The sequence below is a fragment of the Carassius auratus genome, unplaced genomic scaffold (assembly GCF_003368295.1).
Source record: "Carassius auratus strain Wakin unplaced genomic scaffold, ASM336829v1 scaf_tig00041165, whole genome shotgun sequence".
In the NCBI taxonomy this organism is placed as follows: Eukaryota; Metazoa; Chordata; class Actinopteri; order Cypriniformes; family Cyprinidae; genus Carassius; species Carassius auratus.
Window position 1 is genome coordinate 48290 of NW_020526634.1, and position 72089 is coordinate 120378.

At 39.6% G+C, this 72089-nt stretch overlaps 4 long non-coding RNA genes across 4 annotated transcripts; 1 reads left to right on the plus strand and 3 right to left on the minus strand.

The window, feature by feature from the left end:
* Nucleotides 1-13569: 13569 nt before the first annotated feature.
* On the minus strand, nucleotides 13570-14296 carry LOC113085047 (uncharacterized). Its single transcript, XR_003283975.1, has 3 exons — nucleotides 14261-14296; nucleotides 14118-14144; nucleotides 13570-13604 (listed from the first exon to the last, which is right to left on the minus strand). It is a non-coding gene; the product is annotated as an uncharacterized LOC113085047 (long non-coding RNA).
* A 6362-nt stretch (nucleotides 14297-20658) lies between these two features.
* LOC113085044 (uncharacterized) lies at nucleotides 20659-21611 on the plus strand. The gene is made up of 3 exons (XR_003283973.1): nucleotides 20659-21020; nucleotides 21153-21218; nucleotides 21340-21611. It is a non-coding gene; the product is annotated as an uncharacterized LOC113085044 (long non-coding RNA).
* A 2438-nt stretch (nucleotides 21612-24049) lies between these two features.
* LOC113085045 (uncharacterized) lies at nucleotides 24050-26144 on the minus strand. Its single transcript, XR_003283974.1, has 3 exons — nucleotides 26046-26144; nucleotides 25845-25904; nucleotides 24050-24134 (listed from the first exon to the last, which is right to left on the minus strand). It is a non-coding gene; the product is annotated as an uncharacterized LOC113085045 (long non-coding RNA).
* Nucleotides 26145-43072: 16928 nt separating this feature from the next.
* LOC113085043 (uncharacterized) lies at nucleotides 43073-44864 on the minus strand. The gene is made up of 4 exons (XR_003283972.1): nucleotides 44703-44864; nucleotides 43942-43963; nucleotides 43587-43646; nucleotides 43073-43209 (listed from the first exon to the last, which is right to left on the minus strand). It is a non-coding gene; the product is annotated as an uncharacterized LOC113085043 (long non-coding RNA).
* Between the last annotated feature and the right edge of the window lie 27225 nt (nucleotides 44865-72089).

Consider the following 72089-nt stretch of genomic DNA (forward strand, 5'->3'; position numbering starts at 1 on the left):
AGCCTATCCGTATAGGAGTTAGGGCACATAAACTAATGCAGATCAATCACACAAGCTCTGAGAGCTTTGAAACTCGACATGTTTGTAGTCAGGAAGATGATTCAACTACTAGAAAAGACTGAATGTGAATATCTTGATGTATGTAATAAATAGAGACATGTAAACACATACATATAATAAGCGGACATGCACAAATTTAGTATCTATGCAGAATGTTTTCATTTACTTTGTGCTTGCTTTGCCTGGGATTATCATTGAAACACACATGATGGCTTGTTGGAAAGGTGGGGTTGTGCTGAATTCAACAATACCAAATATGTAAATATAGCATGACAAATAGGAGTGTTCTGTCACTCAATGTATGAGGTGTCCAAAATGAATGAAATGGAACACTGACATAATTTAGTCCAAAGCCCATTCATTATCAGTGGTGAGAAGAATGTTGAGAAATTCACATATAAGATACATGTAATAATGAAATATTTCAAATGGCACCTTGTACTATATGGAAACAAAGATTGAAATCGAAAGATAACACCTTACCATAGCAGAAACCAGAGACCAGGAGCCGGGATTGCAGTTTGAACTTAATGATAACTTCACTATAACTTAACTTCACACAATACAAATTAAATTACTGTCTTAAATAAAACAAATGGCAAACAAATGGTTGTGCTGAATTCAACAATACCAAATATGTAAATATAGCATGACAAATAGGAGTGTTCTGTCACTCAATGTATGAGGTGTCCAAAATGAAAGAACACTGGACAAAATAGTCTCAAGTCCAAATCACATTATGAGAAGTGAGAATAATTCTTGAGTAATTCATTGTTGAATAATTCATTGTTACTGCAAAGTAACTTACATTAGGTAAAAGCTGAACTATATTTATGATACATTTAATAATGATACATTTCATAAGGCACAGTATACTATACAATTCATATGAAACACAGATCTAATTGAATCAGGTTAACATTGGAATGGAACACCTTTATTAAAATATCGTCGCTGTCGGGCAGAAACCTTGCATGTCCAAATTATTTCAATTTCATATTTTTTCACAAATTGATGCTATTGGTCAGTTCCCACGTGGTTCTGTTATTTTTACAAATTATTAAACAATCTACAGTGTTGAAAATAGATTGAGAGCAAATCTCTTAACTCCATTGGACACTTCAACTGTCTGAGAATCCTCGTAACTCCACCTCTTCTTCACTCTGCGACAGGAGCTACCGCGGCATTTTGTGTCCTCAAGATTTAAAGTCGCAACGATTGAGAAACCCTTGTTGAGCAACACGTAAAGCAAGCCTTAACTCAGATTTTATCTGTGTTAAACTATGATATCAGTTATTGATGTATTTTAAATGTCTACTTATTTCTAGGCTTATTATACGTGTGCATTGAAGTTTTAAAATGTATTTAATTTCTAATTCTACTTGTATTAAATTAAATGTTTTGGATACCAGCATTAAATGATAGTTTCTATTATTATTTTACTGACTCGAAGTTGGCACTGTGCATGTAAAATACCCCGAGTAGGCTAACAGATTTTATTTATGGGAGAAAAAAGGTCTGTCTACTGGCGCCAAGCAAGCCTATCTTTGCATAACTCTTTTTTTTTTTTTTGACAATAACGAATGAAAATAGTTTGGTTAGATACATTTGTGTAGGCTTGTTTTGTTAAAAATCGATAGCTGTAATGCTTCGGTGCAGAAGGAAGCCTGTGAACCACAAAGGTAATTTGGTTGCAGATTAGGCTAATTTCCACCTATTACAGTCTACTCACCTCATCGTTTTTTGTTCTGCTTCACTTTTATAGCTCTTAAACATATAAAATGGAGTTTAGGAAGATGTATGTAACCACAGTTAGCTTTGGTTAACTACTGAAGTCTTTTCTCTTGTCAAAAAGGCTCAACGCAACTGCCGACTTTGTTTGCAGCAGATTAATTTCCACCTTAATTTTTTTATTTTTCCTATTGGATGTTTGCGGTGGAACGTGACATAAGCATTTACCAGCTCACCATGCCCTTGGTAGCCTATGTTGTTAATTAGCATAGTTGTTAGTGTAACCTTAGTATTGTTAGAAGCATAGTTAGTTAGTAGCATAGTATTGCATCAGTTAGGATAGCTTCAAGTTAGCATAGATTTATTTACAGTGGTCAGGATGGTATGTGCTGGTTGCTGGTTGCAACAGCACAGACTGTATAGTTTTCCAGTAGACTTGAAAATTAGGCGCCAGTGGTTACATGCACTTGGCCTGAAAGACTGCAAGTTCCCGCCTAGAGCTGGAGTGTGCCAAATGCATTTTACGCGGGATTGCTTCTCCAACACAATGGAGGTGGAAATGGGCTTCTCCACACAGCTCACGCTGAAAAGCGACGCTTTGCCTTACTCAGAGACTGGCCCCATTCTCTCTTGCGCGGCTGCTTCGCTAGTATCGTCGGATGCCGATCGCAATGCGGAAGTTAAGACCGCAGTTTGAGCCAGCGGCTTGAATTGATATGGCTCAGGCCCTGTGTCCACAGACACCCTCAACATCCTCCACTTCAATTGAAGGTGGGGGAGAAAAGTCCTCTACTTCAAATGAACGCTCTGTTGCAAAGCTACTTGCGTCACTACAGTCACTCTCCATTTTAGAGACTCTGACAGTGGCTGTCAATTAATCCATCACTGCGGGTCTCAGGTTCACGCCCCACCCACTCAGCCCCGCCCTCGGTTCGTCCCATTTATCTCCGCTGTGATCTGCCCACTTTTCAGCATTTTTCAAATATTGCCAGTGGGTGGAGTCAGGCTCTGACCAGGGGTTTAGTTACCCTGTAAAGCCTTATCTCTTGTCAAAAGGATCGATGCGACCGCAGATTTTGATGAACACTGCTGGCAGCAGCGACGTCTGTTTCCTTATCATTCTTATCAATGAGTGCGTAACCTTGTATCCCCCCGCTCCCAAGTCATAAATCTTGTATCTCCGATTAAACATGATTTTGGGGAAATGTTGTGTTAATGTTGGTATACAATAGTACATGAGAGCAATATAAGGTATAATACTAACTTTTACGATACAATGTTTAATACAGAAGATAATGGAAACTGTGGAGCAGAGGCAGAATCCCTTTGATCTTGATATCAAGTTGCAAGTGGTCAGGTTGCATCTGAGAAAGTTGCAAAAGAGCTCTCAAGCTTACTCCAAGATGGTGCGAAGCAGAATGCCATCTTTATGGAACAGCATCTGGCAAAATAAAAAAAGAACAAAGAGCTCAAGGGAGCCAGATAAAAGAAACCAGTGTGCAACATTCAAGGACATGAAAACATCAAGTTGGAGTCAGCATATATGGAAAGGTCCACATGGACTCAGACGTGCTCTTTCGAAGATTACTGGCTGTCTCCAAACAAAGAGAGGTGTCCATGGAGACTGTGATATCTCACAAACTCGCAGCTGTCCCACCCTCTTTGTTTTTTTGATGATGGAAGCATGAAGAAGACAACAAAACTGACCTGACCAAGAAACTCGAGGCTGTTGTTGAAGAGACACAGCAGCTGCCAAGTGTTAAAGAACCATCAGCATATATCATTGATGGCATGGATCTTCTTCAAAGTCTCAATGATTCAGCCTTTCAAACGTTCAATGACCTGGGTGAGTGTGTCTGGAAAAAGATTGCAACTTTAATGGGAAAGGAAGGTAACAGCTTTGTCGTTATAGTGTTTGAAAGATATGACCACCAACACTCAATCAAAGGTCTTGAAAGACAAAGAAGAGGCACCAAGATGGGCATCCTTGCACCAACCTGGATGAGCTGAGGTACACACTAGCATCTACCACAGATATGTCAGCAGCAAATCTACCCCCAACAGAAGATGGCTTCCAGCAACATGTGCTGAGAGCCATGTACCAAACAGCAGTGTGGTGTCACAGCCACCTGGCCAAACCTCTTCTCTGGAACCCAGTTGGTAGAGGATGGAGGCTCAGAGAAGATGGGTGTATTAAATCTGTGATGTTCCAGAAGGCACCAGCACCTAAAGGAGTTAGAGACCTCACCCACCTCTACTGTAAATACGGAAACTGCAGCGATGCCACCAAATGCCAGTGTTATTCAGTGGGCTTGACCTGCACAGAGTTTTGCTCTTGCCCTTTCCCAGACTGTCCAAATGTGACCCACTTTGTCACTCATAACAATGTGGATAAGTGACAGTGGTGTGTTGCAGTTGTAACATCATGGGGGGTTGACCCCAGAATGGTTCAAGAGGGTCTGGCTGCAGACTTGCACTCTCAGACTTGCACTTCCGCTAGTGACATCACTTGCAGTCTTTATTTTTAATTTTTTTATTACTTTTTGTTTGAATTTCCCAACATTTCATAACAGTAGCCAGGTGGCGAAGACAAGAAAAAGAAACTAAATTACAATGTCACTTGCAATCGCTACTTGCGCTCTCCGCTACCTGTGACACTTGCAATCAACACAAATTGTGCGTGTTGCCAATGGAGACAAGACGCTGTGGTGGTGATTAAACTATTAAAACTAATTTAGTACTGTAACGTACAGGGTCCTGCAAGAAAAAGGCAAGACCAGCAAATCCTTGGCCAGAACACCAGAATATGAACGTTTGTGCAAAGTCTCTCGCTAAGCGTAGAAAAAACACTTCACATTGCTTAATATAATAATAATTAATAATTAATTACATTTATATAGCACTTTTCTAGGCACTCATAGCGCTTACATAGTCAGGGGGTATCTCCTCATCCACCACCAGTGTGCAGCATCCACCTGGAAGATGCGACGGCAGCCATATTGTGCCAGAACACCCACCACACACCAGCTTACTGGTGGAGAGGAGACAGAGTGATGAAGCCAATCAGTAGACATGGGGATTGTTAGGAGGCCATGATGGTCAGAGGCCAATGGGCGAATTTAGCCAGGATGCCGAGGTCACACCACTACTCTTTTCGAAAGACATCCTGGGATTTTTAATGACCACAGAGAGTAAGGACTTCGGTTTAACGTCTCATCCGAAGGACGGTGCTTGTTGACAGTATAGTGTCCCCATCACTACACTGGGGCGCTAGGACCCACACAGACCACAGGGTGAGCGCCCCCTGCGGCCCTCACTAGCACCTCTTCCAGCAACAACCTAGTTTTTCTCAGAGGTCTCCCATCCAGGTACTGACCAGGCTCAGCCTTGCTTAGTTTCAGTGGGCAACCGGTCTTGGGCTCCAGGGTGATATGGCTACCGGCAATATATTAAGATGCTATTCAATTATCAAATTAAATTTACAGTTCATTAATATAATTAACATGTATATAGTATTTTTTAATGTGGCATAATGGACTAAGATGATAAAGGCCAAACTCTATGCTTCTCTACATTATTAAAATACATAACTAATATGTACAGGCAAGCAGTGAGCCCAGAATGAATGCAACACGTAAAGTGTCGCGTTAATCATTTTTCCATATAGAATAAACTGTCTACAACTCGTTTATATCACTGTCTTTGTCTATTAACCTACATTATGTGTTTTATTTGTAATGATTTTCTATAGGAGGAAAACGTTTAATGTACAATTTAACGCACTGCGTTCGGTACTTGTCTGCTTGCCTGTACGGAGCTGATCCTTTTAAAATCACTTAATGCATTTCATAATGCACGTTCATATTTGCTGGTCTGTATATGAGTCAACAACAAGACATATAGGCTAGGCCTACTGAATTGTCTTTATCATCTTAATCTGTTATTAGGCCACATTAAGCGTTTTGTTGTATGGGAGGACAAAGTTTGCGCATTGTGTTCATAGCCATCTGCTTACATTGTAGTACTTTAAATAATAACTATATATCGAATTTGGTCTTTTAATTGAATTTAATGTATCTTAATAAACTATGCCATATTAAGATTTTGTTTTTTCTACAGGAGGAAAACGCTTAACGAAAGACTTTGCACAAATGTTCATATTCTGGTGTTCTGGCCATGGATTTGCCGGTCTTGTCTTTTTCTTGCAGGACCCTGTACGTTACAGTACTAAATTAGGTTTAATCTTTTAATCACCACCACAGCGTCTTGTCTCCATTGGCAACATGCACAATTTGTGTTGATTGCAAGTAGCGATTGCAAGTGACATTGTAATTTAGTTTCTTTTTTCTTGTCTTCACCACCTGGCTACTGTTGTAAACTGTTGAGAGATTCAAACAAAAGGTAATAAAAAAATTCAACAAAATAAAAAATAAAGACTGCATGCGTCGCTAGTGGAAGCACAAGAGTCTGAGAGTGCAAGTCTGACACCTGTTTCACACATAATCCGTCTGCAGTGCGTATGCAGTCCGAGTGTGTTACGTATGTGGTGCAGAAGCATTTTGCTTTCACACAGGACCCGTTTGCATTCCGCTACTGATCCGTGGCTGTTTAGTGCACAAACTCAACATTTGTTCATTATTTAGATTTCAAATCATGTAAAAAAAATCAATGCTGATCATTTTCAGCATTGTGACTCTTTTATCACAGAACAGTAAAAATCTTTCATAACCATAGCCATAGTTTAAACTCAATAAATATGTACAACATATTCATGCATTTGACTTCTAGGTTTGTATAATAAGCTGCTCAAGCAAGCGGCAAAAAATTTAAACAACAATTAGCATACTTTTCTTGTTAGGATATTGCAAATATTAAAATTAAAACACCACTGACAGAAAGAGTCGACTCTCGTGCCTTTTGCAATCCCACGGGTCATAATGAACTCTGTTTTTCTGTTTCCATAAAAGTGTATATATTATGTTGCCTAGTTTATCTAAAGGTGCTCTTTTTTTGTTTTAAACCTAGCCAAAAACCCATGTGTTGCGTGTGAAACGCAATAGGCTTTAATTAGTATACATGAATTGTGAAATTACTGCATTTCCGTGTCAATCCATGTTCATTTTCACCGCGAACAATGCACTGTCACTTTAATTCAGCGCATGGAGCACAGCAAAAATAGACTCGGTACGTAAACGATCGCTGCACTGCTACAGACGCACTGCTCCTGGAACGCACTGATGGACTGCAACCGCGTGCAGTGTGAACGCTGGAATCCGTTTACATGGGTGCGTAAAAAAATACGCAACGCATACGCACTGCAGACGGAGTATGTGTGAAACAGGTGTGAGAGTGCAAGTGCAAGCCTGCAGCCAGACCCTTCTCGAATGGTTACCAAAAGCAGTTCATGTTCCAAATGGTTGCTGCTAGATTATAAACTAAACAGCCTGAGAAGACAGGGCTCATTTCCTCAAAGAGTGTTTTGTTTGTTTAGTTAGATTGCTATTTGTTTTATTTAAGACAGTTATCATTAAGTTCAAACTGCAATCCTGACTCCTGGTCTCTGGTTTCTGCTATGGTAAGGTGTTATCTTTCGATTTCAATATTTGTTTGCATATAGTACAAGGTGCCATTTGAAATATTTCATTATTAGATGTATCTTATATGTGAATTTCTCACCATTCTTCTCACCACTGATAATGAATGGGCTTTGGACTAAGTTATGTCAGTGTTCCATTTTCATTCATTTTGGACACCTCATACATTGAGTGACAGAACACTCCTATTTGTCATGCTATATTTACATATTTGGTATTGTTGAATTCAGCACAACCCCACCTTTCCAACAAGTCATCATATGTGTTTCTATGATAATCCCAGGCAAAGCAAGCACAAAGTAAATGAAAACATTCTGCATAGATACTAAATTTGTGCATGTCCGCTTATTATATGTATGTGTTTACATGTCTTTATTTATTCCATACATCAAGATATTCACATCCAGTCTTTTCTAGTAGTTGAATCAACTTCCTGACTACAAACATGTCGAGTTTCAAAGCTCTCAGAGCTTGTGTGATTGATCTGCATTAGTTTATATGCCTTAACTCCTATACGGATAGGCTATATTTTAGTCCTTTATTGGTTTTGGGGTGTATAACAATATCTGTTAATTTAACAATCTTAGCAGTAAAATATTTTTAGCCAAGAATCCATTTCATATACGGGAGACCTTAGAGATGAGGAAAAACATTGTTGGGTTTAGTTCTACCTCCGGTAGGGGTATCTCAAAAATTCAGGGGCATTGTCACTAGCCTATTAAAAGAAAGAAAGAAAGACTTATTTAGAGGAAAAAAAGAATATGGCATCATGACAGCAGATTAAATATTTTTGTTGCTATTTGAATGTAAAGCATTCAAGCTGTGATTGTGTTGTTCCACATTCATATGTGAACACATTTTCTTCTGAAACAACTCTAATGAAATTATAGTTTTTGAATGAATACAATTAATGGAAGCATGTGCATAGGGGGTGTAAACTTTTGAACATGTGAATGGTGGAAATTGCTCTTATTTTAAGATCTAATTTTATTAATTTTTTCCATTTACTCAGTCGTATTCATAACCACTCAATTAGCCAAAAAGCAGATGGAAAACCAAGAATGTGCAGGACACAGGATTTTTCTGTAGAAGAGTGGGTAGAACAGTATGAATGGCCTCAGTTCTGAGTTTGTTTACAGAAAAAGCTGTATAGTAGTAAAAGTATCCTGCATTGTTAAGCTTTGCAAACGGAAAACGGTTCTGCAAACAGTTTCCGAGAACCCGGTATTGTCACGGTATGTGTTAGGAAACACGAAGAGAAGGAACCAATTGCAGGTAAGTATGATTTATTAAAGGGGTAATCCAATAGAGTTAAACAGTCCAGGCAGGGTCAAAACCAGAAGATCAAAACAGACATAAACAGGATACGAACACAGGGCAAGGTAAAGCAAGGCAAGGCAAGACAAGATTGACGGACATGAATAACTATACGTTAAACATTAAACAAGGACTCCATAACACAGACTAAGACAGACTGGGTATTTATACACAGAAGGATAATGGGGAAACAGGAGACAGCTGGGGAAACAATCAATTACACAACAAGGAGGAAGGTGACCATATAAAGGAACAGGAAGTGATCTGGTGACAGACACCGTGAGAAGGAGGACATCTAGTGGAACCCCGGGGAACAACAACCCAGACACTGTGACAGTACCCCCCCTCTACGGAGCGGCTCCCAGACGCTCCAAGACAAAACACAAAGACCAGGAGGGAGGCGGACAGGTGGAGGCTCAGGGGGAGGGACGGAGGGTCGGAAAAGGAACACATGGGGAACAATCACCAGAACAGTAAACATAAAACAGGGAGACCAGGAGGGAGGAGGACCGGAGGAGGTTCAGGGGGAGGGACGGAGGGCCAGACTAACTGAGGTAAACAGGCAGACACATAACAAAAACCAAAAACACAAAACAGAAATCCCTGAAGGACATAATGTGGCGTCCACCAGGGCGGAGCGGAGAACCACCACAACAGTGTGGTCATGGCGGAAGTCCCCCAGGGCGGAGCTGAAGACCACCACATCCTCGTGGTCGCCGCCAGAGTCCCCCAGAGCGGAGCGGATGACCACCACCTCTTTGTGGTCAAGGCCCGAGTCCCCCAGGGCAGAGCGGAGAACCACCATAGCCATGTGGTCAGGGCGAGAGCCCCCCAGGTCCAAGCAGAAGACAACCACCACCATGTGGTCAGGGCGAGAGCTCCCCAGGTCCAAGCGGAAGACCACCACCACCATGTGGTCAGGACGAGAGCCCCCCAAGGCGGAGCTGACCTCTGTGCGGCCGGATCCACTGGACTATGACACTCCGGTAATCCCCTGGTGTCTTTACTGGACTCCAGAAGATTGGTGACTTGACCTGACTCTGGAGGGTCAGCAGTGACTATCCCTGACTTCGGAGAGTCCACCGGAACCTGACTCGACTCTGAACTGTCTGTGGAAACCTGAGGCGCATCGGCTTCGGGCACTGCCTCTGGAACGGCCTCGGCACCACCTCGGTAACGGTCTCGGGAGCGGCCTCGAGCACCGCCTCGGCCTCTGGAACAGCCTCGGGCACCGCCTCGGCCTCTGGAGCAGCCTCGGGCACCGCCTCGGCATCTGGATCAGTCTCGGGCACCGCCTCGGCATCGGGTGCTGCCTCTGGAACAGCGTCGGGCACCGCCTCGACCTCCGAAACAGCATCGGGCACCGCCTCGGCCTCTGGAACAGCCTCGGGCACTGCATCGGGAACGGCCTCGGCGTCTGACCCCACCTCGGCCTCTGAAACAGCATCGGGCACCGCCTCGGCCTCTGGAGCAGCCTCGGGCACCGCCTCGGCATCTGGATCAGTCTCGGGCACCTCCTCGGCATCGGGTGCCACCTCGGCCTCCGGAACAGCGTCGGGCACCGCCTCGACCTCCGGAACAGCCTCAGGCACCGCCTCGGGTACTGCATCGGGAACGGCCTCGGGCACCGCCTTGGGAACGGCCTCGGCCTCCGGAACAGCATCGGGCACCGCCTCGACCTCCGGAACGGCCTCAGGCACCGCCTCGGGTACTGCATCGGGAACGGCCTCGGGCACCGCCTTGGGAACGGCCTCGGCCTCCGGAACAGCATCGGGCACCGCCTCGACCTCGGGCACCACCTCGGCCTCCGGAACAGCATCGGGCACCGCCTCGGCCTTCGGAACAGCATCGGGCACCACCTCGGCATCGGGCGCTGCCTCGGCCTCTGGAACAGCGTTGGGCACCGCCTCGACCTCCGGAACGACCTCGGGCACCGCCTCGGCCTCTGGAACAGCAACGGGCACTGCCTCGGCATCGGGCACCGCCTCTGCCTCCGGGACAGCATCGTGCACCGCCTCTGCCTCCGGGACAGCATTGTGCACCTTATCTGGAGACTCAGGCGTTGTGTCGGCCATCTTGTGCTGTGGCGCTGGGCTGGCGGTTATCTTGTGCTGTGTCTCTGAGCTGGCGGCCATCTTGTGCTGTGGCGCTGGGCTGGCGGCCATCTTGTGCTGTGGCGCTGGGCTGGCGGCCATCTTGTGCTGTGGCGCTGGGCTGGCGGCCATCTTGTGCTGTGGCGCTGGGCTGGCGGCCATCTTGTGCTGTGGCTCTAAGCTGGCGGCCATCTTGTGTTGTGGCGCTGGGCTGGCGGCCATCTTGTGCTGTGGTGCTGGGCTGGCGACCATCTTGTGCTGTGGTGCTGGGCTGATGACCACCCCGCCGGAAGAGACAGGAGTGGCTGGGGCATCCCACCGACACCGATGCTGCAGGTAGTGCACAAATTCCCAGAATTCCAGTGTCTCTAACTGCGCCATCTCTATCAGAGATACTGGATCATCCAGACATTCATTAAAATAATCCTTAAGGGCCGTATCGTTGTAGCCCATGCCCTCTGCCAGGGACCAGAACACCTGAGCCAGGGCACCCACTTCATTGCCTTCTTGGCGGAGGGCGGTTAACCTCAGATACTTTGCTCGCCTCTCCGCCATCTTGGCTGGGGAACGGAAAAACGACATACCGCTGGTTCCTTGTATGACGGAGTCCTTCTGTCACGGTATGTGTTAGGAAACACGAAGAGAAGGAACCAATTGCAGTAAGTATGATTTATTAAAGGGGTAATCCAGTAGAGTAAACAGTCCAGGCAGGGTCAACACCAGAGAATCCAAAACATAAACACAAACAAGACACGAACGCAAGGCAAGATCAGGATGACGGGAATGAAACGGCAACATATAAACAAGGACTCCGTAACACAGACTAAGACAGACTGGGTATTTATACACAGAAGGATAATGGGGAAACAGGAGACAGCTGGGGAAACAATCAATTACACAACAAGGAGGAAGGTCTAGTGGTTAATAAACAGAACTGTTTGCGTCTTGCGGAAGAACATCGTAGCCGGAACTACTTCTCTCTGTTTATGTCTATGAAGAATCACAAAGGTACTGGGTTACTCATAATAGTCTGAATATAAACACTTATTATAGGTGCACCCTAGTGATTCAGGACAAGCTAAAAACACGGTTTGGAAAATGGATTCATGGTGTACTCACTTATTATATACATTTTTCTACATTTTGAACACAAACAAAGTTACGGACCGCAGCTCTGATTGGTTAATTTCTTACCGGGAGCGGTCTGTAACTGCAAATGGCAATAGGACCACTGGGAGGACAGGTTTAACAAATATGTAAAAAAAATATTTACAAAAGTTACCTACTGCAGCTTTAAGTGTAGGAACGGAAAGAATTTACACCTTGTTTGTGTGCAGCACACATGAAGCGCAAGTGCGTGCAGAGAGCAGCGGTCGGCGGTCGCGCTTCAGGTTCCCGGTTTGTGTCCGACCTCGGACCGTTCCATGTATTTCCACTGTAGAAAAGGTTGTTCCGAGTCGAAACTGACTTCTTTCATATTTGTCAACCAATATACAGAAAACTACATCATGAACACCGCCGTTTTTGTCTTACGTTAACATAAACAGATGAGAAAGTAAACACAAGTGTACAGTATTTTTGCTTAAAGAGACAACAGCCTAATAAATGCACTGCCTGTCATTAATGTTAATCAAAGAACAAAAGAAAATCATTCACTGATCTTGACTGAATATATTTAATAAATTTAATTGATTAATCTTTATTTTATTTATAAAAAAAAACTATGCACTGTTTTTAAACTTTTTTTTGATTACAGTTTCTATACCTGAATTTTTTTTTTTTGTATTTATTTATGATATTGCTAATTGATTTGTTTGTTCCTATTTAATTAATGAATGTTTACTTGTCTTTAATACTTTAATATTTGAAACCTATATTAATCTAGTTGTTTTTGCTATGGTATTTTCTTTTTAAAACACACAGGCAAAATTCATCTTGCAGTGTTTTATAGGCTGCTGATTTTTGTTCAAGTTATTCAGCTGCAACAGAATGCTTTGTAAAAAGACAGAATACATGTTTGACATCTTAATGTCTTAATGTATTCGTAAATATCTTTACTTATTTTGATTTTTTAATCTTATAGGAATCGAAACTAGGAATCGATAGGATTCAAACGATAACCAACCCTACTCTTCTTAAAAAGTTTTAGATTCAAATAAAAAACATTTTTACCCCCTTGGTATGTAAATGGAACCTATATGTTGTATCAAGGTCACTAATATTTGCACTAGGTTGTAAATACACTATTATCATGTGCAAAAAAATCGGATTTGGTAACGGATTTGAGTGTCTTGCATAAGTATTACCATCTTGGCCCTTTTGTCTTTATTTTCCAAATCCCTGTCAAGGGTCTGCAGATCCTCCACTGTTTGGCATGGCCCATTTTACAGAAAAAAACCCATCTTCCTCTGTCATGGTCACAGCTACTGCAGCCAGTAACTGCCTTTGCATGGCAAGGATGTCTTGCTGGTTCTCAACAATTTCTTGTAGTCTTTGCAAGACTTTTGTGCGACAGCCTGTGAAGCAAAAATGCATAATGCTCCTTGAATGTGTAGTATTACTCTATTGTTAAAAATCAAAACTTGACTTTACTCTTTGATGCAGAGTCTGAACACTGGGGCTCTTCTACGAGGAGCTGCGAAGCAACTGCGGCATAAAACAAAATTTCACTCTAACTAGAATTATTAATAATTACAATAAATATAATACTCTGAATTTCAGAATATAATATTTTGAATTTTAGAATAGAGTTTTAAAAGAATACCTTCAAGAGACCGTGATATGCTTGACTCCTGCAGCAATTCCTCTGCTGTATAAATATAAACAGAATAGGCAATTTCAAAACTGGCTTTCAAGGGCCACTCTTCTTCAGAGTTTAGCTCCAACCCTAATCTAGCACACCTGATTAAGCTAATCAATGTTGATTAATTTAAGAATTCAATTATTGAAATTAATTGATAATTAAAGGGAGTTGAGTTTAAATCAAAGTTGGAGCTTAACTCTGCAGTAAAGTGGAAATGAAAAGCCACATTAACCCCCGGTTTCATAGACAAGGCTTCAGTCTAGTCCTAGACTAAAATGTAAATCTGAGCTATTTCAACTGAAAGAAACTGATCTGATCTTAAAACATGTCAGTGCATTTGTTTTGTCTTAAGATGCACAGCAGTAATGCTTTTCTAAGGCATGTTTATAAAAATGACAATGAAAGAACTATGACCTAATCCTGGATTAGGCAAAGCCCTGTCTGTGAAACCAGGCCATAGATTCAGCATTAATTAGTGAGTCGCAGGTTATAATAATAATAATTTAAAAAAACTCTTACAGTGTTGAGAAAGATAACTGGAAATTCCTTCTTTCGTGCCAGCAGAGAGAGAGTGTGTGTGTGTGAGAGAGAGAAAGATCATTCATTCATTCATTTGGGAAGATGTGTTTGTCCATAAAAGCATACTTTTATATTATACTAACCCTTGTCCAGAGGATGAATATTGGAGAATGATGAATCTGTAAATACAAAATTGAATGGATGATAAATGGAGACATTGGTTAATAATCCATGTCAAAAGTGGATTAATTGACAGTGAGCTCTGTTACACAAGTATATATATATATATATATATATATATACAGTCTTGTTCAAAATAATAGCAGTACAATGTGACTAACCAGAATAATCAAGGTTTTCAGTATATTTTTATTGCTACGTGGCAAACAAGTTACCAGTAGGTTCAGTAGATTGTCAGAAAACAAACAAGACCCAGCATTCATGATATGCACGCTCTTAAGGCTGTGCAATTGGGCAATTAGTTGAAAGGGGTGTGTTCAAAAAAATAGCAGTGTCTACCTTTGACTGTACAAACTCAAAACTATTTTGTACAAACATTTTTTTTTCTGGGATTTAGCAATCCTGTGAATCACTAAACTAATATTTAGTTGTATGACCACAGTTTTTTAAAACTGCTTGACATCTGTGCGGCATGGAGTCAACCAACTTGTGGCACCTCTCAGCTGTTATTCCACTCCATGATTCTTTAACAACATTCCACAATTCATTCACATTTCTTGGTTTTGCTTCAGAAACAGCATTTTTGATATCACCCCACAAGTTCTCAATTGGATTAATGTCTGGAGATTGGGCTGGCCACTCCATAACATTAATTTTGTTGGTTTGGAACCAAGACTTTACCCGTTTACTAGTGTGTTTTGGGTCATTGTCTTGTTGAAACAACCATTTCAAGGGCATGTCCTCTTCAGCATAGGGCAACATGACCTCTTCAAGTATTTTAACATATGCAAACTGATCCATGATCCCTGGTATGCGATAAATAGGCCCAACACCATAGTAGGAGAAACATGCCCATATCATGATGCTTGCACCTCCATGCTTCACTGTCTTCACGGTGTACTGTGGCTTGAATTCAGAGTTTGGGGGTCGTCTCACAAACTGCCTGTGGCCCTTGGACCCAAAAAGAACAATTTTACTCTCATCAGTCCACAAAATGTTCCTCCATTTCTCTTTAGGCCAGTTGATGTGTTCTTTGGCAAATTGTAACCTCTTCTGCACATGCCTTTTTTTTTTAACAGAGGGACTTTGCGGGGGATTCTTGAAAATAGATTAGCTTCACACAGACGTCTTCTAACTGTCACAGTACTTACAGGTAACTCCAGACTGTCTTTGATCATCCTGGAGGTGATCATTGGCTGAGCCTTTGCCATTCTGGTTATTCTTCTATCCATTTTGATGGTTGTCTTCCGTTTTCTTCCACGTCTCTCTGGTTTTGCTCTCCATTTTAAGGCATTGGAGATCATTTTAGCTGAACAGCCTATCATTTTTTGCACCTCTTTATAGGTTTTCCCCTCTCTAATCAACTTTTTAATCAAAGTACGCTGTTCTTCTGAACAATGTCTTGAACGACCCATTTTCCTCAGCTTTCAAATGCATGTTCAACAAGTGTTGGCTTCATCCTTAAATAGGGGCCACCTGATTCACACCTGTTTCTTCACAAAATTGATGACCTCAGTGATTGAATGCCACACTGCTATTTTTTTGAACACTCCCCTTTCAACTAATTCAACTAATTGCCCAATTGCACAGCCTTAAGAGCGTGCATATCATGAATGCTGGGTCTCATTTGTTTTCTGAGAATCTACTGAATCTACTGGTAAATTGTTTGCCACGTAGCAATAAAAAAATATACGAAAAACCTTGATTATTCTGGTTAGTCACATTGTACTGCTATTATTTTGAACAAGACTGTATATATATATATATATATATATATATATATATATATATATATATATATATATATATTTAAATATATATATATATATATTTAAATATATATATATATATATATATATATATATATATATTTAAATATATATATATATATATATATATATATATATATATATATATATATATATATATATATATATATATATATATATATATATTTAAATATATATATAAAAAAATATACGAAAAACCTTGATTATTCTGGTTAGTCACATTGTACTGCTATTATTTTGAACAAGACTGTATATATATATATATATATATATATATATATATATATATATATATATATTTAAATATATATATATATATATTTAAATATATATATATATATATATATATATATATATATATATATATATATTAAATATATATATATATATATATATATATATATATATATATATATATATATATATATATATATTTAAATATATATATATATATATTAGTAATCTTATAATAGCCTTGAACACACACACACTGGCGAGTAAAAAATAAGAATTTATTAGCCAATGGCTTACAATAGACATCACTTAGTCGCCCAGAGTAAAATTTAGTCACATATGCGAGTGATTTACTCGAAATGTAGAGGGTTGTTTTGACTGGTTGCTGTGAATACCTTTAAATTGACACTGGTTTTAATCAAATGAAACGGTAAAATGCTTGTGAAGTGACCCAGAACAGAACTGATGATTTTGCTGATGTATTTATGTCCTCAATGAGAAGGCAGAAGCAGAAATTACTGCAAGCGTCGCGCGCCTCAGTCTATGTAGTAAACAAACCATTCATTCACAGTTTACACAGAGACGCGCAAAACATGCAGGATTCATATTTCAACCAACTTTTGCGGCTTAACATTTACAGATACTCATCCATATGGAGATTTGATTTGATTAATTTATGCTAACTTTGACTAATTCCCTGACCGTCCATATTAAAATCTAAGTCTCATTTTCATGACTAGATTCCATCCGCTTTTCTGCTTCACGGAAATCATAGCGGTGTATGTATGCATCAAGAACCGGGTTTGAACTGGACCTCGGTACCCCCGGTACTTAAAGAAACCTAGTACCATCACATTTTCATTTTTTTTAGTACCGACTTGGTACCGAAGTACCAGGTCTTTTGACAACACTAATATGCTTTTTGAAACACTCACTCTCTCTCACACACTCACTCCCACTCTTACTCACTCATACTCTCTCTCTCTCTCTCACACACACTCACTTACTTCCTCCCTCACTCTCTCTCTCACACAATCTCTCTCATTCACACTCACTCACTCCCACTCTTACTCACTCCAACTCTCTCTCTCACACTCACATACTTCCTCCTTCACTCAACCTCTCTCACTCACACTCAATTCAATTCAATTCAGTTAGCTTTATTGGCATGACAAAAGTACATTTTGCATTGCCAAAGCATAGTCCTCCAGCAGATCCAGGCCGTCCTGAAGCCTTTGTTTAGTGGGCGACAGGAGAACCAGGTCATCTGCGTAGAGGAGACGCTTTATCTCTGTGTCGTGGAGAGTGAGACCTTGAATGGGAGCGTGTTCTAGAACACTGGCCAATTGGTTGATGTAAATGTTGAAGAGGGTGGGGCTTAAACTGCAGCCCTGTCTCACTCCACGCCTCTGAAGAAAGAACTCTGTTCTTTTGTTTCCAATTTTAACAGCACAATGGCTGATTGTGTACATGGATTTGATCAAATCATAGAATTTACCTCCTATTCCACTGTCAATTAGTTTTAGGAATAGTCCTTCATGCCAGATTGAGTCGAACGCTTTCTTGAAATCAATAAAACAGGCGAAAATTTGACTTTTGTTTTGATGTACATACTTCTCAATCAGTGTTTGTAGTGTAAAAATGTGATCAGAAGTGCGACATTTTGGAAGGAACCCGATTTGACATTTACTCAAGGCATTGTGTTTGATAAGGAAGTCTGAGAGTCTTGTGTTCAAGATGCTACAGAAAACCTTCCCCAGGTTACTGTTCACACAGATGCCTCGGTAGTTGTTGGGCTCCAGTTTGTCTCCGTTCTTGTGAATGGGGCTGATGAGGCCCTGGTTCCAGATCTCAGGGAAGAACCCTACAAACAGAACATCATTGAAGAGTTTGAGGATGGCCAGTTTGAAGCTTTGCTCTGTGTGTTTCAGCATCTCGCTCAGGATGCCGTCAACACCGCAGGCTTTTGTATGACATAATTTTGTGCATTTGATATGGTGTCCTAATTGGTTTGGGTAGTGTTTCAGACTGCTTTATATAAAGGGTAATTTGGCTGTGGTCTGAGAAAGGTCTCAAGGGTTTGACTGTGAATGCTCTCAGAGAGGAAAGCTCTAGATCTGTGATGGCATAATCTACAGTGCTGCTCCCAAGAGCTGAGCTGTAGGTGAAGCGACCAAGTGAGTCTCCTCGCAGTCTTCCATTGACGATGTACAGAGCCAGATTCTGACAGAGATGCAGAAGCTGTCTTCCGTGAGAGTTCACTGCCTGGTCACAGTTCTGTCTGGGAGGATGAGAAGGGAAAATCTGTTATTGCCAGTAATGAATCTGGTGCCTTCTGAATTGAATTGAATTGAAGTCACCCAGAAGCAGCACATTTCCCTGGGTCTGGAAATGGCTGATTTCTTGTTCTAAGTTTTGGAAGGTTTCTTCTTGAAAATAGGGAGACCCCAGGGGGTAGGTATGTATATGGCACAGAGGAAGACAGGCTGGGATGTTGATATGATGTCTCTTTTAATTTTCAGCCACATGTGGTACTGGTCTCTTTTGACTAATTCTATGGACAGTTCAGATTTAGTCCAGATGATCATCCCTCCTGAGTCTCTTCCCTGTGTGGTGTATCTGAGTTTGACTGAAGATAATATCATTTCTCTGTATCCTGAGGGACAGCCAGTGGACTCATCCCCTCTACACCAGGTTTCTTCTTCAAAATAATGTTATCTAGGCCATCAATTTCTCTCATAAAGTCTGGGTTTTTACTCTTCAGACCAAAGACTGAGGATTTGAGACCCTAAATGTTCCGTAAGGAGATGCTAAGTCATTTCATCATAGAAAGAAAGATAATCTATAGAGTTTTTTTGCTATTTTGAGAAAAGGAGAAAGACATAAAAAGTGCAAAAAAAATAGATTTGCTGCAATGGTAAAAATAAAGATAATGTGGGTAATGTGGAATTAATAACATTTGGAAATGTTTTTTTGTTTTTTTTATTGTTCGTGTCTCTGTCCAGCGTGTGTGAGCAGGTGAGAGCAGATAATACTCAGCATATGTTGGATGTTGTGCATGTTTACTCCTCCGCTGATGGCCTGGGCACAGCTCTGTCTCTCTGGCTCGGGTGGTCTCTGTCGGGGGACTGAAGCTCTGGATGAAGTGCTGGTTGGGATGCTGTCTCTCGAGCCGTGTGCTGTCGTGTGAGCCGTGTGGTTAGGGCTGGTTCTGCTCCACCTGGGGCTGGGCTGGTTGCTCCTGTTCAGAGTGATGTCTTTAAGTCTTTTTGCCAGGATATGTACTAGATTTTTATATAGGTGGACATGATCATACAGTCAGACAGTCTGTGTCCAGGTCTGGGTGGTGCGCCAAGTAGACATTAGGCATGAGGGCACAGTGTTTGGAGATGTTAGCATTTATCTTACTGATTGTATTTGGATGGAAGTCTTTTCTCCGAAGCAGAGTGGAGAGGATGATTTTTGAGTTTGGGAAAGTGTGTTTTGCTTTCTCCACAACAGCTCTAAGGGACTCGGACACTCGGTCCTGCTGGCTCCGCAGGTCATTGGTCCCCGTGTGGATAATGATGTGGCTGGGACGGCCCAGCTCAGATTCTGTCAGAAGCTCCAGGGCTTTGTCTGTGTTGGGACACCAGTGTTTCACAGCTCTGTGTCGGGGGAAAAGTTTTTTTATGTCAATGAATTTCCCAGTTGAATCGATGAGCAGGGCTATTTCTGTCTGTTGTGTGCTGGTGGGTGGTGGGCTGTTGTCAGATGGGTGCTGCTGGTGTTGTGCTGGGGCGCTGGGCCCGATGCGCGGTGGTGATTGTGAGTGGTCTGGGTCGGGTGTCTCTGGGCTGGAGGTCAGAGTTTCAGATCTGTGGATCTGCTCTGGTTCTTGTCTGGTCAGGAGCAGCTCTCTCACCTGCTCTTTCAGGGCCTGTGCCCGGTTGCATGAAACTCCTTAAGTGAGGGTTTCCCTGAGGGGGAAAAAATCCCTGAGGTAAGGGATTTAATTAAGAGCGTTGCAAGAAACCTCTTAACTGTCACCCTTACCTAAGTGTTTGTACTAAGCGTTTCACAGTAGTTTCTGACAACATATGGCAAAGATCGCCGTGGTTGCTATAGTTACTACCTCTAACAGTAAACAGAACATGACGAACCATAAAGCCAAACCCTTACTAAAACCACACTTGTATTAATATTTTAGTGCTATGGAGAGTACAAACGTAACAGAAAACAAAAAACGTAAACCAAACTGGACAGAGGACGAAAAGGCAATTCTTTTAGAAGAATTCACAAAAAGAAAAAACATTCTCCAAAGCCGCTATAACCCATCAGTCACTCATTCGCACAAATCGAAAGCCTGGCAGGAGATAACAGAAAAAATAAATTCAAGAAATCTTGCTGTCAAGCGAACAGTAGAAGAAGTTATGAAAAAGTATGAAAACATAGTGGTGAGTTCAAGAAAATAAATAGCAAACAATAAAAAAGAATCCGGAAAGACCGGTGAGTAACGTTCATGCTCGCGCCTGATCAATTTTATCAAAAAGGTATCGCGCTTGGTATGGAACAATGTTATTGTTTTGTTGTGTAAAGGAGGAGGGCCACCGCCACAAGACCTATGCGATACAGCGAAATTGGTACAAGATATATTAGGGAAGGATTCTCCTTCTCTAGTCGGTATACCAGGCGTTCCTCAAAGCAGTTCGGGAAGCAGGTAAAATAATGCAAATGAGCGCTACAACCTAAATTACATATACATACATATGTATAAACTGCATTTTTTGCGTGCAGTTTGTAAAACATATTTTGTTTTCGTGAGTGGTTATGATATAATAATAATTTTCAGCCTACCTACTCATAACTGGGAAGATGTTCAAGTGACAAGCCCCACTCCCAGCAATACATCCCAAAGGTATAGTGACATCTAGGTTATTTTATATGTGTGTGTGTGTGTGTGTGTACCATTGTATAACTGTTCGTTCAATACTAAAGTAACTGTGAGGTAACTAACTGGTTATTTGTTTTGTTTTCAGACGTTCGTTTGAGGAAAGAGGATTGGAAACAACCAAGGCTACATCAGGGCTGGCTGAACTTCAATGCGAAGTTCTTTTGCTGCAGAAGAGAAAAGCAGAGTTGGAGATTTCTAAAATAGAACTGGAAAAGTAAAACTTGAATATGCAGAATATAGTTCTCCAATACAAAATTAACAAACTTGCTCGAGATGGATTAATAACTATACAACCAGTAGGGGAAGAGTAACACAAACTTTGATCTGTTGATAGGGTGTTTATTATTCAAATGATTTGTACACATTTTTAACAACTATATAACAATACTATACAATAATAATACCTAATGTGATTTGCTTACTGTTTATGTTTTATGGCTGTTTTATGTATATATTAGAGTCCTGAGTAAAGAATAAAGTATATAGAATAAAGTTTTGATTTTACTTATTTTTAATTATAAATGCACTGCTTTATACAGTATCTAAACACTACTATAGCCTACAGTTTAACATATTCTAGCTCACATTAGGAAAAAAAAAGTTGCACAAGCACATCTCGGATAGCATGTCCCTCTGTTGTCACGTCCTCCACGATATGATTGGGCTGCACTACGCCTTCAGGTTCAGTGTAGTCATCCATGAGCACACCTAAGTCTTTGGATATGTTAAAGAGGACGACATATGCAATGATGACTCTCCCTGCTCTTGCTGGTTCTAGACGTAGCTCCACGTGAAGACAGTGAAATCTTCTTTTAAGCTGCCCAATCGTTCGTTCAATGATTACTCTAGTTTTTGTTAGAGCAGTGTTGTATCTTTCCTGCAATAGAAAAATATTCAGTTTTACTTTTACTAATTGTATGCTTATTTATTTATCCATAAACAACTTAACTGAAGTAAATAAATTTTGCCTGTGAATCTCCTACTGGATTCCTGAAAGGTGTCATCCGCCATGAATGACAGGGATAGCCACTGTCCCCCAAAAGTAAGCCCCTGTGTGATCCATTCTCAAAACTGCGATAAATGTTACTCTCTGATAACACGCGTGCATCATGGGAACTCCCAGGCCACTCAGCGGTAACATTTGTTATTTTGCAGTCTGGATCACATATTAGCTGGACATTTATGGAATGGAAGTTTTTGCGGTTAACAAATTGATCTTCATATTGGTGAGGGGCTTGAATTCGGACGTGTGTTCCATCTATTACTCCGCAAATGCGTGGGAATCCAGCGACTGCAAAAAAACGCTCCGCTATTGCATCCTCCTCGTCTTTGGAAGGAAATTGTACGTATTTGTCAATTTGGCGACACAGAGCTAAGGCCACTCGATGTACAGTTCTGCAGACTGTAGATTTGTGTACTTTAAAGATGTCAGCGATGACAGAATGAAAAGTACCGCAAGCAAAAAACCGCAAGGCGATTAAAACTTGAAGAAGTGCTGGAATTGCGTAACTTCGCCGGGTTTGGTGCTCAATGTCATGTTCAAGTGTTGCGGTGAGACGAAGGATTGACTGGCGGTCAAACCGATACTCTCTCAATAACTGCGTATTATTCATTGTCTCCAAGGGATTATTACGATCTTTAAAAACACGCCTTGGTATTTCCTCCTCTTCAAATAACACTAAATCAGCCATCTTATTTAGAGGTAAAGTTGATTTAAGGGAGCTGTTTTGGTCCCTTAAATTTATTAAGCTGAAATGGTTACTAAGGACTTTGTAGCAACGCTTAAGGAAACACTTAGATAAATTAAGGGAAAAAAACTTAACAACAGCCTTAAGTTCCTTAAGGAAACCCTTAGGGTTTTTTTCTTGCAACCCAAGTTTCACTAAGGGTACCCTTAACCTTATATCTAAGGGATTTCTTAGCTTAAGGAGTTTCATGCAACCAGCCACTGGATCTCACTGTGCTGCTGCTCTCTCTCCTCCTGTAACTCTCTAAGTGTCTGCTTCATCTCTAGTGTGAGATGCTCTCTGTCCTGTAGCTGGAGTCTCAGAGTGGCCAGCTCTTTCTGATAGCTGTCCTTCTCTGTCTGTAATCGTTTGACTTGCTGTGTGAGGGCTGTCAGTCTCTGTGTGGTGTGGTCTGAGTTTAGCTGGAGTTGGGTGTGATGGTCTTCTCCTGAGCTGCACCATCTCCATCTCCAGCCTTGTGAAGTGCTCCTGGAGGACATGTATAGATGTGAGTGGGGGGGATGAGGGGTCCTGGGCAGGGCTCTCTGCAGGCCTGGGCTTGAGATCTGGACTGCATCTCTGTGTATTCTGCTCAGACGATAAATACTCAGATAATAGGGCTTTTTCTCGTTTCATTATTGCACTGTAGTCAGTCTGGAATGTTTTTAGATTTCCCTGTACCATGGCTGTGCCATTTTTATATAAGTTCACAGTTATCACTGTGTTGTCGGGGTCACATGGTTCTCTAATTTTGACTTTCCAGCCATTACAGATGCCCTCCTTCTTTGCAGAGTCAGTTGTGATGTCAGAGGGGTACTGTATGAACATACAGTCTGTGCAGAGTGGGGAGCTCATTTGCAAATGGCAGTGGGGTGACTGCGTCTGCTCCTCTGATTGGTTACTGTTCTCTGGCTCATTTGAATTGATACATTGAAGAATGTCAGAGGTTTATAAAAAACTATAAAAATTTCAATTTTAAACCGTATATCCTTGAAGTTGAGGATAAATATTCTCCAGTTCAGTTAGCTGTACTCACTGCTTCTCCCTCTCTGAAATTTTGAGGTTTATCTGGAAGGATTGTCCTGTTTTTGGTTTTCCCTCCGATTCTCCTGTAGGCCTGTCTTGCAGTGCTGCTAGAAACTGATCCTCTGTGCTGAATATTTGGTTAAAAAAAAAATATATATACTTTTTCTGATTTCCTTTCGTGAAAGTTCAGTTCAGAATTTGATATTCTTTCAGATATTTAAATTTTTTCATCTAACTCTCATCTCAAAATAGCAAAAAAGGTAAATTCTAAGAGCTCATGCAGATCATGACTCTCTCTGATCTGATCATGATCATGATCACTCTCACACTCACTCACTCCCACTCTCTCACACACACACACACTCACTTACTCCCTCACCCTCTCTCTAACTCTCTCTCTCACACAACCTCTCTCACTCACACTCACTCACTCCCACTCTTAAGGCGGGCGTACACGGTGCGAATTCGGATGGTCGGATGATCGTATGTCCACGCTCACGGCACGAGTGAGTTTATCTGAAAATCGTACGGACGAGATGATATACGACACGATTTTACAACCTGCGAATTCCAGAGGCAATCGCACGAAGTTGATAGATGCGTTCGACTTGAAGCACCGCTGCACGCACAGAAGGATCACTGTTTGACATTAAAGTACCGTGAGAGCGATAAGAGAGAGCACACATATCCAATGCATTCGAATGGCTCTCGCGGTACTTTGATGTCATACAGGTGATCATTCTGTGCTTGCAGCGGTGCTTATTAATATAACTGCATATAAAATATTGATACGAGCCGTGACTGTTTCCTACACGTACAGGTTATTTTTCAGCAATAGGAAACCAGGACGTTTGGTTACCCTGTGTGTGTGTTCTTGTATATGGTTTATAAATATCTGAAATGGGTATTAAAATGTAAACATGGTTTGTGAGGACAATTACTGTGCCCTCGTAAAACAAATGGCTTTTAAAAAATACTATACGGCGTTTAATAGAAGCATGCATTTTCTGTGAGGATAGAGGTAGTGTATGGGGATATACAGTATAGAATACCGTTAGGTTTATGGAGAGTCCCTGTAAACTACATATGCGTGTGTGTGAGAGAGAGAACTAAAAAGGCATTGGAACACGTTGCTAGAAACATCATACAGCACTCACTGTTCCTGCCAGAGTTCAGCGAGTTTATCCAACTGGTCAATAGTCCACATTCGCCGTTGAGCTGCCGTCTTCGTCTTTCTTCTTCTGTGGTTTTCCTAGTTCATGATTGGTCAACTTCAGATAGATCAACAAATCGGCTCGTTCAACCGCACAAATGGCACGAATTCAAACCGATAGCTCACAAACTTTTTAGACATGTTTAAAAATGATCGGGAGGTCGGGAAGTGCTCGTAAGCCACTCTGCTCGGCTCGTAATTCATCGCAAATGATACGAGCCGCAACCATACGAGAATACGCGATTTCCACATGATTGAAAAAAAATCGCATGCAAACTCGTACGACAGCAAAAATCGCACCGTGTACGCCCGCCTTTACTCTCTCCCACTCTCTCTCTCTCACACACACACACACTCACTTACTCCTTTACCCTCTCTCTAACTCTCTCTCACATAATCTCTCTCACTCAAACTCACTTACTCCCACTCTCTCTCTCACATATTCACTTACTTCCTCCCTCACACTCTCTCTCACTCTCTTACACACACTCACTCACTCACACTAGAATAAGGTATGAGCTTGTGAAAAAAAAAAAAAAGTCAGAATTTTTTTCTTTACATTGTCAAATGCCAAATGTACCACAAATTATAGAATGACTCGTGACTCATGTGTTAACAACTTACATTTCGGTGGATGAGGTTTTGACACATCTGTATTCTCCTTTGGTAAAACTCTGCCATCTTCTGAAATGGAAACATGCTTCAAAATAGAGTTCACAAATTGTTATTTATAATTTCTTTGGCTCTTCCTGCCTTTTTTTGTTTTGTTTGTTTTTGTTTTCAGTGGATATATACTAAATTCTTTAAAGTGATTTGAATAGTTACCATCTGAGGAAGAATCAATGTCTGACACAAATCCTTATGGCTTTTTATGTGCCCTCTTTTTGTTCAATTTGGAGCAGTCTTCTGTTTCAACATTCGAGGTCTCCACTACTCGCCGGCATTTCTGAAGATCTTTAGTGTAAGAGTCTTTAAAAATATGGTAAATATTAAATATTGAAAAATATTAGATAGTATAATAGTAGATTCATTTAAATAATGTATAAACTACATTACCTGTTCTTAGCCAAACTTTTTTTAATGGACATCGCTTCCACTTCGCTTTGTCTGGCAGAGAGCAGTTTTTTACAAGTTTCCTTGTGTTCGTAAATGTCCAGTAACAGAACATTAGATTTACCATTCTTGCACTGATTTAGTGTAATGCAAATGAATGTGAAAATAAAACAATACCACTTTGGTTTCCTCCAACTATGACGTTGGAATTATTTAATTATCCTTAAATGGGGAATTAACAGTAGATCTTAATATAAATGCATTGGCTGTGTGTTTGTGTGTGTGTGCGCGCATGTGAGTGAGTGAGTGAGTGAGTGAGAGAGAGAGAGAGAGAGAGAGATTGACTAGGGCATTATCTGTGCACATGCAGGATTGCTAAGAAGATAGTCTCTTCTCTTTTTTCCACCATTATAGCTTTTCTTGTCAGTTGCCGTTTTGGTATGAGCTTCATGACAGCATGCCTTGATGGGACTTTGAAGCATCCAAGTATTCTTGAGTCACATGGATCTCTGAAAAGTGGTTCTGTTTTCTCAAAAAGCTTGCACAGCAGCATCTGGCAACCATCATCCAACTCTCTCTCTTCAATGGCCTCACAGCATTTACCTTCATCGAGTATGAAAGCATTATTAGGCCTTTTGAATTTGGGCTCCGAGGCCTCCACAGGCAATGGGGATTTTGACATCTCCTCAAGCCGTTTCACCACTTGAATAAGTGGCTGCTTTCCTGACCTTACAAGTTGTTTCAGCTTCCCAAGATAGTTTTCAAAAGGGAATGCACTGCAAGCATCAAGACTGCCATGAGCCATTGCCTCATCTGGTAAATGCACCATTGAATGTACATTGTAAACCATGAAGTGGTCTCCATATAGTTCTCCTGCTTTTCCAACAAAGTATTTCATCAGCTCTTTGCTGTAGTTATTGTGTTCCACTGCAAGTGTAGGGCAAAGCAGAAGACTCAAGGCAACACTGAAGACCACGAAGTGATCATATAGCTGGTCAGCCAGAATTCCTTTAAGCACGATCTTTCCCGTGTAAACAGCAAACTGCCGCAGTTCGGTTGCCTTCCACCGGTCAACATCTTCCAGATTTCTAGGTTTCCTGGCAAAACAGCTGGGAATGACCTTTCGAAGTGACAGCAGTCTTTGGGTCACATTGCTTATTTGCCCAGCAGACATTCTCACTTTCCTGTCTCCTGTAACCCACACTGTTATTAGTATTTTACATTACTCCCAGGCAAGCTTGGTGCATGTAATCAATTGGGAATTGCTGTACCATGTCTAGTGGGAGGCTCAAAAAGGGGGACACAGGAGTGTCCTCATTTTCTTGACGTCTAGTCATTTCAGAGCGAAATGGGTCATTGCTTCGTTAAGTGAGATTATCAACCTCTGGGTAGGTCACGCGTCCAACCACCCATGTGCCATTCTGTGTGCATCTATCACACCCATAGTACCCAGAATACTATTTGATCATTTTTTACCATGGCTCTTGCGGGTGCATCGCACACAAAACATCTGATTTTTATTTATTTTCCATCCAAACCATTGTCCAGAAGTTCCTGAATGTCCTTTATAACTTCTTCAGTAAAATCCAAATTTGTTGGTTTGGTGGGACCCAGTGTCAGTGTGGCAGGAAAGACACTGATGTATGGCAGGTGAAGGGCACAGAGGATGGGCCAAAGATAGGTTTTGCTGCTTTTAAAAATAGGCAGGCCACCTATATTAAATGATAGCTCCAATATTCTAACTCCTTCTGTAATCTCTCTTGGATAGCGCTGCAGCTGCTCAAGAAGGCTCTCTCTTTAATTAAAATGGACACACTCCATTCCTGATTTTGCCACTGATTTAATGAGTCTTGGAGTTTTCAGCAATGTCCTTGCTGTTGATGGAAGCTCTGGATGTCCATTTTTTTAAAGTCCTTTCAGGAGATCATCTAGGGCATTATGCTTGATGAGGTGTTTTGTTGCCCATTCTTGTAAAAATGTTGAGAGTGAAGTTTGGGCCACTTTGTTTTCATCCTCAGTTTCTGAATTGCAGTTTTCCTCACTGGACACATCGGCCACAATGTCAGGTCCTGAACTGCAGCTCTCCCCACTGACCCCAATTTCTACACTTTCATTAACACTTATGTCACAGATGTCTTCAGTGTAATTTTCTTCATGAATTCTTTCTTGAAGTGTTACTGGATGAACTGATGGCTCCTCTCCAATACACCTTTCATAGAGTGATCTCCGTGCACATTTCCACTGCTGGTGTAGCATTGCCTCTTGGTTTTTGAATCCATTCTAAATCCAAATTATTGGACTTGTTGAAAATGTGGTACTGGCATATTTTGCAATATTTCATTACATCAACTGCAGCTAGTCTTCAGTTTTTTACATGAAAAATGTATTTCTTACTAGTTGAAATTTCAATTTCCCATATCAGAAATACAATGTGTGTGTGTGTGTGTGTGTGTGTGTAGTACTGTTTATTAAATGTATATATAAATACACAAAAATACAGTATATATATATATATATATATATATATATATATATATATAGAAAATATATTTAATATATAGACCATTTCAAGAACTTAAAAAATAAACTAGTTGGAATGCTACTGCGCATGTCTGGCCCTGAAGCATTTCCGGTGGTGCCATTTTTAAATGTCAGGTTTATCAAAACGAGCGCATACCTTTTAAGTCTATTGAAAAGGCAACAGTTAAGGTATTTCCATAAACTAAAAATAAACAATGATTGGAATTACAGGATCCTTTAAATATACAATACAATATACAAATAACCGTTGAAATTGTCTATAAACTAGTGGTAGGCATAGATTAATTTTTTTAATCTAGATTAATCTCACTGTGATCTTGAAAATAATCTAGATTAAAATGGCTCATTCGAATTCTGACAAAGGCATTCAGAATATGTGTGTTACCCAAATAAAATTGACAAAGAGTAAGTCTTTGAGAAGGCATTTATCAAGCTAGGTGGTGCATTAGAAAAAGGGCTCATCTCCTGTTTCCAAAATGCATCACAAAGTGCTTGAAAAAGCTGTAAACTAATTCCACATTGCACAAGGTGCAAACAACATTTACGCCTGTTTCGCACCAATGTTTAAGTTTTTTTCAAGTTTGTAGATGTCAAGGTACAGAAACCAAATAATTAAATGTAAAATAGCACTGGATAGTCTTCAATGTAAAAATGAAATATACAATCAAACCTACATTTATTCAGACACCTTCAACATTTCTCACATTATTACAGTTTTGTTATATATATAAACACAGGGCCGGCGCTAGCCATTTGGGTGCCCTAAGCACAAATGCTTGGCGGTGTTTGTTCCAAAAAGTAACTGAGTTAGTAACTGAATTACTCTATAATAAAAGTAACTCGTTACCAGGGAAAGTAACTATTTGCATTACTGTAAAAAAAGAAGAAAAAAATGCTACATGTCAGAGAATTTGTACTTTTTTTTTTTTGCAGTTTTCACAAGTCAGTTGAAATGAGTAGAACAGACAGGTACATAACTTTCAATATTTATTGCACATCAACAGACAGCAAGAGTTTTATCCTGCACTTCAAGTATTATCTTTGTAAGAAAGGGTGTTTTTGGCCACTAGCTTTGTAGATGCATGTCACACATTGCATGTACACATTACATGCACGTTCTTGCCTTTGACCACAATGAATTTGAAGTAGTGCTTATATCTTCACCTTGAAAATGCCAACTTTTCATCGGATTGCTCCTGACTAGCAATCTCGCCATCTCTGCTGCAAATCTTTGTGTAGCTGTTGCGTGTGTGTGTGTATGTCTGTGTGTGTTTGACGCCACTGGCGCAGCCGCAAGTGTCGGCATTTGTGTAAAAACACTGGCTCTGATTGGCTATCATGAAACACATCGCTGTGTGAGCCAGGGGTGCATTCGGATTGCATAGTTTATTAAATCAATGCATAGTAACGCACCGCATTTAACATTCAGTAACGTTAACGGCGTTGTAACGACGGGAAAAGTAATTACTTAGATTACGCGTTACTGAAAAAATAACGTCGTTACCTAACGCCGTTCTTTTAAAACTAACATTTTTATTTAAAACATTCTTACCTGCAAGCGATGCGCGAGCGTCATCCCGCTGTCTCTTCTTTTTTCCGCCCCCGACTCTTGGTGCCTTTTCGAAACCATGTCTGAGGTCGGTGTCTGCCAAATTTGACATTGATTGTGACATAATCGAACAGACCACTGGGAGGTGGGGAAGGGGGGGCGCACCAGAGGGAGACTGGCAGAGAGATTCACCTTTTTCTCGACTAATTTGGTCTAGGCCTATATTACTTTTGTATTGGTTTTGTATATTAACATGCTTTTAGAAATATTTTATTTGTTATTTATACTACTAGCCTATTGTGATGATTTTTTCACGACCCAGATTTTTTGGTGCCCCCCCAAGCACTTGGTGCCCTACGCCGCAGTGCGTGATGTGCGTGTGCGGAGCGCCGGCCCTGTATATGTATATGTGGCAGTTGTTACATCACCTGCCGTGTTTAGCCAATTGAGGGCGCTCACAGGCTATAAAAAGGTAAATGATGTGCTATCTGCGATACGTCACCTGTTGAATTGTTGCGTCGGTAACGCGTTTCCGTCACTTCCGCACTTCCGTCATTCCCTGGCACTAGCAAACATCAAGGTTGCAATTAGTTTGGAGCATCGGTTTCGATTCAGCGATTGCTGCCGTGCGGCTATGTAAACAAGCCGTGCATAGACTTTAATGACGCTGTGAGACCTAATGCAGCTGCTGTAATTTTGTTAATTCCTACCCTGGCCTTGGCTGTAAGAGTCCTGTCGTCTGTGTTATTCAAATCTCCTTGACGATTGGTTTGGGGAAGCCAGTAGCTGCTTTTCATTCGAGGCACTTGTGTCCTTTTTACAGCTGCATTGCTGTCCTGTTTCCAGTTTATATTGTTGTTTTGTTTCTTTTTTGATTATATTGTGATTTTTATTTTCTGGCCACCTGCTCTTCTCCAGTGGCTGTGTTTATTTCATATATTTGGATCTGTTAAATTTAGATTTTCTTGTGTATTCATTTATATTGTTACTGTGATCTCCCTGAGAGGCAACTGCAGATTTTATATTTGCAAAAGTATTTTTTTTCTTTTTTTGTTTAATTAACCTAGTTTTAGGGAAACTGTTTATTTGATCTATATATATATATCATATTTTTGTCTTGGCAGGGTCTGGGCCCCAGGGCAGAGGACCAGCTTATTTTAGGTGGTGGCACCCCCGTCACAGTGTGCAGTGATTCCTCCTAGTGTGTTGTGGTGCGTCTCCAAGTGTGTGTGTGTGTGTGTGTGTGTGTGTGTGTGTGTGTGCACACCGTGATTCACTTATAGGTGGTGTGGTCTGGTCAGCCGCTGTCCTGTGGTAAGCTCCAGCCCCTTGCCTTTTGGCATTGTATTAAATTTCTTTTGGTGGCCCATTGGGCTGAATAACCAAATGCTCCATTGCCTATTTTAATATTGGTTTTAACTGTTAATAAAAATTATTTTATATTGTTACCTCTGTCTCTGACTCGTATATAATTGGTGATACGAACCTGTGTTTGCCCTTTTAAAAGGTGGTTTGATTAAAATCTTTGGGTGAAATTCCCATCGTGGCGTAGTCTGGTTATAATTAATATTGTAAGTCGCTTCCCCTTGACGTAACATTTTCAGTATCCACCGACCCACCACGCCACATGTGGCGTAGTCGGCAGGGTTCACCATAGTTTGAGTCAGAGACATTGAGTTTCTTTATTTTGTGTGCCTTGTATATTCTGTATTTGTTTGGTTTTTTTTTGGAAACAGGGCAGCCGTGTACTGTCAGAGCTCCATTTGGTGGCCTTTTCTTCTCTGTGGTAAGTGTTCCTGTCAGAAAAAAAAGGTAAAATCCAATAATGGAGGATGAATTACAAGAATTGAGGGATTTGGTAGCGCAGCTGAGAGCTGATAATGCACTGTTGCGGCAGGTACAGGCACCAGTTGGGTTGTCTGGTCCTGATGCCACCCTGCCTAGTACCTCCACTGTTCCGCCTGTTACCCCTCAACCCCCTGGTGCCGTTGCACCTGAACGATTTGTTTTTGTTCCACGAGATCGACGGTGCCCAAAGTTTAATGGAAAATCAGGTTTGAGTATTGATGAATGGGTTGAGGAGGCACAGGCATGCATGAGGGTACGTTATATGTCAAATGCAGACCAAGCCTTCTTTCTGTTTGACCACTTGGAGGGGGAGGCTCGAGAAGAGATCAGGTATCGCTCTGATTTAGAACGTGGGGACCCTGATAAGATTATTAAAGCACTGCGTGATCTTTATGGTTGTTCTCAGTCGTACGTAGCGTTACAAGAGGCCTTTTTCTCCAGAAAGCAACTAGAGGGCGAGACTCTGTTGGAGTTTTCTCTTGTGCTTATGGGCCTGTTGGAAAGGGTTAAGAATCGGGCCCCGCATTCCATCCTTAATACAGAAACCTTGCTGCGTGACCAATTTGTCGAGCATGTCGCGGATAGTGCCCTAAGACGAGAATTGAAGCAGCTAGTACGTCGCCAGCCTACTATTAGTTTGTTAGAAGTTCGCGGCGAAGCAATTAGGTGGGAACAAGAGGGGATGCCTGGGGGGGCAAGAGGGCGTAGTCAGTCTGTCCCGCTAGCATATGGACTTCAGTATGGGGTACGGGGTGGGACAACGGTTGAAGTTCCTAGGTCGTCGCCACAGTCAGAGCTCGGTGAATTAAGAGAAATGTTGCGACAGCAACAACAACAGCTAAATCAGCTCACCCAAACTTTTGCCCGGCTCCAAACGTCACATAATCGTTCCCCTCGTACTGGCCCAGTTATATGCAGGCGCTGTCAACGACCAGGCCATTTTGCTCGTGATTGTGATGGGGAACGGCGGTTCCCGCCCCCTCCCCAGCCTACTGCTGGCCGCTCCACCGCTGAGAATAGACGTCCTCCTTCCCCCAGACCGTCGGAAAACTAGTTCCCACCAGGTTGTGGAGTCACAGCCTGGGTGGGGAAGAAATTGACTCAAGTAAAATGGCCACACATCGTTCAGTTTCTAATTTGATTTCATCTTGTCCACATGTTATCGCCCTTATGGGGGGTGTTTCGGTACCTTGCTTGGTGGATACAGGTTCGATGGTGACGACAATTACCGAAAGCTGTTTCCGCCAACATTTTGAACCGTGGGGTCAGGATCGCCTTCAAAATTGTCAATGGTTACAGCTTCGAGCCGCTAATGGGCTTAGCATTCCGTATGTTGGATATTTGGAGCTAGATGTGGAATTTTGTGGCAGGTTGGTCATCGGGTGTGGTGTTCTTGTTGTTCGGGATCCTCCTGGTGGCATGAGTTTGGATGTTCCTGGGGTATTGGGGATGAACATCCTTAGCCGGTGTTATCAGGAGCTTTTTGGGCAACATGGCAGCGCTCTCTTTGATTTACCTGTGATAACACAACTGCCTGATGTGTCTAGTGCATTGCAATATTGTCATCAGGTAAGTGCTAAGAAACGCTCTGTTCATGTGGGAAGTGTGCGTGTACGCGGACGTAGGGTGTGTCGTATCCCAGGTGGTACAATGAAGCTGGTGGCTGCCACTTGTGCAGCTTTGGACTCCAGCAGTACTGTTTTGTTTGAGCCCCCTGAGTCAGGCCTTCCAGCTGGTCTTCTAGCATCACCTGCTTTGGTAAGGGTAAATCGAGGGACAGTTTATGTTCCTGTAGTGAATGTTGGCATAGTGGAGGTAATTCTTCGCCCTACCACAGTGGTAGGTAATGTGAGGGAGGTTTATATGGTCAGTTTGCCAACAGGAATCAGTGAGGAAAAGCCATTAGCTGCTACAGTTCAGTCTCATAGTGTAGCGGGTGCTCATTCCTTGTCCCATCAGCTCGAATCCCTTGATTTATCGGTGTTGTCAGGTCCAGAGCAGGGCCAAGTTAGAGCCCTTCTGCAGAAATATCAGACGGTGTTCTCAGGTCATGAGGGCGATCTAGGTTGTACTCGCTTAATATCTCATGACATACCTTTGGTCGATAATGTCCCAGTTCGTCAACGGTACCGACGAATTCCTCCTTCAGAGTATGAGGTGGTAAAAACTCATATCAACCAGCTATTGGAGGCTGGAATAGTGCAGGAAAGTTGCAGTCCTTATGCTTCGCCCATTGTGTTGGTCAAAAAAAGGGACGGTAGTCTGCGCATGTGCGTGGACTACCGTCACCTAAATGCCAAGACAAGAAGGGATGCATTTCCCCTGCCTCGTATCGAGGAGACTTTGGACTCCTTAGCTGGGGCACGTTGGTTCTCTACATTGGATTTAGCCAGCGGGTACTTGCAGGTTCCAGTCTCAGAACCAGATAGGTCAAAGACTGCGTTTTGTACTCCGTTTGGATTATTTGAATGGAACCGTATGCCTTTTGGCCTTTGTAATGCCCCAAGCACGTTCCAAAGGTTAATGGAGCGACTATTTGGTGATCAACGGTGCCAGTCTCTATTGTTATACCTGGATGATGTTGTGGTGTTTTCCTCTTCTGTAGCTCAGCACTTGGACCGATTGGAGATGGTCCTGGGTCGCCTGGAGAAGGAGGGACTCAAGGCAAAGCTGGAGAAATGTGCTTTCTTCAAGCCTGAAGTGAAGTTCTTGGGGCATGTTATATCTGCGCAAGGGGTAGCAACTGATCCGGGTAAAATTGAGGCTGTTGCACAATGGCGTTGCCCTGAGACGGTGTCTGAATTGCGTACCTTCCTTGGCTTTGCAAGTTATTATAGGCGCTTTGTGGAGGGATTTGCTAAATTGGCAGCACCCCTGCATAGGCTGGTGGCTGAAGTGATCGGAGGTAAGGCAGGTAAACGAAGAGGGCAGAGTTTGACTAATGCATGGACAGAGCAGTGTCAGAGAGCATTCGAGGACCTGAAAGGGAAATTAACATCTACCCCAGTACTTGCGTATGCAGATTTTTCTAAAACCTTCATCTTAGAAGTAGACGCCAGCCATGGGGGTCTGGGTGCCGTCCTCTCTCAAGAATTTGAAGGTAAGGTTCGACCTATAGCATATGCCAGTCGTAGTTTAAGGCCCACTGAGCGAAATATGAATAATTACAGCTCAATGAAACTAGAGTTTCTCGCTCTCAAGTGGGCCATGGTTGAAAAATTCAGGGAATATCTTTTAGGTCACAAGTGTATTGTGTTCACTGACAATAATCCCCTGAGTCACCTGGGCACAGCAAGGCTTGGCGCTACAGAACAGCGCTGGGCTGCAGAGCTGGCTGCATTTAACTTTGAGGTAAGATATAGATCAGGAAGGAGTAATGGTAATGCAGATGCTCTCTCCCGCCAGAACCCAGTCATCCAGGGTGAAGTCAAGGAGTTAGCTGCTGGCGTGACCATTCCTGAGTCACTGCGGCAGGCCGTTGGCACAGGAGTAGGAGTTGCAGTTCAGGCAGATGTGAGGGCCGTCAGTGCTTTGCCAGGTTATTCTGCTTTGGACTTGAGGTCTATGCAAGAGGCTGATCCTGTTATCAGCCAGGTAATAAAGTTCTGGGAGCGGGGTCAGCGACCAGGGTCAGCAGAGCGGCGACAGCTAGATAAACCAGTTTTGAGTCTTCTCCAGCAATGGAATAGATTAGAAACAAGAGAAGGAGTTTTGTATCGGAGGACATTCCGCCCTGACGGAGGTGAAGAGTGTTACCAATTAGTGTTGCCTGATGTTTTAAGGGATGAGGTATTGACACAGTTACATCAACAGCATGGACACCAAGGGGTAGAACGCACCAGTGAGTTGACTAGGCAGCGGTGCTATTGGCCAAATATGCTGGCTGATATTACACGTTGGTGCCAGGAGTGTGAACGGTGCCAACTTGCTAAAGATAATCAGCCAGTAGCACGTGCTTTCATGGGCCACCTATTAGCTTCAAGGCCTAATGAAGTCCTTGCCATTGACTTCACGGTACTGGAACCTTCATACTCTGGCCAAGAAAACATATTAGTCATGACTGATGTGTTTAGTAAATTTTCTATGGCAGTGCCTACTCACGACCAAAGGGCTGAGACTGTGGCACGAGTCCTGGTTGAGGAGTGGTTTTACAAGTTTGGTGTCCCAGGCCGCCTCCATTCAGACCAGGGCCGTAACTTTGAATCTGCGCTAATTCGTCAGCTTTGCGAGCTTTATCAGGTAAGGAAATCTCGTACCACCCCGTACCATCCAGCCGGTAATGGACAATGCGAGCGATTTAATCGCACGTTGTATAATTTGTTGCGAACATTGCCTTACTCTCGTAAAAGAGACTGGGTGTCCTGTTTGTCTCAAGTTATCTTTTGTTACAACACCACTCCGCACCAGGTGACTGGAGAGTCCCCATATTACCTAATGTTTGGTCAAGAACCCCAGTTGCCGATAGACTTTTTGCTAGGTAGGGTGCCCGAACCTGCTGCAGGAAGTGTACACAGTTGGGTAGTGGAACATTGTAGGCGATTGCAGGTTGCCTTTGAGGGGGCACGGGGACGGCTGAAGGCTGCAGCAGATCGTCGGAAGAGGCAGCATGACCAGCATGTACGTGATCTACCCTTGGCTGAAGGTCAGTTAGTCTACCTGAGAGATAAGGTAGTGCGGGGTCGCCATAAGATCCAGGACTTATGGAGTTCAGTGATCTATCAGGTGGTCCGCCCTCCCGAAGAGGGAGGTGTAGTTTATATCATTGCACCGGTTACAGATCTGAGCAAGATAAGGAGAGTGCATCGTTCTCTGTTGAAGGCTTGTGTTCAGCGAGAGGTTTTGCCTGTCGAGCAATGCATTGGCAGTGTAGAGAACCAAGAGGATCCTCAGGAGTACGAAGAGGTAGATGCTGATTTGGTGATGTTGGTGCCTGAGACTCCTCAGACTATTCAAGGAACGGAGTCTCGAGATGTGGGGCGCTTGGTACAGCCGGGGATCCAAGAGGAGTTGTCATCAGCAGGTATTCCTCCTGTAAGTGCTGTCCCAGTAGAATCAGAAGGTTCTCAGAATGAGGTGGTGGTAGTACCTCGGCGCTCTGGCCGAACTGGGGCAGGTCAGCATTCAAATCCTCATCATCTTCCTCAAGCTGTAAGAGAAGAGAGAAATGGAGTATATGCTAGTTCTGAGACTATCTCTAACTCTATTTCAGCTTTGTTCAGGCCTTGGAGTTGATGCGGTTAAAGGTTTTTCCATTTTTTTTAGTCCATCGTCGTGGCGCCGATGCAAAATGGAGGGGTAGATGTGGCAGTTGTTACATCACCTGCCGTGTTTAGCCAATTGAGGGCGCTCACAGGCTATAAAAAGGTAAATGATGTGCTATCTGCGATACGTCACCTGTTGAATTGTTGCGTCGGTAACGCGTTTCCGTCACTTCCGCACTTCCGTCATTCCCTGGCACTAGCAAACATCAAGGTTGCAATTAGTTTGGAGCATCGGTTTCGATTCAGCGATTGCTGCCGTGCGGCTATGTAAACAAGCCGTGCATAGACTTTAATGACGCTGTGAGACCTAATGCAGCTGCTGTAATTTTGTTAATTCCTACCCTGGCCTTGGCTGTAAGAGTCCTGTCGTCTGTGTTATTCAAATCTCCTTGACGATTGGTTTGGGGAAGCCAGTAGCTGCTTTTCATTCGAGGCACTTGTGTCCTTTTACAGCTGCATTGCTGTCCTGTTTCCAGTTTATATTGTTGTTTTGTTTCTTTTTTGATTATATTGTGATTTTTATTTTCTGGCCACCTGCTCTTCTCCAGTGGCTGTGTTTATTTCATATATTTGGATCTGTTAAATTTAGATTTTCTTGTGTATTCATTTATATTGTTACTGTGATCTCCCTGAGAGGCAACTGCAGATTTTATATTTGCAAAAGTATTTTTTTTCTTTTTTTGTTTAATTAACCTAGTTTTAGGGAAACTGTTTATTTGATCTATATATATATATCATATTTTTGTCTTGGCAGGGTCTGGGCCCCAGGGCAGAGGACCAGCTTATTTTAGGTGGTGGCACCCCCGTCACAGTGTGCAGTGATTCCTCCTAGTGTGTTGTGGTGCGTCTCCAAGTGTGTGTGTGTGTGTGTGTGTGTGTGTGTGTGTGTGTGCACACCGTGATTCACTTATAGGTGGTGTGGTCTGGTCAGCCGCTGTCCTGTGGTAAGCTCCAGCCCCTTGCCTTTTGGCATTGTATTAAATTTCTTTTGGTGGCCCATTGGGCTGAATAACCAAATGCTCCATTGCCTATTTTAATATTGGTTTTAACTGTTAATAAAAATTATTTTATATTGTTACCTCTGTCTCTGACTCGTATATAATTGGTGATACGAACCTGTGTTTGCCCTTTTAAAAGGTGGTTTGATTAAAATCTTTGGGTGAAATTCCCATCGTGGCGTAGTCTGGTTATAATTAATATTGTAAGTCGCTTCCCCTTGACGTAACATTTTCAGTATCCACCGACCCACCACGCCACATATATATATATATATATATATATATATATATACAGTATTGTTCAAAATAATAGCAGTACAATGTGACTAACCAGAATAATCAAGGTTTTTCGTATATTTTTTTATTGCTACGTGGCAAACAAGTTACCAGTAGGTTCAGTAGATTCTCAGAAAACAAATGAGACCCAGCATTCATGATATGCACGCTCTTAAGGCTGTGCAATTGGGCAATTAGTTGAATTAGTTGAAAGGGGTGTGTTCAAAAAAATAGCAGTGTGGCATTCAATCACTGAGGTCATCAATTTTGTGAAGAAACAGGTGTGAATCAGGTGGCCCCTATTTAAGGATGAAGCCAACACTTGTTGAACATGCATTTAAAAAGCTGAGGAAAATGGGTCGTTCAAGACATTGTTCAGAAGAACAGCGTACTTTGATTAAAAAGTTGATTAGAGAGGGGAAAACCTATAAAGAGGTGCAAAAAATGATAGGCTGTTCAGCTAAAATGATCTCCAATGCCTTAAAATGGAGAGCAAAACCAGAGAGACGTGGAAGAAAACGGAAGACAACCATCAAAATGGATAGAAGAATAACCAGAATGGCAAAGGCTCAGCCAATGATCACCTCCAGGATGATCAAAGACAGCCACACCACGCCACACCAGTTACCTGTAAGTACTGTGACAGTTAGAAGACGTCTGTGTGAAGCTAATCTATTTTCAAGAATCCCCCGCAAAGTCCCTCTGTTAAAAAAAGGCATGTGCAGAAGAGGTTACAATTTGCCAAAGAACACATCAACTGGCCTAAAGAAAAATGGAGGAACATTTTGTGGACTGATGAGAGTAAAATTGTTCTTTTTGGGTCCAAGGGCCACAGGCAGTTTGTGAGACGACCCCCAAACTCTGAATTCAAGCCACAGTACACAGTGAAGACAGTGAAGCATGGAGGTGCAAGCATCATGATATGGGCATGTTTCTCCTACTATGGTGTTGGGCCTATTTATCGCATACCAGGGATCATGGATCAGTTTGCATATGTTAAAATACTTGAAGAGGTCATGTTGCCCTATGCTGAAGAGGACATGCCCTTGAAATGGTTGTTTCAACAAGACAATGAACCAAAACACACTAGTAAACGGGCAAAGTCTTGGTTCCAAACCAACAAAATTAATGTTATGGAGTGGCCAGCCCAATCTCCAGACCTTAATCCAATTGAGAACTTGTGGGGTGATATCAAAAATGCTGTTTCTGAAGCAAAACCAAGAAATGTGAATGAATTGTGGAATGTTGTTAAAGAATCATGGAGTGGAATAACAGCTGAGAGGTGCCACAAGTTGGTTGACTCCATGCCACGCAGATGTCAAGCAGTTTTAAAAAACTGTGGTCATACAACTAAATATTAGTTTAGTGATTTGCAGGATTGCTAAATCCCAGAAAAAAAAAATGTTTGTACAAAATAGTTTTGAGTTTGTACAGTCAAAGGTAGACATTGCTATTTTTTTGAACACACCCCTTTCAACTAATTGCCCAATTGCACAGCCTTAAGAGCGTGCATATCATGAATGCTGGGTCTTGTTTGTTTTCTGACAATCTACTGAACCTACTGGTAACTTGTTTGCCACGTAGGAATAAAAATATACTAAAAACCTTGATTATTCTGGTTAGTCACATTGTACTGCTATTATTTTGAACAATACTGTATATATATATATATATATATATATATATATATATATATATATATATATATATATATATCAAAAATTATATCTGGTGTCTAGGGCTGGGACAACGAAAAATACGTCAACTCAAAATATGGTCATCGATTCGTCGACCTGTTTTTATTTCTCTAAAAACGTTTGCAAAACGTTTACCTTATGTGCGCTGAATATACGCGATGGCCGGTGTTCTGTCAATTTGTCCTAAGCTGTCAGATTTTCCTACCTCCCACTAAAACAGTGGGTAGTACAATTCCACAATGAAAAATGCTACTGTAAAGTTATGGTTTATTAACGTCTACACCTACCACAACCCTAATCATACCCTTACAGTACTGCAAATACAGTAATTATGTGTTATATTCACGGTTGTAGCTAGAAGGGATACAGCTACAGGAAACCAACAATAAATATTATTTTAGATTGCATTTTTATTAAAGTCTACACCTACCCCAACCCTAAACCTACCCTTACAGTAATGCAGATACATGAAATATCGTTGTTTAGCATCGTTGTTTAGTTGAACATTCTGTCCAATGTTATGTAACTAATCCAGGGGTTTTTCTGCATTGATCTTTTTTTTTTTTGCGGCTGTCAAAGCCTTATTTGATCGCTGTGCCTGACAGGGCGCGTACGAGAGAGAGCCCCGGCTGCGCGTGCACACTCACAGTCTTCAAACAACACGAGCGCTTCTTCTTGCTCTCTCTCTCCCTTGTGCATATTAATCAAAATCATTAGACACGATAGAAAAAGGGCGGAACGCCAAAGTTTCACATGGAGCATTCGGAGATATTTTTTACAAGTATTTGATATTTGAGATAAGATATTTAACAAGTATTTTGTGTGACCTTTTTATTGAATGCTAGACATCAAGTTGTTGTTATTTTCATCTGAAAGAAGAACTTTTTCTCAGTAAGCTAGGCCCTATGTGTTCAGTAAGCTTGTTTCAGTAAGCTATGTGTTTTCAAGGCTTCAAGGTTTTATTGAATGCTATCTCTATACAAGTGCAAAGTAATGCATTCTTAGTCAGTCTTTTATTTCGTAATTTTTAGAGCAATAAACATATATTGCAATGTTAAGGAATTCATGTTTTTTTCATTCAGATATGTAAATCAACATGTTTAAATTGTTAGTAGTCAATTAATGGGGAGATAATGAAATCGAATCGGTCTGAAAAAATAAATCATTAGATTAATCAATGCTTCGAAAAAATAAATGCTAGATAAAAAAATTAATAAATAATCATTTATCCCAGCCCTACTGGTGTCTGAATAATTTTTGGTTTGACTGTTAAAACTACAAAGAAATTCAATCAAGAGCAGTGAGTGATTTTCTTTCATTTTCTTGGATTAACATTACAGCAGCCAGTAGCTAAATTAGGCGCGGTCACTTTAAGAGACGATGAACGCATCCAATATAATACACATCCCATTTTTTTCCTCAACTGTTTACTTTCACTTAAGAAATAACTGACAGTTTTTTCGAGCATAATTTCCCAGGTGGATATTTTGACATATTTTGTATGTATTTGTCGGCACAAGAGCAAAAATAAGCAAATTCGATGTTCAAGTGTTTTGAGACCCCTTTCTTTGTGTGAGCCCTGAACACCAGAACACCGCGAGTACTGAATTTGGCTCTTTCACATCTTTTTGTTTGTTCTAACTGCGATTTGTATTTGTTCGTTCAGGTGCAGTACACACTGTCGCTGTCCGTGATACGCGGCTCTCTCTCCGCGTGCGCAGTAACCAGCTACTCCGTTCAGCTTTTCCGCATCTTGTGTTTGAATGCTTTAATGTTTAAATCGACAAGCGGTAAGGCGTAAAAACACGTGTAAAAGATGAGCTTTCGTGACGATGCGCAGCAGTGGTCCGTCAACTGTCCTGAGCATCTTTTTAGCCAGTCGGTTATATAAAATATCAAGGTGAAAGTCATCATATCTTGCTTAGTATAGACCCAGCTCCTAAACCAACTTTGAGAATAGATTAACGGCGAAATTTTTTTAATTACCCGATAAGAGTCTCGCATTAACGCAGCACGTTACCACCGATAACGGCCCACCACTACTATAAACATAACAGTTTTCATTTAAAATATCAGTCGGTTATATAAAATATCAAGGTGAAAGTCATCATATCTTGCTTAGTATAGACCCAGCTCCTAAACCAACTTTGAGAATAGATTAACGGCGATATTTTTTTTAATCACCCGATAAGAGTCTCGCATTAACGCACCACGTTACCACCGATAACGGCCCACCACTACTATAAACATAACAGTTTTCATAAATAAATGAATGCATGTTTATATAAACCAACATTACTGAGAACACCTTAACATGAAGATAAAGAAGATAAAGAATATAACTTACCCTGAATGTGGCAAGACAAAAATGTGAAGGAGGTGGGGAGACAGTGGAAGATGATGCAAAAACTATTACATGAAAAAATAAATAATAATATATTACTCATAAACATTAAAGTACTCAACATTACAAATTTAGTATAGACCCAGCTCCTAAACCAACTTTGAGAATAGATTAACGGCGATATATTTTTTAATCACCCGATAAGAGTCTCGCGTTAACGCAGCACGTTACCAACGATAACGGCCCACCACTACTATAAACATAACAGTTTTCCTAAATATATGAATGCATGTTTATATAAACCAATATTACTGAGAGCACCTTAACATGAAGATAAAGAAGATAAAGAATATTACTTACCGTGAATGTGGCAAGACAAAAATGTAAAGGAGGTGGGGAGACAGTGGAAGATGATGCAAAAACTATTACATTAAAAAAGAAATAATAATATATTACTCATAAACATTAAAGTACTCAACATTACAAATGTTGTATGAATGCTGCAAATTATGCTATTATGAATATCAAAGGAGAAAAGACTAAATATGAGTGAGATGTCTGTACAAATTCGAATGTTTTCAGTTCCAACAGTGATTATTAATTCAATAATATGATGAAACTGGCAAATCAGAGATGCAGAATTCCATTCTATTAATTAATTAATAATAACAATAATAAAAGAATCGTCTCTTTAATGACTTCATTTAGACATTAACAACATGCTGCATGATGTTGCTTTTGATTGATCTAAACCAAAATACTGAGAGGTATCTGATAGTCAGTCAAAATATATACTCACAAAGCCAAAGATGCTCTCGTGGTGTGGCTCTTAAAAGAGCCTTTGGGGTGTATGTAGCTGCTGTTGACAAACAAAAGAGGAAAAGGGAGAAAGGACCAAATATGAGTAAAATATGTCTGTTCATATTCGAATGTTTTCAGTTCCATCAGTGATTATTGATTAATTGATATGTTATGATAAAACTGGCAAATCAGAGGTGCAGGATTCCATTCTATTCATTTAATTATTTAAAGTAGTATCTTTTTAATGTCTTCATTAAGATTATAACTTGCCACATTAAGTTGCTTTAATTGATATATTGATCAATTAGCATGTTATGATGAATCTGCCAAATCAGAGATGTAGGTTGACTTACAACAATCAGATGGAAATCGACACTGAGAAAATAAAGAGAGAATAAATGATTAGCATGGTATAAATTCTCAAAGGCTCTGATGAAAACATAATCCACATTAAGAAACATTTAGAATAATAAGAACCACTATACTACTACTACTAATAACTATTATTAGTATTATTGTTATAGTTGAACAAAATGAGAGGTGATTATTTCATTATCGAAGGTTTAGGAGTCTCTCTCTCTCTCGGTGCCTGTGTGTGTGTGAGAGAGTGAGAGAGGGAGCTCACGCGCTCGCAGTCAAACCTGTGAAAACCCAATATTTTCCATATGAATTAAAGATATTATGAAGCATAGTTGTATGATTTATCTCTTTTCATTGAACGTTATCATGACAGATAACAAAAGAGAGTCTCTCAAACGGAGCGTATTGGCTCCATTAGCAATGACGTTGTGCAATGACGGGTGCAACAACAAAAAAGGAGACCCCAAAATATTATTTTACAGGTTACCTCAGGACGTACAAATACGCAATCAAGAGGGCAGACTGGACACCAACAGCAAACTCTCTGTGCAGTGACATTGTGTGAATGCATCAATTGAATGCATCATTGTGTGAATGCATCAATTATTTTAAAAGATAAAATCAAGAATTTAGAAGTGCAAAGGCACCCAAAAACTCATGTTTGCCCTGTTGTGCAATTAAAGGAGCCTGCCTTCATTTTACCTGAAGAGTAGTTCATGAAAAAAAAATGTTTATTTGAATGTATAACTCATACCTGTTTTCCCATCTTCTTTTCTAGTGAGATGTGCTTTGGGAAACCATCATTCTCTTCAATGGCTTCACAAAATTCAGACTGAACCTTTACTAAACAAAGAGTGAAGTAGCAAAGGTCAGTAACCTTTCACCTGTCAGTGTCCCTTAATAATAAATGCTTTTAGAAAAGTGTAACCTGGTTACACTTTATTTTGATAGTCCACTTTAGACTTTCTACTTTCTATAAGTAACTTTGTAACTACATGTCAACTACTCAATAATTTGCAACTACATGTCGTCTTACTCCGAGAACAGATAGGGTAGGTTTAGGGTTAGTAGAATAAGTTGACGTACTTGCAAAGTTTATGATAGTCAGTATGTTGTGGACCCATAAAAATTAAGTGTTGGAAGATATTAAGCAGACAGTCTACTAATACTCTAATGACTGCTAGTTAACATGTAGTTTGCAAAGTTAATTACAGTACTGTTAGTAGAATGTCTAAAGTGAACTATTGAAATAAAGTGTTACCTACAACCTTAGTGAAACTAATTATGTTGTTGTTTTGAAACAACTAGGCAGGTCTGATGCACGCGGTCAGTTGCTTTATACACTTGAAGCCTCAGTGGTGCATAAAGTTATCCACCCCTAAGTAAGTCCATCTTCCTTGTGTCCTTCTGTGTGCATTTATTAAAACGTTAGTACTTGTTTGAGTTAGTTATATAAATTGATTCTGTGATGGAAAGTGACTGAATAAAAGAAGTGATAATACTAATTAACCTAAATTTACATTTGATTCAGTTCAAAAACTTGCTTTTCATGGTTCATTTGATTCACTGTGGGGCTTTTTATGTTTTTTCTTTTCTTGTGCTTCTCACGAGGCACCGGACAATCAATATTATGATCTTAACAACCATATAATACACTTGTATTATAATTATTTAGGGATTTAATTATTCAGAGAAAACATTGCAAATGTATAGCTTTGTCTACCAACATGAGTTGTCATCATTTATATTCTGTGTGACTAAAACTGAGAAACGGTAAGAGAAAATGAGGGAAAGAGAATATTTGCAAATGTTTTCACATGTTTCATGTTTTTACAACTGCGGAGAGAACTAACCACTGCTGAAATAGGGGGGTTTGTGATACTAGCATTTAACCCTGTTCAGTGTTAATAATTGTATTATTTTATGGCTTTATGTATAGATGAGTACTATTGAAGACCTTTTGTTTACCTGTATATTATAATTAATAATAATCATAATAATTTCATCTGTTCTTATTATTTTTGCAGGTTGTGATCTGCTAAATGTGGAAACCTTTAAAAGTTTTGAAAGACCAAGGGAAGGTGTCAGGAAAGACACAGATGAGTGGAAGGCGAATGGATGGCACAGTTGATTGCGGTATGTACATAATCAGTGACATCTCTGCATAACAGTCCAACAAGGCTTGTTCACAAGTGTGCGCACAACAGATAAAAAGTATATCTGACAAAGAAGTGCAATCTAATACTATAACAAAATGATTGTTTCCATGGAAATATGGGGAGGGGGGTCTGTGTGTGTGGCTGTCTGTCTTTTACAGTGACATGGGTTTGCATTTCATTCATTTGTTCTGCATTCTCTAAGGCCTTGTCTTTTTGCATAATTTTTGGAATTGTTTTATTTTTTATTACAAAATATGCATAGAACTCATACCTTTTTAAATGTATTATTAATTTTAAAAGTACGATATATTTGGCAATTGAAGCTGAATTAATTTAAGAGTAATGTGCTATATATATATTAGATCAATATATTTGTTTTCCTTAATTTTATTCAACACTAGATTTATTCTCTTCTAAATTTATAAATAATTGATTCTGTATAAAATAATACTACCATTACAAAAAGTTTGAGTCTCTTTTTTAATCAATGTATTGTGTAACTTAAAAATAAGCAGATTAAACAGATACGGTCATGGTCAGAATGAATCAAACAAACACCTCCAAATAAATACTGTGCTTCTGGATTTACACATTTTGTGTGTGTGTCTCGATTTCAAGCCATCGATTTCTTCCATTCTTCTAACAATTTTTTTCTTTTTTCTTCAAAATCTTCCTGAACTGAATTGAATTGTATTTCACGACAAGAACAGAAATTAAATGGAATTTAAAAACCACACATTATAATTGTATTATCATTTCATGTACAGCATAAATTTTGTGTATTGCTTGTCTGTCTAACAGTTAAGTGCTGACTTTATTTTAAACTTTTTTTATTTTAAAACTTCATTACAACCTAAATCTGTCCTAAAAGCATCACTGTTGTGTTGGAGAACTCACGTTATAACTTCCTTCAACTATTGATCATACCGGGCTTGTGGGCATCTTCTGAGAAAAAAAAGTATCTGCAAAAAAGTATCCCATATAATTTCATTCTAGAAATGCATTGACATAATATAATTGTATGTAGTCTTATAATTGATTCCACTTATGTTACAGTTAATCATGTGAAGGATTTAGCACTTTAAAATTGTCAAGAACTATCTGCCGGCTTCATGGTACAGGCCCCTGATTAAACTCTTAAAATGACTAGTAATTTGCTAAGACCTGATCGCAATGTTGGGGGCCTTCAAGGAAAATGGTAAGGCAAGACTAAAACATTGTGAATGACCATCTTTTATGTCCGATACACTATTTAAAAAAAGAAACACTAAAAACTACATTTTTGTCAATATCAAATGTAATATAACTATACATTTAAAAGGTTTTGAAAGCGATCTTTGCAATCATCTTTTTATTTAATTATAGTTCTTGTTTTTAAAAGTAAATACAAAAGAAAACAGGCTGCAGAAATATTTAATTAACAACTTTGCCAATCAATGAGCGCCCTCTACCGCCTGATAATGGTCATGTAATTAAGCATTTGATCACTGCTGTTAAAGCACAAAACATTTGCAACCTTTCAATTGGTTTAAGAAAAATAGAGCCTAAAAATAAGTTATAGGGAACGTTTCCAGAACGTTCTCCTTAGGTTATAAATTAAACCTAAGAATAACTTAGAGGGAACGTTCCCAGAACGTTCTCCTTAGGTTATGAAATTAAACTGAAAAATAACCTAGAGGGAACGTTCCCAGAACGTTCTTGTTTGGTTCCCAAAAAAATAACCAAATGGGAACCATACGGGAACGTTCTGTGCTTGCTGGGACATGACTCTTCTCTGGCTGGTGCGCTGCTGAGTCCCACGCAGTCTAAATGGAACCACTGTATAAGACAGTTCTGATTATTGCAAGCAAACAGGTCATCAAGCTCTTTAGGCTGTCTGCAAAAGCACAACAACACAGCCTTTTCACATTAGGGATGGGCAACAGTGATCGAGTAAATATTTTTTATTGGTTATGGCAGCACGTTGGGCGGCGCCCTGATCTCTGATTGGTAAGCTTCCCACTTGATACCTCAAAAGACGTAAGAAGACAGATAATCATGGCCTCAAAGTCACATAGTGATGGCTGGTTTCCCTTTGATGAAAATACAGTTCAGGGTAAGCTGTGCAGCGCCAAGCTGTCACACAAATCTACAACAAATACAATGCGCTATCATCTAAAATGTGTACATAAAATATCTGGCAATAAAAGAGCGGCAACTCAGACAAGCATTGAATCACTTGCCTTAAGACCTAAATGCAACGCAGGCAGAACCGAGAAGACAACAAAGCTATTCGCTGAAATGGTGGTGAAATATTTGCTGCATTAGTTTCGGGGACAAAGCAGGTTTACTTGTCCAGTACCTGGCTGTTCCTGCAAAATCTGTTCGAGCGGGGCGAATTTATTCCACTAAACGTGAACAGGTTGCGCACTCGGCTCTCATCTGAGCACGTAGACCGACTTTTCTTTTTGAATAGACATTTGAATGTTTCACCGGTCATGGTAAATATAATATGATTTTTTTAAATATTATTATTTCAGTTTTGAGCTTTAGCCATAGTTAAAATATCTAGGCTATTTGGCCTCTGTTTTATACCTTATAATAGTTGGTTAAACTTGGTGAACTGTTTTCTTTATCTTTTAAAAACTACGTTTCACCGCTGGATCAAAATATGCTGCTAAAGTTATACTGGAAGACAATGTTGTGTTAAAAAAAAAAAGCACTTGAATAAAGTAGCCAAAAAAAAAAAAAAATATATATATATATATATATATATATATATATATACATATATATATATATATATATACATACATATATATATATATATATATATATATATATATATATATATATTTGTGTGTTAATTTTTAAATAACAGACAAATAATGAAATGGGCTTTTTTAAATTAAAAATGCACTGGATATATTTGTAGCCTAATTATATTCTTAGAGATGACGAAATCGAAATTATTTGTGTCATAGTTTTTATCTATATTTTAAATCTTATTCAATTATTTAGCAATAATCAGTGATTTCCATGCTGTTAAATAATATTTTGGTTGATCAGAATGTGCAAACTGAATACAAAATATTAATTAAATATTAGAATACATAAAAAATAACGATAGTGACACTAATGTGAATTTATTGTACTTTCGTGTTTGTAAAGTGCAATCGGAGTTACACTTTCGGTAAAGTTCACATCTGCATCTGCGAATTTTTTTCAGATAAAAGTTACAAGAGCTAGTCTACGTCTGATTAATTAACATGAACAATTATGCTGAAATCGCTGCCTATCAGCGATTCGTTTCATGCTCATATAAGCAATGCCCGATGTTTTATTTTTCTATTATTATAGTTATTATTTTATTATTGATGTTATAATAATGCAGCCAAGGTTTTTTTCCCCATCATATTTGTGGGCATAATGCAATTCATATGGCTTCGAAAACGTGCAGGTGGTTTATGGAAAATAAAACTTAATTACACCTATTACACTTAATAACGAAGATTGATAATATAGCACAAATCTGCCATACATTTATAATGAGAACTTTATAGGAATCTATAGTAAAATCTGTCCTTGCCCATCTTTCAGCGCGCTGTCATGAAAACGCATCAAAGGGAGCTCGCGCGCGCTCTCTCTCTCTCTTTCTTTCTCTCTCTCTCTCTCTCTCTCTCTCTCTCTCTCAGTCTAATGCATAACTTAGCATCCTATTGTGCTGATACAAGTTGTAATGTTACGTCTGATATGTATCTCGGTTATCTGATTTATGATAGGATGTGTCATAGATAGAATTAGCTTCCGTTTATTGGTACACTCTTCCCCTCAGGCAGATATTTCTTGCTCCTTTATTAATAACATTGCTTGATCATAATCATAATCTAACCTGTCATTATATACATTATGGCCATGCATTAGGATTTAGTTTTAGGCATTATGGTCTGACAATGTTTTCTTTAGCCCGCTGCATTTTGTAGGATTATATTCTGTTTTTCACGCTAATTTTTCATTATTTTCATGCCAGAACACTAGCCTCCTATGCCAGACCATGTTAACTGGCCAAACATACCCATAATTCTTTGCGTTCTGATGACGTTGCCTGCCAGTTGGTCACATGTGTTAGCGATCTCTATTCTTTGTTGTCTTCTCCCGTCAAAATAATGAAGTACATTTAGAATTATTCATATTTTTCGAACAAGAAGAAGATATGCCGGTTTTTCCAGTAATGGGCGGAGCTAATGTGCAAATGGCAATTTCATTGGCTGGCGCTGAATAGTACCATCCCTGTTTTGATTTCAGCAAATAAGTTTGACCGAACGCAGACAACGTGATTAATATTCATGAACCAAGCAGCTCATCAATCCATAGTGCATTGTATATTGTTAGTATGGTAGTAGAATTAGTAGCAGTATTATCTTTTAATAATAATTCATATGATCTATTACAATTTTTTTTTTTACAGAAACCCTCCATGACCAAAAATATCTTAAGCATCACCACCAGTCTTAAGTTCAGTAAAAATGACAAATAAATTCATTAAAAGTTCATTTTTACAAAAAGGCATTGTGCTACTAAATATTGCTATTATTTAGTAAAATGTCTGTGATACTGCTACTACTGTTGAAAAAAATAATAAAACTTTATTTTTCAAAGAAATAAAATCACAAAATATTTATTTCCGTGTTTTGATTTTAATAGCAAATCTCCTTTATTTACCAAAAATTAAATGTGTTTAAATTTCATACATTAAAAGACAAATTAAATTTGGGTGAAACTTGTTTACTGTTTTTCATAATTATATAACTTGTAGAAAAACTTTAAACACAATTATAAATAAGTATAAAAAAATGGCATTGGTTTTATTTTTAGTGATAAAAAGTTTTTTATTTTTATTTTTTCTTAATTAGCATATTTTTGTGTTTTGCTTTGGTACTGAAATTGGTACCGAGAACCGTGGATTTTCACTGGTATCGGTACCAATACTGAAATTTTGGTACCGTGACAACACTGATCAGAACACAATAGAACACACTTCATGGTTAATGTTGAGAGTCAGTGAGAATGAAGTGTTGTCATGAAGGCCTGCACAGCTGGTTTGAGGGCAGCATCAGCGTCTGATCTGAGTAGTTGATCTGTTCTTGCTCTTGCTGTAGTTTGATGGCACATGTGATCACAAGACGGCTGCAACTCCAATCAAAGTCAAAGTCCAATCAAAATGATCTAAAAGCGTTTGTTAGGAAGCAGTCGGTCTGCCCAGCATGATACAGGTGGTGGTCATTTAATTAGAATATCATCAAAAAGTTTATTTATTTCAATAATTCCATTTAAAAAGTGAAACTTGTATATTATATTCATTCATTACCCACAGACTGATATATTTCAAATGTTTATTTCTTTTAATTTTGATGATTATAACTGACAACTAAGGAAAATCCCATTTGTAACTGCTGACTTGACAGCTGTCCAAAAGACGGCCATTGACACCTTGCACAAGGAGGGCAGGGCACAAAAGGTCATTGCAAAAGAGGCTGGCTGTTCACAGAGCTCTGTGTCCAAGCACATTAATAGAGGGGCAAAGGGAAAGTAAAATGTGAGTAACACTAAAACTTCACAATCATTGGGAAGAAGGAGGCAAGAACCGGCGGACAATCAAAATGAGAGCTTTAATAATAAAATAAACACATAACAACGCAAACAAAAATCAAAACACATACTTAAATCCAGGCCTGGTCCTCTCTCGTCACTGTCGTCGCTCCTGTTTTATATTCTTCCATCTTCTCCGTGGGACTCGAGACCGGTGGGTCGAGCAGGTGTCGCTCATTTCTCAATCACTCCACTGGGCTCGTCCCGTTGCCACGGCTCTCCACCCCGCCCCACTCGTGACAATGTGGTAGAAAAAAAAAAGTGTACAAGCAATAGGGATAACTGCACCCTGAAGAGGATTGTGAAACAAAACCCATTCAAAAATGTGGGGGAGATTCACAAAGAGTGGACTGCAGCTGGAGTAAGTGCTTCAAGAACCACTACGCACAGACGTATGCAAGACATGGGTTTCAGCTGTCGCATTCCTTGTGTCAAGCCACTCTTGAACAACAGGCAGCGTCAGAAGCGTTTCACTTCAAAAAGGACTGGACTGCTGCTTAGTGGTTCAAAGTCATGTGCTCTGATGAAAGTAAATTTTGTATTTCCTTTGGAAATCAGGGTCCCAGAGTTTGGAGGAAGAGAGGAGAGGCACGTTCCTTGAGGTCAAGTGTAAAGTTTCCACAGTCAGTGATGGTTTGGGGTGCCATGTCATCTGCTGGTGTTGGTCCACTGTGTTTTCTGAGGTCCAAGGTCAACACAGCCGTATACCAGGAAGTTTCAGAGCACTTCATGCTTCCTGCTGGTAACTTTATGGAGATGCAAATTTCATTTTCCAACAGTACTTGGCACCTGCACACAGTGCCACAGCGTCCAGTACCTGGTTTAAGGACCATGGTATCCCTGTTCTTAATTGGCCAGCAAACTCGCCTGACCTTAACCTCATAGAAAATCTGTAGGGTATTGTGAAGAGGAAGATGAGATATGCCAGACCCAACAATGCAGAAGAGCTGAAGGCCACTATCAGAGCAACCTGGGCTCTCATAACACCTGAGCAGTGCCAGACTGATTGACTCCATGCCACGCCGCATTGCTGCAGTAATTCAGGCAAAAGGAGCCACAACTAAGTATTGAGTGCTGTACATGCTCATACTTTTCATCTTCATACTTTTCAGTTGGCCAAGAATTCAAAAAATCCTTTCTTTGTATTGGTCTTAAGTTATATTCTAATTTTCTGAGATACTGAATTTGGGATTTTCCTTAGTTGTCAGTTATAATCATCAAAATTAAAAGAAATAAACATTTGAAATATATCAGTCTGTGGGTAATGAATAAATATAATATACAAGTTTCACTTTTTAAATGGAATTATTGAAATAAATCAACTTTTTGATGACTAATTAAATGACCACCACCTGTATCATGCTGGGCAGACCAACTGCCTCCTAACAAACGCTTTTAGATCTTTTGATTGGAATTTGACTTTGATTGGAGTTGCAGCCGTCTTGTGATCACATGTGCCATCAAACTACAGCAAGAGCAAGAACAGATCAACTACTCAGATCAGACGCTGATGCTGCCCTCAAACCAGCTGTGCAGGCCTTCATGACAACACTTCATTCTCACTGACTCTCAACATTAACCATGAAGTGTGTTCTATTGTGGAGATCGCAGGATACTAAAGAGGAGCGACGACAGTGAAGGACGAGAGAGGACCAGGCCTGGATTTTATTTTGTGGCTTGGTTTTGTTTGTGTGCGGCAGTCATCCGTGAGGGGCTGTCGAGCTGTTTTGCATTTATTTTGTTATTAAAGTTTTAATTTAAATGTCCGCCGGTTCCCGCCTTCTCCTTCCAGTGACTATGAAAGTTTTTATACATCGTTACAGTTATACCTTAAGATTCTTCATAGCGCGCTAAGAGACAACGTTATCGAGAAACACAGCCCACCACTCAGCTGATCTAGTATAATTTCAGGGCTGCGTTTCTCGATAACGTTGTCTCTTAGAGTCGCTATAAAGACTCCTAACGTATAACTTAACTAAATACCATTTCTAGGAGTGTTCCCCCAACCATACCTTATAGGAAGCTGTTTAAGATATACCTTACGTGCGACTCTACCAGGAGCTGTCCGTGGCGATGGTGCTGAATCTGTTGAATGGATGAAGTGGAATAGAGTCCTGCAGGCATCAAATATAGGCCCTAGCTAGGGCTGCAGGATTAATCACATGTGATCGTCATGCGTGTCTTGTCAGTAAAGCTGGTTCTGTGATTAGCAGTAAATGTCCATCACCTGCTTTCAAATGGAGCCGTAGTTCACTGACCATATGCATATGACTATGCAATATTGCGTTCATAACCGAATGCGATTCATCTACGACAGGGGTGTCCAACCCTGTTCCTGGCAATCGACTGTCCTGCAAAGTTTGGCTCCAACCCTAATCAAACACACCTGCCTTTAATTTTTAAGTGAGCCTGAAGACCTTATTTAGTTGCTTCAGGTGTGTTTGATTAGGATTGGTGATCAACTTTGTAGGACAGTCGATCGCCAGGAGCAGGGTTGAGCACCCCTGATCTACGATTATGATGCGATGTATACTCACAACCAATGTCTGCCATGCCACTGAAAATCCAACACGAATGTGTTCTGAACTTCACTGTAGACTTCAGCCTGAGCAAGACTCTCCTGTGAACTCAGTTCAGCTCTGTACTCAAGAACAAAATCTCCTCTGAAGAACTCCTCCAAGGAGAAAACTCAGCTCAGCAGTCCCTGTAATGTGAACTATTATTATTATTATTAAAGAAACTTCCTTTAAAACTGTACAACTATTTAATTTTCACACTAAAATGAAGAAGTTTGTTGTGCTACTTTTACATTATATTATACATATGCAGACTTATATATGGCTGCAGCACAGGGCTGTCATTCCATACATTTACACAAATATAGTTTATTATAGCTACATTGTGAAATTTGACTGCATCAGTAAATATTATTATACTGGCAACCTATGAACCTGATATTAAGTGGCCATTATTGTTATTGGTAAATTGAATATGAATGAATATGGAAACATCTTGCCTTTATATTTATTCATAAATTTCTCTTGAAGCCCAGTCTTGTCTGTTTTGCAATAAATGTGATGCTCAACATCCTAAAGCGGTTTGGTGCGTCTTCTGCTCCTGTGTGCAGCCAGCATGCTGTCTCAATCCAGTGACTGGAAATAAATATAGAATACATGAAATACATACACATTCATACATGATATACACACATATTTATAGATTAATCAAGCTCATATATCTGAGTGAATCAAGCAGAACAGTAGAGTAGATAATGGAAGTGTATTTCTAGGGGAGTGGAGTTCTGGTTCAAAATGAAGAGGATTTCTATCTTTATGTCTACATAATACCCTGCAAACACACATTTCTAATGCTCATTTTTGACTGTCTTTGAAAACCAGGCTAGTCTCAAAATCTATTTATAAGATCTAAGAATAACAAGCATAACATTTTAATTTCACCTATAAATATCACTATGATTTAAATCTTGGATATCTTCTCAATCAATATAAGAGATATCAAGGTTATTTTTCATGTTCTTTACATTATGTAGGATGATGTTATGTAAAAAAATAAAATAATTTATCAGAAAGAAATTACTTTAGCTGAATTTTTACATGCGTGTTCACATTTCATACATAAATATAGCTCTGTGCATCTATGGTTTAAATATACAATACATATAACATGTGTCCCCAATAATCCCACTAGTAAATATCTGTTAAGTAATCAACATATTTATTATTTTAATTAGTCTATTACAGCTAATTAACAGAATATTACAATACTTTACAACACCATATTTTGTAGATAATCATAATTTATACTTAATCGTTTATTGATGAGATTATTTCACGCAACACGTGACCCGTGAGAAACCATTTACTCAACCTGATTCAAGTCCTGTTGTTAATATGTCATCTAACCAGTTATATCTACTATTACACGATATTCATATTGATCAATGCCTACATTCCAAAGCAAAAAATATCTATACAACAAATCATCAAAGGAATGCGATGAAAGCTGGCATATATTGGACAAGGAAACAAATTCCTAGATATATGATTATACACTTATCAACGATATTAAAATCCTACTACCTTTAATATTTTAATTTCGTTGTCATAAATTTTAGATCAGAAGCTGTTTTATGCAGTATATGATCACAACTCACCTCTGCTCATTAATCACAGCTGTAGGTCTTTCGCGGGAAATTGAGGATAAGTGAGGTGATGTCATCGGCACTTGTCATCCGCCGACTTGTGTATGTAAATGACGTTGTGACGTTTTTGGATTGCACATTGAAGTTGTATTTCCGTCCATTTTTGTTTAAAATAAACAGCAGTAAAGCACTTACTCCTCATGAACACATTTTCCTATCATTGCTGTAAAGAGACGCCTAAAAATATAAAGCAAAAAAATAAAAATACATCACGTGCGAATAAATCTCGCATTGTGTTCTTTCAGCTGTATTGCTCAGACTGAACGTCACGTGACAGACAAGAATCGATTCAGTTAGCAGAGAGATCTCTTGTTAAAGCAGTTCTTTTATGATTAACATAAATCCACGTGTAAATAAATTTATGGAATCATGCACTTTTTGTGGTAAAACACATTTCATTAGGCTATGATACAAATGATAAATACTAACCAATGTGGTTTGAACATTATAGTAATTTCAATTATTTTATTATTACAAAATAAATAAACTAGCCTAATTTCTTAAAAAACACATTTAATTTTCACTGATTGATGGTTTATTAACTGTTTAACATTTTACCTGAAGGGACCACAGGATCAAACTCTATGCCTCGCTACACTCGTACGTTGAATGTGAGAAAACACGAAATAAACAAAATCTGAAATTAATTTGAATGACAGAAGTATTATGTTTAACTGTCAGATATTGTGATAATACTGTTTCCATAATTTATTTTGCCCACAGTTCTAAATGAAATGTATACCTAAAAAGCAGACATTCATTAATTAGTATGAAATATGATTTGAAGGGTTCATATGATGCGATTCCTTTCCCTTTGGTGTGTTACAAGCTCCTGGTGCAGGGGTAGGCAAGTTCGGTCCTAGAGAGCCGCAGACCTGCAGAGTTCAGCTTCAACCCTAATCAAACACACCTGAACAAGCTCATCAATCCATTCAGTATTAATAAGGTACAGGCAGGTGAGTTTTGGAGCTGAACTGTGCAGGACTGTGGCTCTCTAGGACCGAACTTGCCTACCCCTGTCCTGGTGCATAAAGAAGATCTGTAAAGTTGTAAAGACTAAAGTCTCAAAACCAAGGAGATATTCTTTATAAAAGTTAAGATTCAGCCACATCCTCCTAAAACACCTCGTTCTACAGTAACATGCAACACATGTCTACGTCACTGTGTGAGAAGATTTGCATAACGCCGCCCATGCAAAGAAAGAAGGTGTAACGTTTATTCTCTCTGTTGCCACTGATGACGTGTCGTGGAGTCGCTGTGTGTTTCATTGTGAAAGAGAAGCAACTTTGTTTGGGCTTCCAAATGAGGACACAACTAAATCAGTGGTTAAGTTGAAATTCAACACTGTTACAGTACAGTTCAACCCAAATATTTAGATGTGTGCAGTGTATTTTATGGAGGACTGTTTCCTGTTAGTGTAGCCTACAGTGTCTGTTTCTATAAAGTGAGGCAGTTCCAACTTTGCAAGGTCTGGTGCTTCTGACTCACAGCCTGTAAATACATTTACATATTTACAGAATGTGCCACTGATGACACATTCACAAAAACGTGAGTTTTGAGCAGTGTAGAGTAAAGTTTCTCTGACTACAAATGCCGACATGGTTTTATGTTTACGTAGTGCAATATGATTAGGAGAAACCGGTGACAAAGCATGGACACCTCTCAGTAAAGCAGCTACATCTGACCTCATAGCTATGGACAATTATTTTGGAGAGACAGGAAATTGAGAGTAATCTAAACATTCTTAATATGAAAATAACAATCATTGAGATCATGAACTGACTGATCAACAGTATGTTTTTTAATCAAACCAATTCTGAAAAAATAAGGATTTACTCTTGTACCAAACACACTACAGTTATTCTAAATAAAAGGGTCTTGAATATTAGCGACCAGCCCTGAGAACCTGTCTATGGAGATCAGATCATATAGCTGGTGCTTTATCAGTCTTACAGTTACACATGAGAAGAAAATATAAACACAAACATAAGCATAAACATAAACAAACAACAAAACATAACTGGAAATAAAGTTCCACAAAGACACTAGGTTCTTTCTAAACTGTTTAAGCTAATTGATCATGAAAGTGTAATTTAAAGTAGTGTACTCCAAAAGATGAAGCCCCCCTTTATCATGTGCTCATTAACAAATCAGTATAATGTGGATCAGACTGAGAGACAAATAATCCTGATCTGTGTAGCCACTACATCTTTTACTGTTTAATCAATAAGGGAGTTTGTAATTAAGATTAAACATTTCTTTCTGATCCTTAGTTATTATTAGCATAACTAGATAACAATTTTTTTTCTTTCACTGGGATATTATGGGCAAAGTATTAACTACAGTCTTTAATGGCAAAAGGTCCGCACTTTTGATTATTTAAGCATGAACCCGTCTCCCCGTATCAAACTGCTCATGCAACATTACACAACATTACACACACTATAGACACTTAATCACGTAAAAGTGCATTTTTGGGATAATTGAGATTTTAAGGCCAAACACCATTTTAGTGCATGCTAAATGCTATTATATGGTCAAACAAATGAGGACGTAAAAAAAAGTCATAAATTGTCAAGGTGGCCCTCAGTTTACTGATGTGTACTCTGGTGAATGACACACACACACACACACACACACACACCTGGATCTTCGGAGAATCGCTGGAGAGAGGTAAGACACACACACACACACACACACACACGTTTGTTTTTGTGAAAAGTGGGGACATCCCATAGACGTAATGGTTTTTATACTGTACAAACTGTATATTCTATGGCCCTACACCAACCCTACACCTAACCCTAACCCTCACAGGAAACTTTGTGCATTTTTACTTTCTCAAAAAAACTCATTCTGTATGATTTATAAGTGTTTTAAAAATGTAGACATGGGTTATGTCCTCATAAGTCACCCTCTCCTTGTAATGCCTGTGTCATAGCCATGTCATTATACAGAGTTGTGTCCTGATATGACACAAAAACATGCCCACGGATCTTCGGAGAATCGCTGGAGAGAGGTAAGACACACACACACACACACACACACACACACACAGATCTTCGGAGAATCGCTGGAGAGAGGTAAGAGACACACACACACACACACACACACAGATCTTCGGAGAATCGCTGGAGAGAGGTAAGACACACACACACGGGTCTTCGGAGAATTGCTGGAGAGAGGTAAGACACACAAACACACACACACACACGGATCTTCGGAGAATCGCTGGAGAGAGGTAAGACACACACACACACACAGATCTTCGGAGAATCGCTGGAGAGAGGTAAGACACACACACACACACACACACAGATCTTCAGAGAATCGCTGGAGAGAGGTAAGACACACACACACGAGTCTTCGGAGAATTGCTGGAGAGAGGTAAGACACACAAACACACACACACACACACGGATCTTCGGAGAATCGCTGGAGAGAGGTAAAACACACACACACACGGATCTTCGGAGAATCGCTGGAGAGAGGTAAGAGACACACACACACACACACACACAGATCTTCGGAGAATCGCTGGAGAGAGGTAAGACACACACACACACGAGTCTTCGGAGAATTGCTGGAGAGAGGTTATACACACACACACACACACACACACGGATCTTCGGAGAATCGCTGGAGAGAGGTTATACACACACACACACACACACACGGATCTTCGGAGAATCGCTTGAGAGAGGTAAAACACACACACACACACGGATCTTCGGATAATCGCTGGAGAGAGGTAAGAGACACACAAACACACACACACACACACACACACACGGATCTTCAGAGAATCGCTGGAGAGAGGTAAGTCACACACACACACACAGATCTTCGGAGAATCGCTGGAGAGAGGCAAGTCACACACACACACACACACACACACACACGGATCTTCGGAGAATCGCTGGAGAGAGGTAAGTCACACACACACACACACACAGATCTTCGGAGAATCGCTGGAGAGAGGTAAGTCACACACACACACACACACGGATTTTCGGAGAATCGCTGGAGAGAGGTAAGACACACACACACACACACACACACACGGATCTTCACACACAGGTAAACAATGAGCCAGCACACCAGAAAATGCTCCTTAGCAATTTTAATCGTTGCCCACCAACGTGGTGAGCAATCATTAAAACTGCTAAGGAGCATTTTTTTTTGGTGTGCGGACTCATTGTTTACCTTTGCAATTACTTGTCTGCCCAGCACCCAGTTTTAAGGTTTAGAATGTGCGTGCTGTACCTTTGAATTCTAAGACACACACCCACACACGCTGGAGAGAGGTAAGACACACACACACACGCGGATCTTCGGAGAATCGCTGGAGAGAGGTAAGACACACACACACACACACACACACGGATCTTCGGAGAATCGCTGGAGAGAGGTAAGACACACACACACACCTTCGGAGAATCGCTGGAGAGAGGTAAGACACACACACACACGGATCTTCGGAGAATCGCTGGAGAGAGGTAAGACACACACACACGGATCTTCGGAGAATCGCTGGAGAGAGGTAAGACATACACACACACACACACGGATCTTTGGAGAATCGCTGGAGAGAGGTAAGACACACACACACACACACACACACACACACAGATCTTTGGAGAATCGCTGGAGAGAGGTAAGGCACACACACACACACACACACACGGATCTTCGGAGAATCGCTGGAGAGAGGTAAGACACACACACACACACACACACACACGGATCTTCGGAGAATCGCTGGAGAGAGGTAAGACACACACACACACACACACAGATCTTCGGAGATTCACTGGAGAGAGGTAAGACACACACACACACACAAACGGTTTAACACAAACACAAACATTAAAATGTGTATTATGAGGACAAAAGTGATTTGAGGAGGACAAACGGTTTAACACAAACATTAAAATGTTGTTTATTATGAGGACAAAAGTGATTGAGGACAAACGGTTTAACACAAACACAAACTTTAAAATGTTGTGTATTAGGAGGACAAAAGTGATCTTTGAGGACAAACGGTTTAACACAAACACAAACATTAAAATGTTGTGTATTAGGAGGACAAAAGTGATCTTTGAGGACAAACGGTTTAACACAAACACAAACATTAAAATGTTGTGTTTTATGAGGACAAAAGTGATCTTTGAGGACAAACGGTTTAACACAAACATTAAAATGTTGTGTATTATGAGGACAAAAGTGATTTAGGAGGACAAACGGTTTAACACAAACACAAACATTAAAATGTTGTGTATTATGAGGACAAAAGTGATCTTTGAGGACAAACGGTTTAACACAAACACAAACATTAAAATGTTGTGTATTATGAGGACAAAAGTGGTCATTGAGGACAAACGGTTTAACACAAACACAAACTTTAAAATGTTGTGTATATTGAGGATAAAAGTGATCTTTGAGGACAAACGATTTAACACAAACACAAACATTAAAATGTTGTGTATTATGAGGACAAAAGTGATCTTTGAGGTCAAACGGTTTAACACGAACACAAACTTTAAAATGTTGTGTATTATGAGGACAATAGTGATCTTTGAGGACAAACGGTTTAACACAAACACAAACATTCAAATGTTGTGTTTTATGAGGACAAAAGCGATCTTTGAGGACAAACGGTTTAACACAAACACAAACATTAAAATGTTGTGTATTATGAGGACAAAAGTGATTAAGGAGGACAAACGGTTTTACACAAACACAGATTTTAAAATGTTGTGTTTTATGAGGACAAAAGTGATCTTTGAGGACAAACGGTTTAACACAAAAACAAATATTAAAATGTTGCATATTATGAGGATAAAAGTGATCTTTGAGGACAAATGGTTTAACACAAACACAAACTTTAAAATGTTGAGTATTATGAGGACAAAAGTGATTAAGGAGGACAAACGGTTTAACACAAACACAAACTTTAAAATGTTGTGTATTATGAGGACAAAATTGATCTTTGAGGACAAACGGTTTAACACAGACACAAACATTAAAATGTTGTGTATTATGAGGACAAAAGTGATCTTTGAGGACAAACGGTTTAACACAAACAAACTTTAAAATGTTGTGTATTATGAGGACAAAAGTGATCTTTTAGGACAAACGGTTTAACACAAACAAACTTTAAAATGTTGAGTATTATGAGGACAAAAGTGATCTTTGAGGACAAACGGTTTAACACAAACACAAACATTAAAATGTTGTGTATTATGAGGACAAAAGTGATCTTTGAGGACAAACGGTTTAACACAAACACAAGCATTAAAATGTTGCATATTATGAGGACAAAAGTGATTGAGGACAAACGGTTTAACACAAACATTAAAATGTTGTGTATTATGAGGACAAAAGTGATCTTTGAGGACAAAGGGTTTAACACAAATATAAAAATGTTGTGTATTATGAGTACAAAAGTGATCTTTGAGGTCAAACGGTTTAACACAAACACAAACTTTAAATGTTGTGTATTATGAGGACAAAAGTGATCTTTGAGGACAAACGGTTTAACACAAACACAAACTTTAAAATGTTGTGTATTATGAGGACAAAAGTGATCTTTGAGGACAAACGGTTTAACACAAACACAAACATTAAAATGTTGTGTATTATGAGGACAAAAGTGGTCATTGAGGACAAACGGTTTAACACAAACACAAACTTTAAAATGTTGTGTATAATGAGGATAAAAGTGATCTTTGAGGACAAACGATTTAACACAAACACAAACATTAAAATGTTGTGTATTATGAGGACAAAAGTGATCTTTGAGGTCAAACGGTTTAACACGAACACAAACTTTAAAATGTTGTGTATTATGAGGACAATAGTGATCTTTGAGGACAAACGGTTTAACACGAACACAAACATTCAAATGTTGTGTTTTATGAGGACAAAAGCGATCTTTGAGGACAAACGGTTTAACACAAACACAAACATTAAAATGTTGTGTATTATGAGGACAAAAGTGATTAAGGAGGAATAAACGGTTTTACACAAACACAGATTTTAAAATGTTGTGTTTTATGAGGACAAAAGTGATCTTTGAGGACAAACGGTTTAACACAAAAACAAATATTAAAATGTTGAGTATTATGAGGACAAAAGTGATTAAGGAGGACAAACGGTTTAACACAAACACAAACTTTAAAATGTTGTGTATTATGAGGACAAAATTGATCATTGAGGACAAACGGTTTAACACAGACACAAACATTAAAATGTTGTGTATTATGAGGACAAAAGTGATCTTTGAGGACAAACGGTTTAACACAAACAAACTTTAAAATGTTGTGTATTATGAGGACAAAAGTGATCTTTTAGGACAAATGGTTTAACACAAACAAACTTTAAAATGTTGAGTATTATGAGGACAAAAGTGATCTTTGAGGACAAACGGTTTAACACAAACACAAACATTAAAATGTTGTGTATTATGAGGACAAAAGTGATCTTTGAGGACAAACGGTTTAACACAAACACAAGCATTAAAATGTTGTGTATTATGAGGACAAAAGTGATCTTTGAGGACAAACGGTTTAACACAAACTTTAAAATGTTGTGTATTATGAGGACAAAAGTGATCTTTGAGGACAAATGGTTTAACACAAACATTAAAATTTTGTGTATTATGAGGACAAAAGTGATCTTTGAGGACAAAGGGTTTAACACAAATATAAAAATGTTGTGTATTATGAGTACAAAAGTGATCTTTGAGGTCAAACGGTTTAACACAAACACAAACTTTAAATGTTGTCTATTATGAGGACAAAAGTGATCTTTGAGGACAAACGGTTTAACACAAACACAAACTTTAAAATGTTGTGTATTATGAGGACAAAAGTGATCTTTGAGGACAAACGGTTTAACACAAACACAAACTTTAAAATGTTTTGTATTATGAGGACAAAAGTGATCTTTGAGGACAAATGGTTTAACACAAACACAAACATTAAAATGTTGTGTATTATGAAGACAAAAGTGATCATTGAGGACAAACGGTTTAACACAAACACAAACATTAAAATGTTGTGTTTTATGAGGACAAAACTGATTAAGGAGGAAAAACGGTTTTACACAAACACAGATTTTAAAATGTTGTGTTTTATGAGGACAAAAGTGATCTTTGAGGACAAACGGTTTAACACAAAAACAAACATTAAAATGTTGCGTATTATGTGGACAAAAGTGATCTTTGAGGACAAATGGTTTAACACAAACACAAACTTTAAAATGTTGAGTATTATGAGGACAAAAGTGATTTAGGAGGACAAAGGGTTTAACACAAACACAAACATTAAAATGTGTATTATGAGGACAAAAGTGATTAAGGAGGAAAAACGGTTTTACACAAACACAGATTTTAAAATGTTGTGTTTTATGAGGACAAAAGTGATCATTGAGGACAAACGGTTTAACACAAACACAAACTTTAAAATGTTGTGTATTATGAGGACAAAAGTGATCTTCGAGGACAAACGGTTTAACACAAACATTAAAATGTTGTGTATTATGAGGACAACATTGATTTAGGAGGACAAACGGTTTAACACAAACACAAACATTAAAATGTTGTGTATTATGAGGACAAAAGTGATCTTTGAGGACAAACGGTTTAACACAAACACAAACATTAAAATGTTGTGTTTTATGAGGACAAAAGCGATCTTTGAGGACAAACGGTTTAACACAAACACAAACATTAAAATGTTGTGTTTTATGAGGACAAAAGCGATCTTTGAGGACAAACGGTTTAACACAAGCACAAACATTAAAATGTTGTGTATTATGAGGACAAAACTGATTAAGGAGGAAAAACGGTTTACACAAACACAGATTTTAAAATGTTGTGTTTTATGAGGACAAAAGTGATCTTTGAGGACAAACGGTTTTAACACAAACACAAACATTAAAATGTTGTGTATTATGAGGACAAAAGTGATCATTGAGGACAAACGGTTTAACACAAACGTTAAAATGTTGTGTATTATGAGGACAAAAGTGATATTTGAGGACAAACGATTTAACACAAACACAAACATTAAAATGTTGTGTATTATGAGGACAAAAGTGATCTTTGAGGACAAACGGTTTAACACAAACACAAACTTTAAAATGTTGTGTATTATGAGGACAAAAGTGATCTTTTAGGACAAATGGTTTAACACAAACACAAACTTTAAAATGTTGAGTATTATGAGGACAAAAGTGATCTTTTAGGACAAATGGTTTAACACAAACACAAACTTTAAAATGTTGAGTATTATGAGGACAAAAGTGATGTTTGAGGACAAACGGTTTAACACAAACTTTAAAATGTTGTGTATTATGAGGACAAAAGTGATTAAGGAGGACAAACGGTTTAACACAAACATTAAAATGTGTATTATGAGGACAAAAGTGATCTTTGAGGACAAACGGTTTAACACAAACATTAAAATGTTGTGTATTATGAGGACAAAAGTAATCTTTGAGGACAAACGGTTTAACACAAACATTAAAATGTTGTGTATTATGAGAACAAAAGTGATTTAGGAGGACAAAGGGTTTAACACAAACACAAACATTAAAATGTTGTGTATTATGAGGACAAAAGTGATCTTTGAGGTCAAACGGTTTAACACAAACACAAACTTTAAATGTTGTGTATTATGAGGACAAAAGTGATCTTTGAGCACAAACGGTTTAACACAAACTTTAAAATGTTGTGTATTATGAGGACAAAAGTGATCTTTGAGGAAAAACGATTTGACACAAACACAAACATTAAAATGTTGTGTATTATGAGGACAAAAGTGATCTTTGAGGTCAAACGGTTTAACACAAACACAAACTTTAAAATGTTGTGTATTATGAGGACAAAAGTGATCTTTGAGGACAAACGGTGTAACACAAAAACAAAAATTAAAATGTTGTGTATTATGAGGACAAAAGTGATCGAGGACAAACGGTTTAACACAAAAACAACATTAAAATGTTGCGTATTATGTGGACAAAAGTGATCTTTGAGGACAAACGGTTTAACACAAAAACAAACATTAAAATGTTGCATATTATGTGGACAAAAGTGATCTTTGAGGACAAACGGTTTAACACAAACACAAACTTTAAAATGTTGAGTATTATGAGGACAAAAGTGATCTTTGAGGACAAACGGTTTAACACAAACACAAACATTAAAATGTTGTGTATTATGAGGACAAAAGTGATCATTGAGGACAAACGGTTTAACACAAACATTAAAATGTTGTGTATTATGAGAACAAAAGTGATTTAGGAGGACAAAGGGTTTAACACAAACACAAACATTAAAATGTTGTGTATTATGAGGACAAAAGTGATCTTTGAGGACAAACGATTTAACACAAACACAAACATTAAAATGTTGTGTATTATGAGGACAAAACTGATCTTTGAGGACAAACGGTTTAACACAAACACAAACTTTAAAATGTTGTCTATTATGAGGACAAAAGTGATCTTTTAGGACAAATGGTTTAACACAAACACAAACTTTAAAATGTTGAGTATTATGAGGACAAAAGTGATCTTTTAGGACAAATGGTTTAACACAAACACAAACTTTAAAATGTTGAGTATTATGAGGACAAAAGTGATGTTTGAGGACAAACGGTTTAACACAAACTTTAAAATGTTGTGTATTATGAGGACAAAAGTGATTAAGGAGGACAAACGGTTTAACACAAACATTAAAATGTTGTGTATTATGAGGACAAAAGTGATCTTTGAGGACAAACGGTTTAACACAAACACAAACATTAAAATGTTGTGTATTATGAGGACAAAAGTAATCTTTGAGGACAAACGGTTTAACACAAACATTAAAATGTTGTGTATTATGAGAACAAAAGTGATTTAGGAGGACAAAGGGTTTAACACAAACACAAACATTAAAATGTTGTGTATTATGAGGACAAAAGTGATCTTTGAGGTCAAACGGTTTAACACAAACACAAACTTTAAATGTTGTGTATTATGAGGACAAAAGTGATCTTTGAGCACAAACGGTTTAACACAAACTTTAAAATGTTGTGTATTATGAGGACAAAAGTGATCTTTGAGGAAAAACGATTTGACACAAACACAAACATTAAAATGTTGTGTATTATGAGGACAAAAGTGATCTTTGAGGTCAAACGGTTTAACACAAACACAAACTTTAAAATGTTGTGTATTATGAGGACAAAAGTGATCTTTGAGGACAAACGGTGTAACACAAAAACAAAAATTAAAATGTTGTGTATTATGAGGACAAAAGTGATCGAGGACAAACGGTTTAAAACAAACACAAACATTCAAATGTTGTGTTTTATGAGGACAAAAGCGATCTTTGAGGACAAACGGTTTAACACAAACACAAACATTAAAATGTTGTGTATTATGAGGACAAAAGTGATTAAGGAGGACAAACGGTTTTACACAAACACAGATTTTAAAATGTTGTGTTTTATGAGGACAAAAGTGATTTTTGAGGACAAACGGTTTAACACAAAAACAAATATTAAAATGTTGCGTATTATGAGGACAAAAGTGATCTTTGAGAACAAACAGTTTAACACAAACAAAAACATTAAAATGTCGTGTATTATGAGGACAAAAGAGATTAAGGAGGACAAACTGTTTAACACAAACATTAAAATGTTGTGTATTATGAGGACAAAAGAGATTAAGGAGGACAAACTGTTTAACACAAACATTAAAATGTTGTGTATTATGAGGACAAAAGTGATCTTTGAGGACAAACGGTTTAACACAAACACAGACATTAAAATGTTGTGTATTATGAGGACAACATTGATTTAGGAGGACAAATGGTTTAACACAAACCCAAACATTAAAATGTTGTGTATTATGAGGACAAAAGTGATCTTTGAGGACAAACGATTTAACACAAACACAAACAATAAAATGTTGTGTATTATGAGGACAAAAGTGATCTTTGAGGACAAACGGTTTAACACAAACACAAACTTTAAAATGTTGTGTATTATGAGGACAAAAGTGATCTTTGAGGTCAAACGGTTTAACACAAACACAAACTTTAAAATGTTGTGTATCATGAGGACAAAAGTGATCTTTTAGGACAAATGGTTTAACACAAACACAAACTTTAAAATGTTGAGTATTATGAGGACAAAAGTGATGTTTGAGGACAAACGGTTTAACACAAACTTTAAAATGTTGTGTATTATGAGGACAAAAGTGATCTTTGAGGTCAAACGGTTTAACACAAACACAAACTTTAAAATGTTGAGTATTATGAGGACAAAAGTGATGTTTGAGGACAAACGGTTTAACACAAACATTAAAATGTTGTGTATTATGAGGACAAAAGTGATCTTTGAGGTCAAATGGTTTAACACAAACACAAACTTTAAAATGTTGCGTATTATGAGGACAAAAGTGATCTTGAGGACAAACGATATAACACAAACACAAACATTAAAATGTTGTGTATTATGAGGACAAAAGTGATCTTTGAGGTCAAACGGTTTAACACAAACACAAACTTTAAAATGTTGTGTATTATGAGGACAAAAGTGATCTTTGAGGACAAACGGTGTAACACAAACACAAAAATTAAATGTTGTGTATTATGAGGACAAAAGTGATCGAGGACAAACGGTTTAACACAAACACAAACATTCAAATGTTGTGTTTTATGAGGAGAAAAGCGATCTTTGAGGACAAACGGTTTAACACAAACACAAACATTCAAATGTTGTGTTTTATGAGGAGAAAAGCGATCTTTGAGGACAAACGGTTTAACACAAACACAAACATTAAAATGTTGTGTATTATGAGGACAAAAGTGATTAAGGAGGACAAACGGTTTTACAAAAACACAGATTTAAAAATGTTGTGTTTTATGAGGATAAAAGTGATCTTTGAGGACAAATGGTTTAACACAAACACAAACTTTAAATTGTTGTGTATTATGAGGACAAAAGTGATCTTTGAGAACAAACAGTTTAACACAAACACAAATATTAAAAATGTCGTGTATTATGAGGACAAAAGAGATTAAGGAGGACAAACTGTTTAACACAAACATTAAAATGTTGTGAATTATGAGGACAAAAGTGATCTTTGAGGACAAACAGTTTAACACAAACACAAACTTTAACATGTCGTGTATTATGAGGACAAAAGTGATCTTTGAGGATAAAACACACACACACGGATATTCAGAGAATCGCTGGAGAGAGGTAAGACACACACACACACACACACACACACGGATCTTCGGAGAATCGCTGCAGAGAGGTAAGACACACACACACACACACATTGATCTTCGGAGAATCTCTGGAGAGAGGTAAGACACACACACACACACACACGGATCTTCGGAGAATCGCTGGAGAGAGGTAAGACACACACACACACACTAATCTTCGGAGAAGCGCTGGAGAGAGGTAAGACACACACACACACACACACACACGGATCTTCGGAGAATCGCTGGAGAGAGGTAAGACACACACACACACACACACGGATCTTCGGAGAATCGCTGGAGAGAGGTAAGACACACACACACACACACACACGGATCTTCAAAGAATCGCTGGAGAGAGGTAAGACACACACACACACACACACACACACACACACACACAGATCTTCGGAGAATCGTTGGAGAGAGGTAAGACACACACACACACAAGGATATTCGGAGAATTTCTGGGAGAGAGGTAAGGCACACACACACACACGGATCTTCGGAGAATCGCTGGAGAGAGGTAAGACACACACACACACTGATCTTTGGAGAATCGCTGGAGAGAGGTAAGACACACACACACACACACACACACGGATCTTCGGAGAATTGCTGGAGAGAGGTAAGACACACACACACACACACACACTGATCTTCGGAGAAGCGCTGGATAGAGGTAAGACACACACACACACACACAGATCTTCGTAGAATCGCTGGAGAGAGGTAAGACTCACACACACAGATCTTCGGAGAATCGCTGGAAAGAGGTAAGACAAACACACACACACACACAAGGATCTTCGGAGAATAGATGGAGAGAGGAAAGACACACACACACACACAGATCTTCGGAGAATCGCTGGAGAGAGGTAAGACACACACACACACACACACACACGGATATTCGGAGAATCGCTGGAGAGAGGTAAGACACACACACACACACACACACACACACGGATATTCAGAGAATCGCTGGAGAGAGGTAAGACACACACACACACACACACACACACACACACGGATCTTCGGAGAATCGCTGCAGAGAGGTAAGACACACACACACACACACACGGATCTTCGGAGAATCGCTGGAGAGAGGTAAGACTCACACACACACACACACACGGATCTTCGGAGAATCGTTGGAGAGAGGTAAGACACACACACACACAAGGATATTCGGAGAATCGCTGGAGAGAGGTAAGACACACACACACACACGGATCTTCGGAGAATCGCTGGAGAGAGGTAAGACACACACACACACACTAATCTTCGGAGAAGCGCTGGAGAGAGGTAAGACACACACACACACACACACACACTGATCTTCGGAGAATCGCTGGAGAGAGGTAAGACACACACACACACACGGATCTTCGGAGAATCGCTGGAGAGAGGTAAGACACACACCACACACGCCGGAATCTTCAAAGAATCGCTGGAGAGAGGTAAGAACCACACACACAGATCTTCGGAGAATCGCTGGAGAGAGGTAAGACAAACACACACACACCACACACAAGGATCTTCGGAGAATAGATGGAGAGAGGAAAGACACACACACACACACAGATCTTCGGAGAATCGCTGAGAGAGGTAAGACACACACACACACAACGGATATTCGGAGAATCGCTGGAGAGAGGTAAGACACACACACACACACACACAACACACGGATCTTCGGAGAATCGCTGGAGAGAGGTAAGACACACACACACACACTGATCTTCGAGAATCGCTGGAGAGAGGTAAGACACACACACACACAACACACACACGGATCTTCGGAGAATCGCTGGAGAGAGGTAAGACACACACACCACACACTGATCTTCGGAGAAGCGCTGGAGAGAAGGTAAGACACACAACACACACACACACACGGATCTTCGGAGAAATGCTGGAGAGAGGTAAGACACACACACACACAACACACACACACGGATCTTCGGAGAATCGCTGGAGAGAGGTAAGACACACATACACACACACACACAAACACGGATCTTCGGAGAATCGCTGGAGAGAGGTAAGACACACACACACACACTGATCTTCGGAGAAGCGCTGGAGAGAGGTAAGGACACACACACACACACACAGATCTTCGGAGAATCGCTGGAGAGAGGTAAGACACACCACACACACAACTGATCTTCGGAGAAGCGCTGGAGAGAGGTAAGACACACCACAATCACACACGGATCTTTGGAGAATCGCTGGAGAGAGGTAAGACACACACACACACACACTGATCTTCGGAGAATCGCTGGAGAGAGGTCAGACACACACACACACACACACCACTGATCTTCGGAGAAGCGCTGGAGAGAGGTAAGACACACACACACACACACGGATCTTCGGAGAATCGCTGGGAGAGAGGTAAGACATACACACACACACACTGATATTCGGAGAATCGCTGGGAGAGGTAAGACACACACACACACACAGATCTTCGGAGAATCGCTGGAGAGAGGTAAGACACACACACACACAACACACACCACACCTTCGAGAATCGCTGGAGAGAGTAAGACACATACACACACACCAACAACACCACACGGATATTCGGAGAATCGCTGGAGAGAGGTAAGACACACACCAGACCACGGTCTTGGAGATCGCTGGAGAGGGTAGACACACACACACACACCACACTGATCTTCGGAGAAGCGCTGGAGAGGTAAGACACACACACAGACACACGGATCTTCGGAGAATCGCTGGAGAGAGGTAAGACACACACACACACACACACACACACAGATCTTCGGAGAATCACTGGAGAGAGGTAAGACACATACACACACACACACACACACACGGATATTC